The 67,491-nt window shown below is 39.7% G+C and overlaps 1 protein-coding gene across 1 annotated transcript; it reads right to left on the bottom strand.

Moving 5' to 3' along the window:
- Positions 1-9,185: 9,185 nt before the first annotated feature.
- LOC122555101 (uncharacterized) lies at positions 9,186-62,943 on the bottom strand. The gene is made up of 4 exons (XM_043700781.2): positions 62,804-62,943; positions 36,890-36,912; positions 17,443-17,468; positions 9,186-12,257 (listed from the first exon to the last, which is right to left on the bottom strand). The coding sequence occupies exons 1-4, from the start codon at positions 62,830-62,832 to the stop codon at positions 12,075-12,077; spliced, it is 261 nt and encodes an 86-aa protein (XP_043556716.1). The 5' UTR covers positions 62,833-62,943; the 3' UTR covers positions 9,186-12,074.
- Positions 62,944-67,491: the final 4,548 nt, after the last annotated feature.

Raw genomic sequence — 67,491 nt, 5'->3', positions numbered from 1 at the left:
TATGAAGGGCATGGATAGGGTAAATAGGCAAATTCTTTTCCCTGGGTTGGGGAGTCCAGAACTAGAGGGCATAGATTTAGTGTGAGAGGGGAAAGATATAAAAGAGACCTAACGGGCAACTTTTTTATGCAGAGGATGGTACGTGTATGGAATGAGATGCCAGAGGAAGTGATGGAGGCTGGTACAGTTGCAACATTTAAGAGGCATTTGGATGGGTATATGAATAGGAAGGGTTTGGAGGGATATGGGCTGGGTGCTGGCAGGTGGGACTAGATTGGGTTGGGATATCTGGTCGGCATGGACGGGTTGGACCGAAGGGTCTGTTTCCATGCTGTACATCTCCATGATTCCATGACTCTAAGTATGTTTGCTAGTTACAAGCTATAAATATTTCAGGGTTGTACTTCAGGCCCTAGTACATAGAACATAGATTAGCACAGCACAGGAACAGGTGCTTCAGCCCACCATGTCTGTGCTAACCATGATGCCCTTTCTAATTAATCCTATCTGAGCTGAAAATGTGTTGCTGGAAAAGCGCAGCAGGTCAGGCAGCATCCAGGGATCAGGAGGATCGATATTTTGGGCATAAGCCCTTCTTCAGGCTTGTGCCCGAAACGTCGATTCTCCTGTTCCCTGGATGCTGCCTGACCTGCTGCGCTTTTCCAGCAACACATTTTCAGCTCTGATCTCCAGCATCTGCAGTCCTCACTTTCTCCCTAATTAATCCCATCTGCCTGTATATTGTCTATATCCCTCTATTCTCTGCATGTTCATAAGTCTGTCTACATACCTCTTAAATATCATGGTCGCATCTGCTTCCAGCACATCCCCTGACAGCGCTTATCACCCACTGTAAAAAAAAGTCTATCCTCACTCATCTCCTTTAAACTTTTCTCCTCTCACCTTAAACCTATGGCCTTCCCAGTCTTTTATATTTCCACCCTGGGAAAAAGATTCCAACTATCCTCTCTATACATGCTTCTCATAATTTTATATACTTAGTATTTAGAAAATACAGGGACAAAATGTTGACAGGACTATTTCCTGTACCATGGGGACGCCTGAAAATCAGCCTGTCCCCCATCACAATGTGGAAGCCTGGCCCAAATGTCTATGTTAAGCAAATTCCAGAAACTATAACACAAAGTCTTGTAACCAATGCAGAAAAAGAGATACTAAGAATCCAGATTCCTGTATAAGATATCCCTTAAGGTGTCAGACTAGGTAGATAGAGTGGTCTAAGAGGCATGGGGTTTACTTGCCTTTCTTAGTCGAGGTGTAGAGTTAAAGAGCAGAGAGGTTATGCAGCAACTGCATAAAATATTAGTTAGGCCACAGCTGGACTGTTGCTTGTAATTCTGTAATCCAAATTATCAGAGGGATGTAATAGCATTGGAGAAGGTACAGAGGAGATTTACCAGGATGTTGCCTGGGCTGGTCAGTCTCAGTATAAAGAGAGATTGGACAGATTAGGGTTGTTTTCCTTAGAGCAGAGGAAGTTGAGAGGGGCCATGATTAAGATGAATAAAATTGAAGAGCATAGGTACAGCAGACAGGAAGTAACTTTTCCTCAACTGGAAAGATCAACACCAGGGGTCGTGGACTTATGGTAAAGGGCAGGAGGGTTAGAGGGGGTGTGAGGGAAAGTGTTATCACCCAAAGGGTTGTGGAAATCTGGAACTAACTGCCAGTAAGGGCTGATAGAGGCAGAAACCCTCATAACATATAAGAAGTATTGAGATGTGCTATGCAAGGCTATGGGCCAAGTGCTGGAAAATGGAAATAGATTAGTTTGGTGGTTCTTTTTGATCAGTGCAGATGTGATGGGCTCATGGGCCGTTTTCTGTGCTGTACATCTCTCTGGCACTATATGGTCTGACTTTGTTGACACACTTGGAGTGAGGAAAAACCTTTCCTGATTGATAGCTGTAATATGCTATAAGAAGCTTTCTTTTCTGTGGTCTATTTTCTCATTGGTTTAATGTTTATTTGCACATAATAAAGAGGTGACAACTCATAGCTTCTGTTTTTGATACTTTGAAAGTCTGACTGGTTGATATTTTTAGAGGGTTATAGCAACAGCAGGTTTTTTTAAAGAAAATTATAAATTGTTGTATTTATATGCAATTCCATACATATTGACGTTTTTATCGGATTCATCGGTCCTGCTGGTTGAATGGGCATGGAATAAGCTGTCATGCACAGTAGGAGTGGCCACTGGGATTGGGTGTTGACCTTCAGTCAGCACGGAGTTGGCATGAAAAAGTAGGTGCGGGGTGTTAGGAGGAAACCTAGTTGACCTACACTTTCAGTAACAACTGTATGATGTACCAGAGAGCTAAGGTGACCTTTTGAAGCAGTTTGCCTCAGCACGTAGCCATATGTGTTGATGCATCCGATCCATTTCTGTGAACAACATACCCAGTCCACACTCACTCTCTGGAATAAAATCTTTTAGAATAAAAGGCAAGTCATTTGGGACTGAGGTGAGGAAGAATTTCTTCACTCGTGGATATGAATTCTTTAGAATCAGCCAGGTGGACCTCACAGAATATGAGTTCCCTGACTGGGGCTGTTAATTGGGTCCAATCAGAGAGCTCTTGCTGACCGATATGAACAGGAGTGTCAGACATCCTGTTCTCTCTGAGACTGGTTCTGACGAAGCTGGATCAGGGTCAAGGACTCACCACCTATCAATAAGGGGTGAGTTGGTGATGGGATACTGGCCTCTGTGGAATTATTTCACCCACCACTGTCATTCCACCTTCATTCTTGATGATCGATGCCAGGTCACCAGCAAAAATAGTGGACTCCAAAACCAAGCCTCAAGACCCAGCACAGCTGAAAAGCAACCTGAAATTCCGTTCACATTCTCCCTGTTACACGCAAGTGTAGAGGCTGCACTGCACTGGGTGGGTTGCGCTTCGGCGGATCGGTGTGGACTTGTTGGGCCAAAGGGCTTGTATCCACACTGTAAGTAAGTAATCTAATCTGAGATAAACAGTGATTGAGTTAGAGCTAAGGTTAGAGGAAAAAAGGGAGGGGGTGGAGTTTTGCCAGTTGGTGGGATTATCACCCAACTTCTTCTGGGAACATTACTCTAAACTCAACCTATTCCAGGAACAATGTGTGCAGACTTTTTATTATGAAAGAAGTGTTAATGTAAGGCTGGTGCCTCTTGTGGGTAGACCTGCCTTCTGAGGATAGGGTGAGGGTTATTGTCAGGGTTGCAAATCACACAATACCAGGTTATAGTCCAATATGTCTATTTGAAATACAAGCTTTCGGAACACTGCTCCTTCATCAGGTAGCTAGTGGAGCAGGATACATAGAGACACAGAATTTATAAGTAAAAGATCAAAGTGTCAAACAACTGATGCAATGTATTAGACAAACAGTCTTAACAGCAATCGAGGTTTGTCTAATTCATCGCATCAGTTGTATGACACTTTGATCTTTTACTTATAAATTCTGTGTCCTATGTATTTTTGCCCCATTAGCTACCTGACGAAGGAGCAGTGCTCCAAAAGCTTGTACTTGCAAAAAAACCAGTTGGACTATAACGTGGTGTTGTGTGATTATTAACTTTGTACACCCCAGTCCAATACCGGCATCTCTATATCGTTATTGTCAGGGTTACAGTTGCTTTTGACCTTTTCAATCTGGAGCAGGCAACATTTGTAACATTTCCTGGTTCACTGGCCAATGCTGCAAAAGAGAAGTGAGAAATGCTGTTGATGCTAGGAGGGGGGAATCAATTTTGTACATCCTGAGCAGGGAGAAGCGGGTGAAGGATGCATTGCATGCCTTTGCCAGGACATTCACGGTGCAATAAGCCAGGTCATACAAATTCATCATTGATCTCTGTGATAATGCTGCGGCATTAAGAGGTCCTGGGTTTGTTTAGACAGAGATTGGTGCCAAGCAGTCTATGAGAAGATTTACAACTTGTGAGGCCATGGGTTTTTTTTTTCAAAAGTTGGAAGAATAGAAGCAGCCTGAGCAGGTGTGGTCAAGCTCTCCCAGACCAAGGAGTTTTAGTTAGCTTTCAGTAGAAGCTGCCAGAGATCTGAAGAAGTAGGAGCTTCCTTTCCCCATCTCTCTGGCGTTCCTTTTTCTACTGTGCACATTGCATGTGAGAAAGTCTGACTTCTGAACTTGACTTTTTGCTAAGGTGTGTGTTTATGGGATGTTATCATTTTGGAACAGTTAATTAGTAATAATTACTGTATCTATTTTCCTGTAAAGTTTTCCAATTGAATTAGGTATCCAAATTCCTGTTTCTTTCGTTGTATTTTAACAATAGTGTTTGTATAGATTGTGTTTTACCAACCAAGTAGATTGACCAGTCAAATTGTATCTGGATCACAGCATTTACCTACAAAATAAGAAAAAGTTAGAGTCTAGGCAACTTCTTAATATATTTTGATGGGGGTCTGGTCTGGTCCACAACATCACAGAACTTCATTTCAAAGGAAAAAAACACCAGCTCAGACCAATGCATGACACACCAAATATACATGAAAAGACTGAGGAGAAAAACTGATGATGTTGATGATGATGATGGTGTGGTGATGGTGAGTGGTAGCATACAATAGCACAACAACCGGTTTTTGCCCGAAACGTCGATTTCGCTGCTCGTTGGATGCTGCCTGAATTGCTGTGCTCTTCCAGCACCACTGATCCACAACAACCAAGTTGTCAACCAAGAACATCTGAGCACAGCAAATATCTCTTCAGATGGGTATTCAATCCCAACAGAAGGAGAAGATGGCAGACACCCCAATCATTTAATTGAAGCTTGGATTGTTAATCTTGTAAAATTTGCTTGTACCAGTTTGCATAAAGTTTGAATTGATAACATGTGCCTAAGTACATCCATATATATATATATATATATATATGTTTGTGAGTTTCTTTTGGAAAAGGGGAGCTGTATTATGAATATTGTTAGTATGCAGTATACATTTAAAAGACATTTTAATGCATGAGAATGTACAAGGCATGATTATTAAGTTTGCAGATGTTACTAAAATAGGTGGTATCATGGACAGTGAGTAAGGTTCTCAGAAATTACGGCAGGACCTTGGTCAGTTGGGGAAGTTGGCCAAGAAATGGCAAATGGAGTTAAATATAGGTGTGAGGTCTTGCATTTTGGAAAGTCAAATCAAGGTAGGAGTTTCATGGTGAATGGTAGGGCCTTAAGGAGTGTAATAGAATAGAGGGATCTTGGAATTTGCATGCATGGTTCTCTGAAATTGGAGTCACAGGTAGACAGGGCAGTGAAGAAGGCTTTTGGTACACTGGCCTTCATCGGTCAGGGCACTGAGTATAAAAGTTGGGAAGTTATGTTGCAGTTGTACAGGATGTTGGTGAGGCCGTATTGTGTTCAGTTTTGGTCATCTTGCTATAGGAAGCATGTTATTAAACTGGAAAGAAGGCAGAAGAAATTTACAAGGATGTTGCTAGGACTCAAGGGTCTGAGTTATAGGCAGAGGTTGAACAAGCTAGGACTTTTATCTTTAGAGCATTGGAGACTGAGGGGGGATCTTATAGAAATGTATAGGATCATGAGAGGCATGGATAGGGTGAATGCACTCAGTCTTTTTTCCAGGGTTGGGGAATAAAGGACTAGAGGGCATCCGTTTAAGGTAAGAGGGGAAAGATGAAAAAGGAACCTGAGGGGCAAATCTTTTACACAGAGGGTGATACTCATATGGAATGAGCTGCCATCAGGAGTGGTTGAAGCGGGTACATATAGTCAAAAAGTCATAGAGATGTACAGCATGGAAACAGACCCTTTGGTCCAACTCATCCATGCCGACCAGATATCCCAACCCAATCTCGGTCCTACCTGCCAGCACCCGGCCCATATCCCTCCAAACCCTTCTATTCATATACCCATCCAAATGCCTATTAAATGTTGCAATTGTACCAGCCTCCACCACTTCCTCCGGCAGCTCATTCCATACACATACCACCCTCTGTGTGAAAAAGTTGCTCCTTAGGTCTCTTTTATATCTTTCCCCTCTCACCCCAAAGGCATTTGGACAAATACATGGATAGGAAAGTTTTTGAAGGATATGGGCCAAATGCAGGGAAATGGGGTTAGCGTGGATGGACATTTTGGTCAGCATGGATCAGTTTGGGTCACAGGGCCTGTCTCCATGCTGTACGACTCTATGACATGCTCATGGTATGATCACTGTATTATGGTATGTGACCTGATTGGAATAAAGGTCTCACACTCCATCGTGATAGAGGCCACTTGAAGTGTGATATACTGATGAAAGCATGCTACTGCTTGTAACTAAATCACTTAATTTTAGGCTAGACACTGAAGTGACCATAACTAATATATATGTATATGTCAAGAACTGTAACAAACATCTTTTGAATCTTTCAGTGCTATAATACCAACACCTAGTATTTATGTTATGGAAGTTAACATAAACATTGCTGTATCAGGTACAAATACTCTTCTGGAGGCAAAGCTGACACTGTGGTGACAGATCAACCCTCAATCTTATGAAGAGCATGGTACAAAGATGATAAAAAATAATGTTTTAAATTATATATATCTACAAATTCAGAAGGCAATAGATTGGAATTTCCTCTTACATAGAATGATGCTGCACAATTAGTCGTATAGAGTGAGTTTTCCTTTTCCATTTTGTTCCCCTATCTCCTGCAACTGCAGAATCAATGCAGTGTGATAAGCATTGATGACTCTAATTTCCAGTCTAAATACTAGGTGTCCAAGCATGAGCATGGACAGTAATTATGCATAAAATATTTTAACATTGGCCTGTGCAGCAAAGCCCCAATTATGCACATTCTAGCTAAAAAATGATTAGAAACTAGAATTTAATAATCATTTTAACCATTCCCTACCCAGCACCGTTATGAGACAACCATGATGAAAAAGATTGCAGCAGCTCAACAAGACCCAACATTCTCCTGGGAAATAGTGATAAGCAATAAATAAGAACTTGTTAGCATCAGCCATGTCCTAAGAATAGGTGTATACAAAACAATTTTTAACTGTGTACCACTGACATCAAGTATTGTATTCCTATCATTCCCAACCTGAGTTAAGCTCCCACTACACATGATATGAATTACATTTGGCCAAGTGCCACACTACACAGGACATTTATTCACTTTCAGGAAAGCCTGGTAAGTATCATGTCAGCCTCACTAAACAGATCTAGCTAATGAATAGCTGCCTAGATATTAGTAATACATCCTCAAAAGCCTTCCCAGAAGCACAGCTTCTTAACAACAGCTTATCATATTGGTGCTTTTTGGGTTTTTTTTTTAGATTAGATTAGATTACAGTGTGGAAACAGGCCCTTCGGCCCAACAAGTCCACACCGACCCGCCGAAGCGAAACCCACCCATACCCCTACATTTACCCCTTACCTAACACTACAGACAATTTAGTATGGCCAATTCACCTGACCCTGCACATCTTTGGATGGTGGGAGGAAACCGGAGCACCCGGAGGAAACCCACGCAGACACGGGGAGAACGTGCAAACTCCACACAGTCTGTCGCCTGAGGCGGGAATTGAACCCAGGTCTCTGGTGCTGTGAGGCAGCAGTGCTGTGAGGCAGCAGTGCTAACCACTGTGCCACCGTGCCGCCCTTTTGTAGATAGCCTTGGTCAAAAGCACATTGTCAGGAACTACTTCTACTTGGTTGCCCCCATACCTTTAACCCACATAACCATTTAGTGTGGTTCTTAACTGGAAGAATACTCTTGATGAATTTACTCTATAATATCTACTGTTCTGATAGGTGGATAGAAATATTTGCAGTAAGAGAGGGGATAAAGACATTTTGACAGAAGTTAGTAGACTAATCCATTCCTAAGGCCCAACTCTACCTGAGATCCAGTTATTTTGATGTAAAATACATGCATATACAATTTACATAATACAACATGTCATTTCGTAAACTTTCTCTGAACAAATGGCATTTCCTGCGTCTATTTTTAAACAAGAGACATTTATCAGTAACTTAATTTTAGTTGTTTCTACCCAAGCAGAGAGATTGTTTTGGACATTTAATTACGTTGTTTGCTCAAAATCCATCTATTATATTAATCACTTTTAATTCCCATTTAGTTTCCTATTAGTCTGTTACTGCTGTGACACATTTATTCATAAGTAAATATTTCTCACATATGTAACAACTGATCATACCTATCTCTGAAGATAAGGTACAGTTTTAACTACTGTCTGCCCATTCTGTGCCTTAAAGTTGAGAATTGACAGTAGAAATTCAGAAAAGGATGGACTTTGACTGCTCATTAGACTCCCAAGGCTTGTCTAATGCAATGTTCAGCTGACTCTGTAAATAGGAGTACAACATAATAGCTTGAAACAGGAAGCTGTTTATACAAAAATCTGGGTTCTCTCTAGTTGTGGGAACAATATCATGGAGGAATTATTATGTGGAGATGCTGGTATTGGACTGGGGTGGACAAGTTGAAAAACACACAGCACCAAGTTACAGTCCAATAGGTTATAGAGTTGGGTACTGCACAGGCTCTGCCCATTTTTCTGAGATAACAGGCAGCCTAATTCAAGATTCAATAAAGGCATAGATTTTTCGAGGATCCAGGAATGCTTCTTCTGGCACATCAAAATTATTGCTGTCTGCCATTGGCTATTGGGCACTTCCAGGGCAACATTGAATTCAGTTATTACTTAATTTGGCCTCCTGGTGGGTCTCAAGTGAAGTATATAGGGAATGGAAATATTATCATAAAATCACTACAGTGTAGAAACAGGCCATTCAGCCCATACCAACCTTCTGAAGACCGTTCCACCCAGACCAACTCCGTCATTGTAACCTTGCATTTCCCATGGCTAATCCATCTGAACTGCACATCTGTAGATACTATGGGCAATTCAACATGGCCAAGCAGCCAAAGCTACACATCTTTCAATAGGAAACCAGAACACCTAGAGGAAACTTACGCAGACTCTACAGAGAACATGCAAACTCCATACAGATAGTCACCTGAGGATGGAATTGTACCTGGGTTCCTGGTGCTGTGAGGAGCAATGCTAACTAGTGAGCCACCATGCCACCCTAAAGTCGCCTGTTATTGAAAATATGAATAAATATGGAAATAGATAGTAAAACAAAACAAAGAACAAGAGATGCTGAAGATCTGAAACAAATACATTCTTGTAAGAAAGATCAATGGATGCAAAACATTAACACTGTTTTTACAGATGTTGCCAGGCCTACAGAGTTTGTCCAACAATTTCTGTTTGTGTTGTATCACCATAGATAGGTTACACCAAAATTATCCATTTGCGTAAAGATATGATTAACATGTCATTTATGTCTTAAAATGATACAAATCATTGCATTTTCAATCTTTATTTAACCACATAAAATTCAGAAAATATTTCTTCATTAAAAAATAATTTTACTAACTATTCTTAGAAACTAGAAAATCACTAGAAATTTGAATTACATTTACCATAGAGAACAGACCACATTTTAAGGAAATCTAATTTGAAAATTTCCTTCTTTAAAATGAAGAACACTTGAATTCTCATAAATCTCTAGAAGGTGAAATTTTTCTGGATAGTGGACGACAGCAAATCGTCAGTTGGTTTTTAAACCTTGCTTCAATGACTGCAATAGAAAAACAAACCACATTTCAACAGTATTCATTTTGTTCTGCTCTCCAGGGAAAATGCTACTACCATAATTTTCTTGCTAAGAATTTCATACTTGGGTAAGGATTTCTATGAACTTCAAAGGAAAACAAGAACACTTCACAAATAATCTGTTATCCCACTTAATTTAAACAAAAACAGAAAACACTGAGGAGAAAAAAGATTTCAGACTAAATTTAAACTAGTGTCTTTACATGAAATGCAGCCGGGGTTAATTACATTTGACATATTAAGCATTAAGAAGCAGATGACTAACTATATTGTATACTTGAAACAGGAATTCTATATAAAATGAATGGGTAAAAGTGAATGCATTGTCAAATCTATCACTGGATCACTTGCATATTTGAAGTCCACTGTAAAAATTAGATTTCAACATCTTAGATTCTTCCCAGTTTGTTCCAACTACTTATCAATTGGGATCAGAAAGCAGAACAGAAAACTAGCTGGCCTAGATTTTTTAGCTGTAATTATGACAGAATTTGCTGTTTTTACAGCTGTGAAACTGACAACAACTTTGGCATCTGTGCATGTGTGGTTAAATGAAATCAGAAGTTGCTGTCAGTAGTCTTTGGAAATCACTTAGTCTGATGAAAACTTTCCAAGCATCTTTTAAGATCATTGTTAAAAAACTTAAAAAGTTATGACCTGTTCATATGGGTTTTGAACAGTGAATTCCAAGCTTATTATTGCTAAAGAATTTCTCTAGCCTGAAAAACTTTGTTTTATTTGAGTGATATCAATCATGATAAAAATCCCAAAGTTTTGAATAAAAATTATTTTAAAAATCGATTATAAATCACCTTCTAGATTCTAAATAAACAAAACTGTTTATTTTGTCCTAATGATAGACTTATAAAAATAACGAATGATAATCCATGTAGATATTTCCTGGTTTGTTGTCTTTGAGAATTCTGCATTGCAAATGACTGCTTAACCTGTCTCATAACTGTGGCTGGACAGCAGAGATTCCCTTGATTTGTGCTAGCATTAAATTAATAAATCAGGACATTGTAATGAACGTTTATAACATATTATTGTTATTTTGTGAACTTGAATTTTGATGTCGAGGTGAATAGTATTTCATTTTTCAATGTTATGAAGTTCGGATGTGTTGTTTTTATGAAAGGGTCAGAAACCCAGTTTGAATACAGAGCTAAAGACAGCCTTTCCAGGAAATCAAATGATATAAACTAATGAGTGAACATACTATCTGGTGAGATAATTGCTGTTTACTGTTGACGTAAGCTGTTTTGGCCCACATTAAAAAGACAGACAGCAACAGCCAAGTTCAGAAAATAAAATTTCTATTCTACTCAAGGTGCAGATTTTAATTTTGGAAGTTTTCAAGCCATCAGAGCTGGAAAGAGGTCTTATGTTTTTGCTGCCTCAAAACAGCTAAAGTCAGAGTCCTGGCGAAGAGCTTCTGCTCGGAATGTCAATTCTCCTGCTCCTCGGATGCTGTCTGACCTGCTGTGCTTTTCTAGCACCACACTTTTTGACTCTGATCTCCAGCATTTGCAGTCCTCACTTTCTCAAAGTCAGAGTAAGGTCAAAGAATTAGCCTGTCCATGTGTCTTGGTGAGAGATTCATATTTGTTGAATGTGCAGAAAGTCACCAAAAGGAAATTCGTATTGTATTGTCAGTTCAGTCAGAAAAGTTAAAGTGGAAAGGGGAGTGATACTTCAGTGGGATTGAGTGTATATTGCCAGGAAAAGCGTGGAATCTTTCATTTTACTGATTGTGACAAGATCTTTCCAAATTTTCTTTTTATATGTGTATGTGTGGGGCTTTATCTTCCTTTTATGTAGGAAAATAATGTTCTTTTACTAAAAGTACATTGACAGTCTTATGTGAATATGTTCATTGACTAACCACACAGTAAACAAATTGCAAAATTAAAGCTTAAGATCTACTGAGCCTAGTTTCACTCTGGTATCTGACTTCTGCAATATTAGTGAGATCATAATAACATGGAAATTGTGTGTACACAGATTGCTATATGTTTGTGGGCACCTCTCCTCAAGGCCTATGGTGCTTCACCACTGAGCCCAAGAATCTCATTTACTGAATTAAATGATGTCTGGTTGTCAACACAAATGAGAAACAAAGAGGATGCAGGAGAAAGTGGTGCATTACTCCCATCCTGAAAAACAGCCATAACAGTCCAAATCAACAAAGAAAACACCAGAATAATTCTCAATTTAAATCTTCATCTCTGAAGGCAATAAATCAATGAAACAATTCCTAGTCTGAGTGGTAAAGTCACGAAACAGTATTTGTTGTTTTCATAATCACCAGCAAAGCTGAGCAGTCTGCACCATCAGATAATAAGCTGTGATGATATGGAACTGCCCCTCTGTCCCATTAATTGGGTATCACTTCCTCATATTCTTGAGTATCTTGTTCGGATATGGTGGTGTCTTGCTTGCAATTATAGTTGATCACTGCATATTCACAAGTGTTGTCATCCCTTAGATTCACTTCATTTGAAATATGTTGTGTTGGGTTGTTGTGTTCTACTGTAACATACAAGATTTCTTCATTTTTCTGAAATAGGGAATAAACAAGGATGAATAATGCATGCAATACACAATTGCATGAAAGCTAATATTAATACAATGGATAAAAGAACATTTGAGATCAGAGCACGAGAAGACCATATGGCGGTAGAATCTACTCTGCTATTCAGTATGATTATGGCTGATTTTTTACTTCAACTTACTTATCTGCCCGCCCCCCCATTTCCCTCAGTTTCCAGAAAGACAAAAATCTGTCTGGTGATAGAAAATATCCATACTTTCTATGATAGGGAATTTAAATGATTTATTACCCTATATGAATGAAGACATTTCTTCTCAACACAGTCTTGGATGAATGAACACCAAGTCCCGAGACTTTGTTCCATATTTTAGTTTCCCAATCTACAGGAAACAACATCTCACTGTCTGACCTGTTTAGCCCCTTCAAAACCTTATATTTTTCAATGATATAACTTACAATTCCTCTGAATTGCAGACAGTATTTGCCTAATTCAGTCAACCTCTCATCACATTGCTATGATATTAGTCTAGACCATTATATTTTTAAAAGAAATTTGAAATTCCAGTTACTTTCTCAAAGAATGAATCCACACAATATCTTTTACTATACAAGCATCATGACTACATAGCAGGCATATCTTCAAAGAAGATAAGAATTTCTATCAGCTCCCTTTTAGTTTGATTTAAAAGGAATCAGTAGCAATGTCATGTTTCAAACAAACTAAATGTTAGTGTACTATTCAACAATTACTAGAAGTTAAGTAAGTAAAAAGTGATTTTGTTATTAGCAAAGTACAGATAGTGATTTAAAGTAAGGATAATGATAGAAACAAGATCAGTCTCTACAGTCATTGCAAGCCTGGCTTGTTTAGCATTCCATTTCTGTTATGAAGAGTTCAAAACTTGATGTCAGACTCAGCCGCTCCAACGGCTTCTGGAGTTAAACAGTTGGATGTTGCTCCCACAGGCAGACTGTGCAGAACTGGTCCAAGAACTGAGTGAAGGTAACTTTGTTTCACTTTTACAGCACTACAGGCTGTGGCTTTTCATGGCCCCTTTCAGTTCAGTGGTCCTGGAGGCCCCCCTGTTCAGAAGCTGGTACGCTTTCAAGACGTCTCTATCATGGTATAAAGATGATTCTCCTGAAAATAACTGTTTCCAGCTAGCTTTAATCACAATCTAACAACATTGCTGAAACACCAGCCCAGCCTTCCCCGTCTCCTGTTCAACACTACAGAAGTTTTCTTTCTCAATGTCCAATGAACTGAACTGGAGGCTTTGAATTACTCAATGGCCTTTTGTGATTGTCTCTTAAAATAACACAATCTGATCAAAGCAAATTAGTGCGGATGCTTTGACAAAGGGTCAGTTAGACTCGAAAAGTCAGCTCTTTTCTCTCCTTACAGATACTGCCAGACTTGCTGAGATCTTCCAGCATTTTCTCTTTTTTTGGGAACACAATCTGATCATCTGTTTTGATTACAACCTGTACTCTAAACTATAAGAACAAAACAGATTTTGTTTTACTCAAAAGCCCCGCGGATTCAACAACTCCCACCCACTATCCCCCCACACCTAATACCTTTCCCCATCACCCTCAGCTCTCACATGTCTTTGACCCGCTACCCTGTGCTCCCCTTCCTGATCCCCACCCTACCTCCACTCCGATAGGTCTGGAGTCTCAGAACATTCACCAAGACAGGATCACTATGAAAAATCATTTAGGCACAAACATTCATCACCCTTTCCATAACACATTGACAGACAGTGCCACCTTTTCCATACTATTGAGTATTGGCCTGCCCCCAGTGGCATAGTCTGGCTCCTCTGATATCATGACATCTATGAAATTAACAACATATTGATATTACTTCACTCTGAACAAGAGGTTTATGTGAGGCTGAATGGAAAGATTACCAAATGAAAATGCTTTATTAAAGTTGTTATGATTTACTAATTTCTGAGTTAAATATGACTTGGAGGTGCCGGTGTTGGACTGGGGTGGACAAACTTAAACATCCCACAACACCTGGTTATAGTCCAACAGGTTTATATAGAAGCACTCGCATTTGGAACACCTCTCCTTCATCAGGTGGTTGGAACATAGAATATCAAGCATTACATCACAGAACAGGCCCTTTAGCCCTCGATTTTGCACCAACCTGTGGAACCAATCTGAAGCCCAAATAACCTACACTATTCCATTCTCATCCATATGTCTATCCAATGATGATTTAAATGCTCTTAAAATTGGCAAGTCTATGACTGTTGCAAGCAGTGCATTCCACGCCCCTACTATACTCTGAGTAAAGAAACTGCCACTGACATCTGACCTATATCTACCACTCCTCAATTTAAAGCTATGTCCCCACGTGCATTCCTGTTTCTCCTTCCAAAGTGAATCACCTTACACGTTTCCCAATTAAACTCCATTTGCCATCTCTTAGCCCAGCTCTGAAGCTTATCTATGTCCTTCTGTAACCTACAACATTCTTCATCACTATCTACAACTCTACCGACCTTACTGTCATCTGCAAATTTACTAACCCATCCTTTATTCTCTCATCCAGGTGATTTAGATAAATGACAAACAACAGTGGACCCAAAACAGATCCTTGCAGTACCCCACTAGTAACTGAACTCCAGGATGAAAATTTCCCATCAACCACTACTCTCTGCCTTCTTTCAGCTAGCCAATTTCTGATCCAAACCGCTAAATCACCCTCAGTCTGTATTTTGTGTAGTAGCCTACCATGGGGAATCCTATCAAACGCCTTACTGAAATCCATATACACCACATCAACTGCTTTACCCTCATCCACCTGTTTCATCACCTTCTCAAAGAACTGGTTGTGGAAAATAAGATTATGGTCACAGAATTTATAGCCAAAGGAGTCCAGTGTCATGGAGATATGATACATTAAACAAATTTAGATGAAATCTTTCATAATTTAGAATGGGATATGCTGATTTCTGTTCTTTGACATATAAATCACAGAACTTCTTTTAAATTACATTCTCAAGATAAGGTAAAAAAAGTCACACAATACCAGGTTATAGTCCAACAGGTTTATTTGGAAGCACTAGCTTTCAGAGTGCTGCTCCTTCATCAGGTAGTTGATGAAGGAGCAGCACTCTGAAAGCTAGTTCTTCCAAATAAAGCTGTTGAACTATAACCTGGTATTGTGTGACTTTTTTTAACTTTGTACACCCCAGTCCAACACCAGCACCTCCAAATCATTCACAAGATAGCTCAGCTTTTCTAACTATAGGTATGAAGTCTGTCTGCGATCCAATGTTGAGTCAGACTGACAAGCCTTCTACATGGTTTTACAGAGTTTTACATGGATTCATGCAGTCTTTGAGCAAAATAAAATGTAATTCTGCAAAAACAAATTTACCCCATAAATTTATATGAGCGTGTGTAGGAGGGGCAGAGTGAGTGTGCATGTGAGTGCATGTGATAGAGTGTGTGTCAGCTTGGTTAAGTGTGTGTGTGAGTGTGATCGGGTATGTGTCTGTGAGAGCGTGCATGTGTGGAGGGTGCATGTGTGTGCATATGTGAGAGAGCTTTTGTATGAGGGAGAGTCTCCGTGGGTGAGCAGAAGCTGATTGCAAAGTTCAGTACCCATGGGATGACCTCAACCGGGATCTTAGGTTCATGTCACACTACAGGTGACCCCACTGCACGACACACACACACACACACACGTGCACACACACATGCACGCACACACGTGCACACACACACACACACACACACACATGCACACACACATACACACACGCACACACACACTCCTACATACTCATGCATCCACACGGACCCTCTCTCATACACAAGCACTCTGTCATATGGACACACATACACACTCCGCACTCACACCCACACATGCACCTTCTCACAGACACATACCCCATCACACTCACACACACACACTTAACCAAGCTTACATATACACATATACACACACACACACACTCTATCACATGCACTCACACACTCATCTGTATACTAGCTCTGCCACTCCAAAACTGCATGAATCTATGTAAAACTCTATAAAACTATACAGGGGCCTTGTCAGTATGATATAGCATTGGGACACAGACAGACTTCACACCTATTGTTAGAAAAGCTGAGCTATCTTGAGAGTGTGATTTAAAAGAAGTTCTCGGATTTACATATCAAAGAACAGAAACCAGCATATCCCATTCCAAAAGATGAAAGATTTCATCGAAAGTTGTTTATTGTGTCACATCTCCATGACACTGGATTCCTTTGGCTATAAATTCTGTGATCAAGATCAGATTCTGCACAACCACCTGATGAAGGAGCAACCCGCTGAAAGGTAGTGCTTCCAAATAAACCTGTTGGACTATAACTTTGTGTTGTGTGATTTTTAACTAAGTTCAACATGCAGCATTGAATAATTTATGAAAAAGCACAAATGCACAAGGGAGCAGGATACAACGTTAAATAACATATTATGAACATCACCAACAATGAAAATAAAAGATAAATAAAAATGAAATGATTCTCCTCTCACCTAACAGATTTACTGATGAAAATATTCCTGAAGACGATTTTGGAGGAATATTTTGATCTTGCTTTTTTTCACGTTGATATTTGTATTTACATCTTTAATTCTAAATATTGGTTTTGTACTCATTTCCCCCTTCATTGATTCAGTTAAATAGCCACTGTCTTCACATAAAAACACTTAACAAAATGTAAAGCAAAATACTGTAGGTACTGCAAACCTGAAGTCACAATGAAAGACATTGGAAACGCTCTGGCCGATCAGGCAGCATCTATAAAAAGATGAAGGAAGTCCCATTCACAATATTTGGCCAGGACACCTTTATACCTTTCCAGATGCTGTCTGACCTGCTACATTTTCCAGTATTTCTTGGGTGAATTTGGAAAAAATTATATTCATTATGGAAGGATTTTTATCACAATTGATCCACATTTAAGGAATGCAACGATATGTTCTGATGGAGTCTGCTTTGTTGAACTGTATATTCACCAACAAGTTAAAGGGTTCATCCAGGAATTTCACAAAGACATTGATACTTTAATTCCAGAGATTGCATAAAGGAAGAAAGAGCAAAAGAATTACATATTGTCAATTTCATTTGATTAAAGCTTTTGATGTATGATAAGGTACACAAAATATATGGATACTTACTTTTGATTCAGTTTCCTGCCGTTCATCTAGAATTGAAAATGTATTGTCTGAGATCATAAAATTTCAGTCTTTTACATTAAAAATGACACAAAAATACTATATTGACTAAATCAAAATCAGGGTGATAAAACATAAAGCCAATGTAAGGAAGTCACAATATTCTATTTCACAACTTCGATTTAAGTGAAATATTTATAAACAGAAGAAATGTGCCATGTTACACTGAATTCATTTTTAAAAACATTTAACAGATTATGTTGAGACATTAGCATCAAATTCAAGACAGCAGGTGTGGTATTGCATAGCTGTGATTTTTGAGCACAAGGGTCACATTCACAACCTGCTTGAACTGTTAGGATCAAAATGAATATCTGGAGATCTTAGAATACCCACGTTGCTCTCTGCTAATCATTGGTTGCAGCCCCTGAGCTCATTGGGGGAAATTGGGAACTCTGTCAGCAAACCATGTAGTCTCAACAACCTGCTTTTCTTAGACAGGAGTCCCTCTTAAACAGTAATTGCATTTAACAATATTGTAGGTATTTAAATGATACTAAACTGACTAAAAGAAATTGTAAAAGTGCAGGATTGACATAACTTGCCTGAATTTAAATACTGACCAAATCCTACACTATATGCTTTACAAAGGCTAATGACATGTACAAAGTAAAACAAAGCATACTAAAAGTTGTTTTTCTACAGGAAACATAGGTTTGTGAGGCAAGTCACACTTTCAAACTGTTGAATGCTTAGTCAGAGGCCAAAAGTTGGAAAAGTGGAGCTAAACACATATGATAACCACACTAACAAAGCTGTGTTAACCTCAATGAAACTTCATATTCAAAAATGTGCTAAGAAATAAAATGGATGCAAAGAACCTGGAGATACAAGCCTATTTAAAAGCATTGAACAACACAATGGGAAGGAAAAAGAAGGATCACTCAACAAACTCAAATTACATGCATGAAGCTTATTTGAAAGTTGCAAGGAACTGACACAATCTGGCATTGATTGGTGATGTCAGAGATATATTTTGGAAACACAAAGTATCTCAGCCACTTGTGTTTTTCTCTGTTTCTAATATTAGCTAAAATGGTTTTATTAATCCATTGGTAAGCAAAAGTCTTCACAAAGTCAGTGATTTCAGGGATTCTGACTGCTTAAATATCTTGGTGCTCCCACAATGTGCGACGAGGAAAAGAGTAACATTATACAATGTAAAGCTAGGCTGTATGGGATAGTTTTAATTTGGATTTGTCTGGATAGTCCTGTTGATGGAATATCGATGATAAAGATTGTAGTAAAGAAAAATTCAGTACTGCAACTGAACAACTTCATCAGCTGTAAATTACAATCTATTGATAACTTTATAGGAAAATGATGACAATGCCTCCTGGATGGAAAGTCAGGACAATCATCCTTCTGCTTATTATAGAATACAGACCTGATTTTACATGCAGTCAGCTGTCCTGTCTCTGTAAGGTTCGAGATCCCAGCCCCAAGAAGTGATTAGAGGAGGGGAAACTATGATTCACCTTGGTAGACCTCTTGGTATTCAGTCAAAAGGCCCCTCATCATGCTGAATCTGCAAGGAGGCCGCAAAATACCCCGAGTGGTCTCCTCATGTAGTAAATAAAGTGCTCTCCTGCTCTGACTTGGCCATTTAAAGCACTCATTTCCACTAAAGGCAGTGGAACCAACAACCACCTTTCCCACCACTTGTAAAATTCACGGGAGGTCAGCAAGGTAATGGACCTGCCCATACCCAATTTCTCACCACTACCTCACCTCCCACTTCTTTGGGTCTCATACATTCCCTGCTCATGTTCTAAGTGATCAAAATTCAACTTGGGATATTTTGACATGGAATTAATTGTTGCAGCCTTTACAATAGATTTGAACTTAACAGCGTAAGTAATAGGGCAGATGTTCGCCACGGCCTCGGAATAGTGCCCTGCCATTCAAAGAATCACGGCTGCTCTGCCCAAGCCCTCAACCTCTCTTTTGTGTCAGCTCCTCAGAGCCTTCAACTCTGATATTTCAAAATGTATCTACTTTCTCTGTAAATATTCAGTGATCTAGCCTCTACAACTCAAGACTTCCAGTCAGTCACTACAATTTGGGAGAAAAAATATCCTTCACATTTTGGTTTTTAAATGATGTCTCCTTCATCTGGAACTGTATCTCCCAGTTCGAGATTCCCCAACAATAAGGGGGAAACATGGTTTCAACATTAACCCTGTCAAGTCTTCTCAAAATGTGACATGTTTCAACAAGATAAACCCTCATTCTTCTAATCTCAAATAAATAAAAGCTAAAAAATATTTGACTGCTCTTGGTAAGTCAATCACACCAGCCCAGGAATCAGCCAAGTGAATCTCTTTGAAATGCCTTCCATGTTATTGAATACTTTCTAAATACAGGAACCAAAACTATGGATAGTAGAAACAAGACTTCATTATTTTTTATATTATTAATAAAGGCCAAAATTTTATTTACCTTCTGAATTACTTGCTGCACCTGCATGTTATTTCATGCATAAGATTACTTCGTTGCCTCCGCACTGCACCTTTTGGGATTATCTTTCCATTTTAAAAAATAATCTGCCATTTGATTTGTCCTGTCAAAGTGCACTGAAAGCTCACAATTTCCAAAAGTAAACCCCATTTACCAAGATTTTGGCCATTCATTGAATCTATCTATAACCCCTTGCTGATACCTAATGTCCTGATGACAAATTGCCCTTGTGACAATGCTGTGGCTTTAAGATGTGTATTTTGTCCTAGTCTCTTTCAAGAGAGAGATTGAACGGGAGGTAAAGAGCAGTCTGTGGTAACTAAAAGAGATTTTTTTTAAAGTTGGAATAGAAGCAGCCTAGATGGGTGTGGCCAGCTCTCAGAGACCAGGACTTCTAGTTTTTCTTAGCTTTTAGATTCAGCAGAAGCTGATGGAGCTTTGCAGAAGTAGCTACTTTCCCCCTCCCTTGGTTACAGCCAGAAGCTGGGATTTCTCTTCCTACTGCATTTATTGCATGTGAGAACTAAGTTTATCTTTTTGCCAAGAGGTGTGTTCATAGGATACTACTAGATTGGAACAGCTAATTAGTAATAGGTACTGTATCTATTATTCTGTTACGTTTTCCAAAAGAGTTTTTTTTTGTATGTTAACTAAAATGTTTCAATAAATCGTGCTTCGCTTAATGTCGAGTAGTTTGACCAATTGAATTGCATCTGGAACACGGCATGTTATATTGATAATTAAAATAAGAAAACAATAGGGTCTCGGCTTATCTTTTCGTATTCTTAAAATATTTTGAGGGGGTCTGGTCTGGTCCATAACACCCTCCCATCTATTTTTATTTTGTCAGCAAATTTGGATACATTGCACTCTGTGCCCTTTTCCATACATCAGTCATTAATATAGATAGTAAGTAACTGGGGGCCTAAGACTAGTCCTTGTGGCACTCCACTAGTTAAATCTCTCCAACCTGAAAAAGACTCATCAATCCAGACTCTCTGTCTTTTGAGTGATGTCAAATCCTCAAACTATGTGAATACATTACCCCCAATACAGTGAGCTCCTGTTTTGAGCTAAACATTCTATGTGGCACCATATCAAATATCTTCTGGAACACCTACTTTAGCTACACTCTTTCATTTTACATACCTGTAGTATTTCTTGCTGTTTGTTTTTACATTTTGTGCCAATTTACTTTCACAATGGATGAAAGTATACGTAATATTGAGAAAGTCGGGAAGGTTGCAGAAGGACTTGGAAGTCTAGGAGAGCGGGCAAAGAAATGGCAGATAGAATATAATGTGAGAAAGTGTGAGGTTATGCACTTTGATCAGAAGAATAGAGTTGTAGACCACTTTCTAAACAGGAATCTCTTTGGAAATCTGAAGTACAAAGGGACTTGGAATCCTAGTTCAGGATTCTCTCAAAGTTAACATAAAAGTTCAGTTGGCAGTTAGGAAGGCAAATGTAAGGTGAATATTCGTTTCAAAAGGACTAGAATACAACAGCAAAAATGTACTGCTGAGGCTGTATAAGGTCATATGAGGCCAAATGAGGTCATACCACAATTGGAATATTGTGAGCAGATTTGGGCTTCATAACTAAGAAAGGATGTGCCGGGGTTGGAGGGAGTTTAAAAGAGGTTCATGACAATCATCCCAGGAATGAAGGGCTTGCCTATATGAGGAGCAGTTGAGCACTCTGGGTCTGTACTCATTGGAATTTAGGAGGATGGTGTGGGCCTTACAGAATACTGAGAGACCTGGATAGAGTGGATGTAGTGAAGATGTTTCCAGAGTAGGAGAGACTAGGTCATGAAGGCTTCAGAGTAAAGGGACAAAGAGATAGGGACATTTGTTCAGTCAGAGGAAGGACAATCTGTGGAACCCATTGCCATAGAGGGTTGTGGGAGCCAAGTCATTGAGTGTATTTAAGAGAGAAGTAGATAGGTTCTTGAATAGTAAGGGAATTCATGATACCAGGGAGAATGGGGTTAGGAAATGTATCAGTCATGATCAAATAGCACGGCAGATCTAATGGGCCAAATGGCCTAATTCTGCTCCTTTTTCGTCTGGCCTCATGGTCTTCATGGTTTCTCCCTACTCTTTACTCATTTGCTGCTGGTTCTTCAAAATGTCCCAATCCTCTGGCCTGCCACTAAGTTTTCTCTGTAATTGTCCTTATTTCAGTTGAGCTCACTGGCTTAAGACCTGAATTGCTCTCCCTCAAACTGAATTTGAAACTCTACCATGTTGTGACTGCTAACCACTAGAGGGTCCTTAATTACTAGATTTCACATTAATCTTACTTTACAACAATTACAAGGCCTGAGAACAGGCAATTTTAGATCTGGTAATGTCATTTTTTTAAGAAGAAATAACTGAGAAATCTGTCTACCATTTTACCCTTGTGTACCTCCTTTGTCCAGTCAATATGCAGATTAAAATCATCCATGACAACTATCATGCCCTTCTTATATGCCCCTGCTTTCTCTCATGTTACACTTTGTCCTACAGGGAGGCAACACTTCAGGGGCCATATAAATAACTCCCACCCATGATTCCTTTCCCTTGCCATTCCTTCTTTCTCCCAAACTGATTGCACGTCCTGGTGTATTGCATCTACATTGCCATGCTCCATCACCACAAATCTACCCCATCTCCTTTTCCTTTTTAATTCTTTTTCAGAACTTTGAATACGCTTGAAATATTATGTTCCCAGTCTTGCAACCACAACTCCGTAATAAGTCATATTCTACTGTTTCTGTTTCAGCTGTCACTCATCTATCTTGTTACAAATACCATTTTCATTAAGATAATGAGCCTTCTCTTTGACTGCTTAACATTATTACTTCCTGTGTTTCTAACTTCTGCTGCATTCATTTGCATATGATTTCTGTCCCCTCCTGTTACACTTTGTTATTGTTCATCCCTTCACTACTCTTCATCTCTGCACTCTCATTTCTTATTGATTTTGTAAACTTCCATTCAATTGAACTCTCCCCTTTAGTAATTAAGTCAAAGCCTTATTAACAACCCTAGATATATAACTTCCCATGATAAGGCTCCTAACATGATTCAAATGAAGCCCATCTCAATGAAATAGTTTCCTCTTTCCCCAGTGCTGGTACCAGTGCCACATGAATCACAATGGCTCAGTGGTTAGCACTGCAGTCTCACAGCACCAGGAACCCGGGTTTAATTCCAGTCTCTGTGGAATTTGTACATTCTTCCTGTGTCTGTGTGGATTTCCCCTTGGTGCTCTAGTTTCATCCAAAGGTGTGCAGGTTAGGTGAATTGGCCATGCTAAATTGCCCATAGTGTCCAGGGATGTGAGGGTTAGGTGCATTAGTTAAGGGAATGGGTTTGGGTGGATTACTCTTGGAAGGGTTGGTGTGGACTTGTTGTGCCAATTGGACTGTTTCCACACAATAGGGATTCTATGAAACCCTTCTCCTTCACCAATCTTTGATCTACATATTTAACTCTCCAGTGTTATTTACCCTATTGTAATTTTCATTTGTTTCAGCATGTAATTCTGAAACTATTAACTTCGAGGTTCTGCTTTTTAATTTAGCCCTAAACTAATCCTTCATCAGAACCTCTGTCCAAGTCCTACCCATAATATTTCTAAGTATGTGGACTATGACAACTTGATATTGCCTCTCTAACTTCATGTTCCTTCCAGCCCAGAAGAGATTCCCTATACCTCAACACCAGGTACGCAATATGGTCTTCCAGACTCTCTGTCTTTGTTACAGAGAACAGGATCTATCCCTCTAACTATGCAATTCCCTAATAGTTCTATGTTTCAGTTATTTCCCTCCACTGAATGACACTATACCACGGTGCTGTGGTCAATTTGATCATCCACCCTGCAGTCTGTGCCCATATCCACAATGGGAATAAAAGCACCTACTGGACAAGGGCATTGGCTGTGGCTGCTCTAAAGCTAAATCCCGAAGCTCATTATCTGCCTTAATTGCAGTCATACTTTATTAGCCCTGATCATGGATCAAATTTGATGTAATAAATCTAAGATATGTGATTGCCTCCTGAAACACAGTGTCAAACTAACTCTCCTGTTCCCTAATGTGTTACAGTGTCTGCATCGTGGATTCCAGCTTATCAACTCTGACCCAAGGCTCTTCAAGCAGTCAAAACATCCAACAGTTCCCACATACTATTGCTGCAACACATCACTTGACTAGCCATTTCGATTAAATTAACAACTTCAGGTGTTAAATATTTGAAAATTTAATTTCTTAGCTGTAATCTTCAGTTACAACAATAGATCTTGCATTAAACCAGTTGGCTAATCAAAAAAGAGCATAAGATCATAACATAAAGGAGCAAAATTAGGCCATTCAGCCCATTAATCATGGCTGACATGTTTCTCAACCCCATTCTTATGCCTTCTCCATGTAACCTTTGATCCCTTTATATTTAACAACCTATCTACCTCTGTCTTAAATACACTCAATGACATGGATCCATAGCGTTCTGTGGCAATGAGTTCTATAGTTCTAAAGCACAGAAGAAATACTATCAATCACGTATTTTTCTGAGAAGTTACACTTCAACTGGAGTATGTCGTGCAGATACAGTTTGCAAGTACAATCACTGCTGAGCTCCTTACCAGGTTCCATTCATTCCCAGAATCGTCAGTTTCTATAAATCTGATGTTTCAAAGCCAACCCAATATTAAGTCAACCTCAACTTGTTGACAGGCAAGGGATTATTTACTTAGATTCTTAGTCCAGCACTCTTGTGTAAAATAGGAGCTATAGATATTAAAATAAAGAGCTCTGATCTTTGCAGACAGGGTGGTAAGGACAAACCAGGGAACTATAGACCGGTGAGCCTGATCTCGGTGGTGGGCAAGTTGTTGGAGAGAATCCTGAGGGACAGGATGTACATGTATTTGGAAAGGTAAGGACTGATTAGTGATAGTCAACATGGCTTTGTGTGTGGGAAATCATGTCTCACAAATTTGATTGAGTTTTTTGAAGAAGTAACAAAGAAGATTGATGAGTGCAGAGCGGTAGATGTGATCTATATGGACTTCAGTAAGGCATTCAACAATGTTCCCCATGTGAGACTGATTAGCAAGGTTAGATCTCATGGACTACAGGGAGAATTAGGCATTTGGATACAGAACTGGCTCAAAGGTTGAAGACAGAGGGTGGTGGTGGAGGGTTGTTTTTTAGACTGGAGGCCTGTGACCAATGAAAGCCACAAAGATCGTTGCTGGGTGCTCTACTTTTTGTCATTTACATAAATGATTTGGATGCAAGCATAAGAGGTTTGGTTAGTAAGTTTGCAGATGACACCAAAATTGGAGGTGTAGTGGACAGCGAAGACGGTTAACTCAGATTACAACAAGATCTTGACCAGATGGGCCAATGGGCTGAGGAGTGGCAGATGGAGTTTAATTCAGATAAATGTGAGGTGCTGCATTTTGGGAAAGCAAATCTTAGCAGGACTTATACACTTAATGGTAAGGGCCTAGGGAGTGTTACTGAATAGAGAGACCTTGGAGTGCAGGTTCATAACTCCTTGAAAGTGGAGTCACAGGTAGATAGAATAGTGAAGAAGGCTTTGGTATGCTTTCCTTTATTGGTCAGAATATTGAGTACAGGAGTTGGGAGGTCATGTTGCGGCTGTACAGGACATTGGTTAGGCCACTGTTGGAATATTGCGTGTAATTCTGGTCTCCTTCCTATCAGAAAGATTAGATTAGATTAGATTACAGTGTGGAAACAGGCCCTTCGGCCCAACTAGTCCACACCGACTCGCCGAAGCGCAACCCACGCATACCCCTACATTTACCCCTTACCTAACACTACGGGCAATTTAGCATGGCCAATTCACCTGACCTACATATCTTTGGACTGTGGGAGGAAACCGGAGCACCCGGAGGAAACCCACGCAGACACGGGGAGAACGTGCAAACTCCACACAGTCAGTCGCCTGAGGCGGGAATTGAACCCGGGTCTCCGGCGCTGTGAGGCAGCAGTGCTAACCACTGTGCCACCATGCCGCCCACAGATGTTGTGAAACCTGAAAAGGTCCAGAGAAGATTTACAAGGACGTTGCCAGGGTTGGAGGATTTGAGCTATGGAGAGGCTGAACAGGCTGGGGCTGTTTTCTCTGGAGCGTCGGAGGCTAAGGGGTTACCTTATAGAGGTTTACAAAATTATGAGGGGCATGGATAAGGTAAATAGGCAAATTCTTTTCCCTGGGGTCGGGGAGTCCAGAACTAGAGGCATAGGTTTAGGGTAAGAGGGGAAAGATATAAAAGAGACTTATGGGGGAACATTTTCACGCAGAGGGTGCTATGTGTATGGAATGTGCTGCCAAAGGAAATGGTGGAGGTTGCTACAATTGTAACATTAAAGAGGCATTTGGATGTGTATATGAATAGGAAGGATTTGGAGGGATATGGGCCAGGTGCTGGCAGGTGGGACTAGATTGGGTTGGGATATCTGGTCGGCATGGACGGATTGGACCGAAGGGTCTGTTCCCATGCTGTACATCTCTATGACTCTATGACTTGTACACATATGTTTTTCATGGATATTTAGAAATAGCTATATCTAATTTTAAAAAAGGTACTGCTTTTGAATTTCCAAAATATTGACCAGAAAATTACACATAGTTTGTTTTGCAGATGAGTGTGCTAAACTATGATACACCCTGGTTCTTTCACACCTTTGAACAGTCTCTGCTTCCTTTGGTGAAATTATGCTGATACACTACAACATCCCCCCTACCTTCCCCCATCCCACCCCAACAATAGTAGAGGTGTTAGTGGTTTAGTGCAACAAAAGAGTTGATGAGCCAATCTGAAACATTAGTAACCAGTTGTGGAATAGACGGGAAGTAGAGTTGGTGGGAGGGAAGATTACAGTACACAGGTATGATTTATTTTGTGTGTGCTTAAGTGAGGTTACTTTAGTGGGTTTTAGAACATTACTTTTAAATTTTCATGGTTTTGCCAGATATCTGCACCACTTGTTTTGTTTAGTCTGCAATCACTATGTTTTGTCGAATGTTATTCATAATCTAGGTTTGCTACATAGCTGTTTTTGACACTTTGCTATCTAAGGTCTAATAGTTACGTTGTAAAATGTTGGCAGGTTACGTGAATTCGTCATAAATGCACCTTGATGTAGCTATAGTGTCTTTAAGGTAGTATAATGTTGCAAGACATTACATTAACACTATCAAATAAACTTGATACAAAGCCATTTATGTAGCTATTAGGAGAAGATTCAATAGCTCAGGGAAAGACATGGTTTTTAAGGTGAAACAGAAAGAACAGAAAGAGTGGTAAATTGCTAGCTAATGCATTATTTACAGTCTTATTAAACACAAGAGCGTAAGTAATATGACTAGGAATAGGCCATTCAGCCCCTCAAAACTGCTCCAAAATCATGGCTTTAGCTCCTCTTTTGTGTCAACTTGTTTTAGCTCTCAACTCCTTGATATTTCAGAAAACTCCTCTTTAAGGCGTTTAGTGATCTAGCCATGACTTTCTGTGTGAGAGAAATCCACACATTCACAGCCCTCTGAGAGAAAAAAATTCTTTGCATCTCAGTTTAAATTAGTGTACCCATATTCTGTAACTATGGCCCCGAGTTTGAGATTCCCAACTCATGGAACAATTTTCTCAACAACTGTCCTGTGAAATCTCCTCAGAATCTTGTATGTTTCAATAAGGTCACTTCCCATTAATCTAAATTACAATAAATAAAGGCATAATCTGTTCAGCGATTCATAGGAAGTCAACCAATTCAACCCAGGAATCAACCTATGAATCTCTTCAGTCTTCAATGCCACTACTCCAGGTGTGACCTCACCAACACCCCGTAAACTTGAAACAAGATTTTTCCTATTTTTAAACTCCAAACCTGGGCAGTGAAGGCCAATGTTTAATTTGCCTTAATTACTCATTGAACTGACAGCTAACAGTTTGTGTTTCATGATACATATCCGTCTGCGCTGCACTTTTTGATTCTTCCTAACAAGGTCCACGACTTCACAATTTCTGACAATAAACTTAATCTGCCAACTTCCTGCCCACTTACTCAACCACTTTATATCCCCTTTGCCAATTCCTAGTATCTGCGTCACAACATGCCCTCTCGCCTAATTTTGTTTTGTCAGTAAATTTGAATGCATTTGACTTTGTCCCCTCCTCCAAGTCTTTTATATACATACTAAATACCCGAGGCCTTATGACTGACCCTTGTGGCACTCCACTGCTTACATCTGTCAAACCTGAAAAAGACCCATTAATTCAGATTATCTGGCTTTTGTGTATTAACTGATCCTCAAACCATGCTAACACATGACCCCCAAGACTGTGAGCTCAAATTGTTTGCAAAGACATTTTGTGTGACAATTTATCTAATTCATTCCAGAAATCTAAAACACAACATCTACCCTCCTTATCAACTTTGTTATTTCCTCAAAGTATTCTCGCAAATTTGTAACAGTAGATTTCCCTTTCACAAAACCATGCTGACTTTGTTTGACTGTGTTTAAATTTTCTAAATCTTTTGCTATTTCTTCCTTAATAACAGACTTTAGCATTTTCCCAATAACTGATGTTAGGCTAACTGCCTGTCATTTCCTGCTTTCTGTCTCTATCCTTCTTCAACAGAGTCCTGACTTTAGTCTCTTGCCAATCCACTGGATCTCTCCCAAAATCCAGTGAGTTGTGGAATATTTTGAACAATGCCTCTACTATATCTATAGCCACTTTCTTTAAAACTCTTGGTACTGTTAATGTGTCGGCTTTCAGTCCCACTAGTTTGTCAAATATTGTTGTCCCTCATTATAGAGACTGCTAAAAGACCTTTTTTTCCTCGATTAGCACATTGTTTATCCACTATCCTTTGAATATCATCATATCCTCCACCATGAAGAAATATGTAAAATATGGGTTTGATCTATCAGCAATTTACCTGTTACCTACTTTTAAATCAACATTACATCTGCCAAGGGCGCCACTACTCATTTTAGTTGCTCTCTTTTTTCATTTATAATTTAAAAGTTCTCACCATTTGTTTTTATATTTCTTGACAATTTACTTTCATAAGCAATTTCCTTCCATTTATTTAGCTTTCTAGTCATCTGCTGCTGGATCCAAAAAATTGCCAACCCTCTGGCATACTACTAAATTTGCCAGCTGAAAATGTGTTGCTGGAAAAGCGCAGCAGGTCAGGCAGCATCCAGGGAACAGGAGAATCGATGTTTCTGGCATAAGCCCTTCCTACTAAATTTGCCATACTGTATACCATAGTTTCTGACTGGAAATATCATTTGATCGCTTTACTAACCACGGGAGCTTCGTCCTTCCCATTGTACCCTTCTATTTGATTGTAATACATTTTTGCTGAGCGGTATGAATTAGTAGTCACTGCCACTAACCTGGTTCAGCCCATTTTAGGCAATCTTTCTTCAAACCTCTCTAATTGGCCTTCTTTAAGTTGTGGAAACTGGTTTGAGATCTAAGTTACTCTCCCTCAAAGTGAATTCGAAATTCTACCTTGCTGTTACTTAAAGGATCCTTAACTATCAGATTTCTTATTAGTCACACCTCATTACATACTGCTACATCTAAAATAGTCTGTTCCAGGGTAGGTTTTGCAACACATTGCTTTGAGAAATAAACAAACGATCTCTGATACACTCTATAGTTTTTCTGACATGTCACTCTTTCCCCATTTGGCTTGTTTCTTTTTTTGTTTTTTTTTATATATGTATCCAGTAGTGCTCTTACTCAGAACTGTATGTTTTTTCTCCCCATCATCAAATCACCCATGGTATTCTTCATCTCTTAGCCACCAGCAGTAAATTGCCTGGGTTTTCCAATTCATTAATTTACTGTAAAGCCCATTAAGGACAAAGCAGACCATCAAAGGTGTGGAGGAGATAGGGACGCAGGGAGTGGACCCTTCTGATTTGTTCAGTTAATATGCTGATCAGTGGAAAAAGTCTGGTGTTCTTCTTACATGCCTCAATATCGCCTGAGTTGTGCCTTATTCTACAATGGGGCAACTCTTCAGGGCCTATGGATGACTCCATCCTTGACTCTTTCCATTCCTTATTTCCACCCAAACTGATGCCACATCATGATCTTTCTGACTCCTCACCATAGAGTCATAGAATCACACAGCACAGAAACAGATCCTTTGATCCAACCAGTCCATGCCAATATAAACTCAAACTAAACCAGTCCCACCTACCTGCTCCTGACGTATATAACTCCAAACCTTTCCTATTTATGTACCTATCCAAAAGACTTTTAAACTTTGTAACTGTACCCACATCCACACTTCCTCGAACTTCATTCCACATGTGAATTACCCTCTGTGTAAAAAAAATTACCTCTCATGTCTTTTTTAAATCTCTCTCCTCTCACCTTAAAATCGTGACCCCTAGTCTTTGGAAAAAGTCGCAGCCTATCTAGCTTTTCTTTATAATACAAATATAACATACCCAACAACATCCTGGTCAATCTCTTCTGAACCCCTTCCAGCTTAATAACATCCTCCCTATAATTGGGCAACCAGAACTGGACACAGTATTCCCGAAGAGGCCTCACCAAGGTTTTATATAATCCCTTCCTTCATTAATAAATCTACCCCACTTGTAATCATCACTGATCATGCAACTGCTCTTGTCTTTCCTTAAGATTACAGAATGTAACCTTGTAATGGAAGAATCCTGTGTGCTCAGTTTCTGTGTATCTCTTGGTCGTGGAATTGAACATCAAAGCAGCAATGGTGCCCTGACTGAATCACTGCAATGTGGGTGTAAGGACAGCAGTGCAACAATGAGACCTAGATTTGCACATACCAGCAGGCATCTTCAAACTGAATTTGAATTATAATGGAGCTGTGAGTGAAAAGGGACCTCTTTGTGAAAAATTTCTTTCACTCCATCAGTGGAGACTGATTCTGTGTGTTAAGGATAAGAATGCAGGCATACACCTGTGTGTTTTCAAGCCTAGGCTTGTAATAAGAAAGCGTATATCTAACAATAGCTTCAAACTGAACAGTGATATAATTTAAAAAAAAACAACTAATTTAGCAAAAAAACAGGCATTTCCTTACATGGCTTATATTTATAGCAAAAAGAGGCAGAAAGGAGGATTTCAAAAACATTTGTTCCTGCATAAGTAGAGTGATTTGATTAGCCATTTTACTTGAAGGTGTGTCAATGGATCAACCGCGTGAGACTGAACCTAGCTTGTCAACATTATACACCAGGTACATTGACGACACTTCCTTCCTCTGGACCCATGGCGAGGAGTCACTGATAAAACTACACAGTGACATCAACAAGTTTCATCCCACCATCAAACTCACATGGACTACTCTCAACTACCTGTCTCGTTCTTGGACACATGCGTCTCCATCAAGGATGCACACCTCAGCACCACACCCTACCGCAGGCCCACAGACAACCTCACAATGCTACGCTTCTCCAGCTTCCACCCAAAACATATTAAAACAGCTGTCCCCTATGGACAAGCCCTACACATACACCGTATCTGTTCAGATGAGGAGGAACGTGACGGACAGAAGTATTCAGGGATGCCCTCACAAGAACGGGGTACAATGCCCAACTCATCAACCACCAGTTCCGACGTGCCACAGCAAGAAACTGTAATGACCTCCTCAGGAGACAGAAACGTGCTGCAACCGACAGGGTACCCTTCATTGTTCAGTATTTCCCAAGAACTGAATAATTACGCCATGTTCTTCGTGACCTGCAACACATTATCAATGAGGATGAGCACCTCATCAAGACCTTCCCCACACCTCCACTACTTGCCTTTAAACAACCGCCAAACCTCAAACAGATCATTGTTTGTAGCAAGCTGTCTGGCCCTCAGGACAACACCATACAACCCTGTCATGGTGGGCGCTGCAAGACGTGTCAGAGTGTGGACATAGATACCACCATTACGTGTGGGGACAGCCCCCACCTTGTACATGGCAGGTACTCATGTGACTCAGCCAACGCTGTCTACCTTATACGTTGGGGAACACTTCAGTGGTCCAGGACATTCAGCCTCAGACCTCGGGTGACCATCCTCCAAGGCGGACTTCGGGACAGGCAGCAGCGAAAAGTGGCCGAGCAGAGGCTGATAGCTAAGTTCGGTACCCATAGGGAGAGGCTCAACCAGGACCTTGGGTTCATATCACATTACAGGTGACCACCATTGCACTACACACACACAGATACTCCTACACACACTCTCTCACACACACACACTCCTATACACACATACACACGGACACACATATACATAGACACCCACACACACTCTTACAGATACACACATTCCCACACTCACACATGCACCGCCTCACAGACTTAAGACACTCTGCACTCACTACACACACACACTTTCTCACACTCACAACCCCCACCCCAGACAGACACACACACACAGACAGACAAAGACCCACATGCACACATATATTTTGTGGGGTGAATTTGTACTTTCAGGGTTACATTGCACTTTGCTCAAAAACTGCATGCATTCATGCAAAACTCCGTTATCTCACTTTTTAGATTAGAATCAATCTAAACATCATGGCATAGACAGACAACACAGGGGGCCAACACCTTCAACATATTGTCTAGCTATCATCATTGTTAACAGCTAACCCGAGAATGCAACTTTTTAAAATAAAGGTTTTGTGATTTACAAATGAAAGAAATGAAACTATCACGGTATTCTAACAGATGAAAGGCTTATCAGACAATCAATTTTTCAATGTATAATTTCAGTTACATCACACTGTAAATTTTTGCTATAAATTCTGTGTTAGGATTGAGCCATCCACTATCACCTGATGAAGGAGCAACGCTCCGAAAGCTAGTGCTTCCAATTAAACCTGTTGGACTATAACCTGGTGTTGTGTGATTTTTAACTTTATACACCCCAGTCCAACACCGGCATCGCCAAATCATAACTTGTGAGACATCCAAGCCAGGAAGGGAGGTGAAATAGTGACTGAGGAATGGAGTTTGTGGCAGACAATGCCTGACATTTTATCAGTCCTGATATCGGGACCAAAAGTGGGTCCCCAATACATATGAGTGAACAATAGGACTAAGGCAGCAAATTGACCTTTGAAGGTCAACTCTGAAGCCCCTTTGGAGCTGTCTCATTGAAACTGATGAACTCTTCATAAAGTGGAAGGTCATGCTAATGTCAGTAGAATTGTAACAACATCATAAAATGGTCACTGTCATTGCAGCATTTGACCAATAACCCTGGTAACAGAAACCCAGCAGATCTCCCTCCACTGCATTTAGCTGCCATGTTACAAACCATTTCAGTCTGGCCTGGTAAAATTCCAGTTGATGTCTTTTGTCTTCTCATTTAGAATTATAGAGTCATACAATGTGGAAACAGACCTGTCGGTCTAACAAGTCCACACCAATCATAATCCCAAACTAAACTAGTCCCACCTGCTTGCATTCAACCCAGATCCCTCCAAACCTTTCCTATTCCTCAAATTATCCAAATGTTTCTTAAATGTTCCAACTGTACCCGCATCCACCACTTTCTCTGGCAGTTCACACACAAACAACTTTCTGTGTAAAAACGTTACACCTCACATCATTTTAACTCTTTCTTCTTTCACTTTAAAAAATGCCCCCTAGTTTTTTAACTCCTCCACCCAAGGGAAAAAGACCATGGTCATTCACCTTATGATTTTCCTCATGATTTTATAAACCTCAATAGGGTCACCTTTAACTTTCTACACTCCCAGTCTTTCTAGTCTATTTTTGTACTTCAAATCTTCCATTCCCAGCCACATCCTGGTAAATCTTTTCTGAACCTTCTCCAGTTTAATAATATCCTTTCTATAACAGGCGATCAGAATTGAACACAGTACTACAGAAGAGGCCACACCAACATCCTGTATAACACCAACATGACATTCCAACTCCGATGCTCAAATTGAGTAATGAAAGCAAGCGTGCTAAACACCCTCTTAATGACCCTGCTGACCAGTGATGCAAATTTTTTTTAAAAATGTACCTGAACCCCTAGGCCTCTATCTTTTACAACACTATCCAGGGCCCCAGCATTAATTGTATAAGTTCTGTCCTTGTTTGTATTACCAAAATGTAATTCCTCACATTTATCTAAATTAAACTCCATCTGCCACTCCTCAGCCCCTTGACCCAAATAATCAAGATTTCTTTGTAATCTTATATAACTTTCTTCATTGTCCATTATAGCACCAATGTTAGTGTCATCTGCATATTTACTAACCATAGCTCCTATATTCTCATCCAAATCATTTATATAAATGACAAACAAAAATGGATCCAGTACCAATCCCTGTGGAACATCACTGGTGACAGACCTCCAATTTGAAAAACAACCCTTTACCACCATCCTCTGTGTCCTGCTGTAAAGCCAATTTTGTATCCAATAGGCATGCACATCCTAAATCCCATGTGCTGTAATGTTACTAATTAGTCTATCACGCGGAGCTTTGTCAAAGGTTTTCCTAAAGTCCAAGTAATCAATGTCTACTGCTCTGTGCAGTATTTTTGGTTACTTTATTAAAAAAACTCAATCAAGTTGTGAAACATGATTTTCCTTCCAAAAAACCATGCTGACTATCCATAATCAATCCTTGCCTCTTATTATGAAGGTGTAGGTATGTGTACTGTACCTTTAAGAGCAAGAGGAAGCTGGCAAGGACTGACAGAGTGTGCTGAACAATTTAAAAATGTAACATTTGCTTGAAACAAATAGCTGGAGTTGCATTGTCAAGGAACAAAAACAAATTCAAATTTGGCCAATCAGTTTAAATTATGCCCCAGATACGAAAATCCAATCGAATTTGAATTTTACCATTGGGATGACATCAAACCAGTGAAAGATCTGATGTTTTGGGCTATAAAACCAGACATTTTGAACAGTTAGGGAGAGAACTGCCAACAACAGCCAAGCAAGCACCAAGACTGCCAGCAGAATAGGTCTCTGAAAGGTACCTGTCCATAAGAGATTTGTACAGAATACTGAAGCCGACTTGGAGAAATCTACAGGAAAATTTCGAAATCCAACGATGATAACTGGTTTCGAAATGAAATTGTCATAAATTTAAGAGGGAATTTATCAGACCAGTATTGTAGAGAGGGAGGTAAAAGATAGGTTTAACAGAAAGGAGTTATAAATAGTTGTTGTTTTAATGTTCTCTGTTGGACTTAAAGAACAATATTGTTAATTTTTAGTTCAAACAGTGACATCTGGGATAGTTCTTTGCCTCTTAAAATTTAACAGATTTCGGTGTGAAGTGAGCTTCTCTGTGGGTCGGGTTTAAACTAGCAGAGGGGTTTACCTCGTGTCGTAACACTCTCCAAAGCATGTAAATCCTATTTTTCAAAATCACCTCCAACAATTTAACCACCACCTATGTCAGACTCACAGGTCAATAGTTTCCAGACATCTCCTTACAGCTTTTCTTAAACAATGTAAATAGAGCAGATGTCTGCTGATCCAGAAGTGTATGTTAGAGAAACTGCGTGACACATCAGAGATAGTGGAGGGCTCAGAAGTGCTGGTGTTGATGTGGAGCTGGGTGCATATGTTAAACCCGATATTCTGTCTAATGAAGAAATGTTGAAAAAGTTGAGTTTATACTCATTGGAGTGTAGAGGAATGAGAGATGATCTTACTGAACCTTTAGGGTTCTGCCTGGGTAGATACTAAGAGGATATTTCCCCTTGTAGAAACTAGGACTGCTTTCAGAATACGGTTTCCCTTATATAAAAGAGAGGAATCCCTTCCATGAATCATTAATTTTTACAATTCTTTACCCAGGGAACAGAGGAGGCTGGATCATTTAATACATTCAAGGTCAAGTTAGACATGTTTTTGATCTATAAGACAGCCAGATTATCAGGACAAACAAGAAAGTGGAGTTGATACCAAAGATTATATTTGGCAAGACCTTACATAATTGTGGAGCAGCATTAAGAGGCCAAATGTCCTACTCCAGCTCCTATTCCTTACATTCTCACATGTTTTTGCCAAGGGCAGCATTTAGATGAGAAATAGATTTGTGCCAAGGATAGATCCTTTTGGGGAGCACCACAATTATTGGTATGAGACTACAGATCATTCTCTGGCTAAAACTGAATATATAAAAAGAATGAAACCAACCGTGGGCAGTCGAGCTTGACAGATGATGAAGGAGAGGCATAAAAGGAAGAGAATGTGGCCAAAAATGTCAGAGGCTGTAGATGCAATAAAAAAAATGACCACAGACAAAGCCAACTAGAATGTCATTTGTGATTTTGGTATGGTCGATCTGTGTTGTGGCAGGGATAGAAAAATGATAGGAATTTTCAATGTATATTGAAATGGAACATTGCAATCCACTACCAATTAAAATATATATAGATTTTGTCACTAAAGCCCTGATAGCAATTGTGAATCATTACTCCAAGTAAAGCAGAGTCAGCATGAGTTATTATGGAGAAATTTCTGTTTCATTGTAAATGCAATATTAAGAATAGTATTTCTGAGGAAGTTTTAATTCCTGAATTCACTTCTCACAAACTAATTTTACTGATTCTTCTTTAAAATGTCACATGTCCCAACAACTACATGCATTTTTAGGCCATTTTTACCACCAAACACCACCTATTTTGAAATCAATAAAATTAGCATATACCAAACCTGCAACTTGCCCAGGCTGTATAGATTAGTATCACATCTTTTGGATTTATCCACTGAGCTACAAGGAAAGTCACTTATGATTTAACATGACAATGTCTTATTTTTCTTTAATATGAATCTACTTTAATTGGAAAACCATGGCACTGTATTCTTATACTGTAACTCAATTGCCAAATGAAATGAAACTCACCCAATTCATGGTCATATTCCTTTCTGAAAAAAAAAGGTAAAAAACAAAATTAATATACTCTTGGTTTCAAAATATTACCTTTCATCTCAATCTTCTTATTCAAGGCATCACCTAAACCTCAAGCAACATGTACTGCAGTTGTAAGACTGATAAAGAAACAAAATGGTTCACTATACAGTTTCAGACCAAATAACATATATCAATGTCAATAACTATTTTCAATTGCAAACATTTTAACAAATATAAAATGAACCAATGTACCCTCTGGAAGGGTATCAGATCTAAAGAAGTACTAATGTTGGAGGGGCATGCTCATGAGCATAATTGAAGAGATTATTTTAAAGGTGGGAAATGGTGCGGAAAAATAGAACAAAATGGAGAACGCGGCAAAATGTAGAAGTTTCTCAGCTGAAAGCGTTGCCACTGAGGGTGAATTGGTGACAAGGGTAATGCAGTATGAGCAGAGTGGGAAGTGAACTGATATGAACAAAAAAGTAGGAGGAGATTGTAAAGGCCAGATTGAGCAAAACAGTGGAAGCACTTGAAGCCTAAATGTGAGACTTGAAATTGATGCGCTGATATTCAGGGATCCCATGGGGATCTACAAAGACTGGAGGGATAAATGTGTGGAATTTTATACAAGATAGAACTCAGGTAGCAGAATTTTGATTAAGTTAGAATTTATATCCAGTCTGAAGGATGTTAAAAAGGTGATAGATGCATGAATTTCAATGAGTGCAGAGATGAGCTAGGAGCATGGGCGTTTATCTTGATAATGGAAGTAGGTAAATGATATTCTGCATGTTAGGATAAGCATTGAGCAGGTAAGGGCGGTCCTTATATGTCAAACAAACTGAGCTGTATTAGGCATCATGGAGAAGAATTTCATCAGCTGTTAGCATCCATACTTCCTGGTAGGTAAACAGATTAGATTTAATTTTGCAAATATTAAATTACAATGAATTCTGGCTTATCTGCAGCTTAATTTTGAGCAAGCTCAGGTGGCACAGTGGCTCACTGGTTAGCACAACTATCTCACAGACCCAGGTTCAACTCTAGCCTCGAGCAACTGTCTGAGTAGAGTTTGCACATTCTTCCCATTACCCATGCCCACCCCCCCAACCCAACTTTTGCGTGTGTTTCCTCTCGGTGCTCCGGTTTCCTTCCACAGTTCAAACACATGCAGGTTAGGTTGATTGTTCAGGGATGAGCAGGCTGGGTGGAATAGCCATGGGAAATGTAGGAATAGGATAGGGTTGGGATGCTCTTCGGACAGGCGGTGTGGACTCAATGCGAAAGCAGCATTCCACATGAGACACTTCAGCACAGAGCTGGTAAGAGGAACAGGAAGAACTCGTGAGGTGCTTTGGTAGTATCCCTACCTCTGAGCCAGAAAACCTAGGCTTAAGTCAACTCAGCAGGTCAGACAATAGAGAAATCCACAGTTAATGTCTCAGTTGGATGACACCTGATCAGAAACCAAACAGAAATTACTGGCTAACCTCAGCAGGTTAGTCAGCACATGTCGAGAGAAAGGTAGTTAACATTTCAGTTTCAGTGACCCTTTTTTTTTAGATTAGATTAGATTACTTACAGTGTGGAAACAGGCCCTTCGGCCCAACAAGTCCACACCGCCCCGCCGAAGCGCAACCCACCCATACCCCTACCCCTACATGTACTCCTTACCTAACACTATGGGCAATTTTAGCATTGCCAATTCACCTGACCTGCACATCTTTGGACTGTGGGAGGAAACCGGAGCACCCGGAGGAAACCCACGCAGACACGGGGAGAACGTGCAAACTCCACACAGTCAGTCGCCTGAGGCGGGAATTGAACCCGGGTCTCTGGCGCTGTGAGGCAGCAGTGCTAACCACTGTGCCACCGTGCAGACCCTTCTTCAGAACTGATAGAAAAGGTTGGTACGTATGTTACAGGAGGGGTGGGAGATGGAGTGAACAATAGGTAGAAATGGAGAGAGAACAACAAAGGACTGGATAAAGGTCCTTCTGGGAGAATGAGTTTATCAGTTTTGATGAAATGCCAACATGGGCCTGAAATGTTGACTCTGATTCTCTCAATATAGACACTGTCTGATCACTGTCAGTAATTCCAGCATTTTGTGGGTTTTTTACAGATCTCCAGCATGACTGGGATTTTGCTTTTGTATCTCAATCATGTTTTGCTTCAGTATTTTCTGTCATGTTTTCTTCTTGACAAGCTTTCCCTCTGGAATCCTTTCTATTGCACCCAAGGTGGATACTCCAAAACCTTTGTTTTTCCTGAAAGCTGGACATCCTTGAAGGGCTGGATGGATGGATCTTGGTTACTGAAATAATAAGTGGAGTATAACATCTCCTCCAGGTCAGTGGAGGAAGGATATAGGTCTTTGATTGTTTTTGCCTCAATAAAGCATCTAATTGAGGAGTAGGTTTGGTGATTATTTCTAGACTTAAGGTAACATCAAGATTTTCACTGTGTGTTCAGGTCTGTGATCTTTTGTTTCATGATTCCTTACAAATTGCTTTTTATATAAAAGAGTGATGAGTCCCAGGTTCGATTCCAGCCTCTGGTAACTGTCTGTGTGGAGTTTGCACATTCTCCCCTTGTCTGCATGGGTTTCCTCCGGGTGCTCTGGTTTCCTCCCACAGTCCAAATATGTGCCGGTCAGGTGAATTGGCCATGCTAAATTGCCCATAGTGTTAGGTGCATTAGTCAGAGGGAAATGGGTCTGGGTGGGTCACTCTTTGGAGGATTGGTTGGGCCGAAGGGCCTTTTTCCATTCTGTAAGAAATCTAATCTAATCTTAATACTAGGTGGTATAACCAGTTGGCAGCTTTCTAAATAATTGCATAAATACTTATAAACATTGCTCAATGCCAGTCCTAATTTAATATTCTTCATTAGTGAAAGTCAAGTTCACAAAATGAAGCTGTTTATGGCAGGACCTCCATGAAATTTCCCCATTTCTCAACAATAATTATGAGCTTTGTGAAGTAGGCTTTTATGTAAGACACTGCAATAATTTTCACTGGTTTGATTATAGTTTTCATAGAAATTTGCTACTAAGGATCGCAGAAGCTCTTCAATCTCAGTGTGTAGCATTAACAGATGAACAGAATCACTGTTAAAAAACTTTCAGATACATTTCGCAAAACTGGCAAACATCATAAATTTGAATTGTAATCAATAAATATTTTGTTAGAGCAATACCTCATTTTAATGCCAAGCTCGAACTTACAGAAAAGTTTTATGGACACAAAAATCTACAGCCAAATTATCCAAGAAAAGGTAATGGATCGATATTGCTCATTGCTTTGGTATCAAGTGTTTTGTAAGTTATGGGAGAGAAAAACACAAACTGACATCTGACAACATCAGAGTTTTTGAAACAGAGAGAAACTAGGAGACAGGTTTCCTTTTATGTTCTTGATGAAATTGCATCTGTCTTTAAATTCCAGAGCAGTGGGTTTGTTCAAAATCAGTGACATCAAAAATGTAAATACTTGCATTTGTCCAATGGTCATAAAGTGCCAGAAAAGCTCAGTATCTGGAGAGGGAAGCAGAACTGATTTTTCAACTCAAATATGATTCCTTAAGGATGTTAGTGTTTAATTTGAGTTTTGAGAGTTGCATCATTATTTCTGGTCATTCTCATTACTGAATGCTAGATATGCTTTTCTCAACTTTAAATGACGCACCTCTGGAGCTGGTGGGACATGACCGCTGTGTCACAGACCCCTACCCTGAATAGTAGAGTAGCCGGTTAGAGATAGTTTTACCCTTAATGTATATCCCAATGTTGAATGAAAGTAAGTGAGACACTTTTAATAGTCACAGAAGAAACACTTTATATCCCCTTGTAACACTCTGTTGTACCCGGGGAAAAAGTTTCTGACTGTCGACTCTATCTATTCCTCTGATCATCTTATAAACCTCTATCAAGTCACCCCTCATCCTTCGCCGTTCCAATGAGAAAAGGCCTAGCACTCTCAACCTATCCTCGTACGACCTATTCTCCATTCCAGGCAACATCCTGGTAAATCTTCTCTGCACCCTCTCCAAAGCTTCCACATCTTTCCTAAAGTGAGGCGACCAGAACTGCACACAGTACTCCAAATGTGGCCTAACCAAAGTCCTGTACAGTTGCAACATCACTTCACGACTCTTGAATTCAATCCCTCTGCTAATGAACGCTAATACACCATAGGCCTTCTTACAAGCTCTAACCACCTGAGTGGCAACTTTCAAAGACCTATGAACATAGACCCCAAGATCTCTCTGTTCCTCCACCTCACTAAGAACCCTACCGTTAACCCTGTATTCCGCAATCTTATTTGTCTTTCCAAAATGGACAACCTCACACTTGGCAGGGTTGAACTCCATCTGCCACTCCTCAGCCCAGCTCTGCAGCATATCCAAGTCCCTTTGCAGCCGACGAGAGCCCTCCTCACTATCCAGAACTCCATCAATCTTCGTATCATCTGCAAATTTACTGACCCACCCTTCGACTCCCTCATCCAAGTCATTAATAAAAATTACGAACAGCAGAGGACCCAGAACTGATCCCTGCGGAACTCCACTTGTAACTGGGCTCCAGGCTGAATATTTACCATCTACCACCACTCTCTGACTTCGACCGGTTAGCCAGTTTTCTATCCAATTGGCCAAATTTCCCTCTATCCCATGCCTCCTGACTTTCCGCATAAGCCTACCATGGGGAACCTTATCAAATGCCTTACTAAAATCCATGTATACTACATCCACTGCTCTACCCACATCCACATGCTTGGTCACCTCCTCAAAGAATTCAATCAGACTTGTAAGGCAAGACCTACCCTTCACAAATCCGTGCTGGCTGTCCCTAATCAAGCAGTGCCTTTCCAGATACTCATAAATCCTATCCCTCAGTACCCTTTCCATTACTTTACCTACCACCGAAGTAAGACTAACTGGCCTGTAATTCCCGGGGTTATCCCTATTCCCTTTTTTGAACAGGGGCACAACATTCGCCACTCTCCAGTCCCCTGGTACCACCCCCGTTGACAGTGAAGATGAAAAGATCATTGCCAACGGTACTGCAATTTCCTCTCTTGCTTCCCACATAATCCTAGGGTATATCCCATCAGGCCCGGGGGACTTGTCTATCCTCAAGTTGTTCAAAATGTCCAACACATCTTCCTTCCTAACATGTATCTCCTCTAGCTTACCAGTCCGTTTCACACTCTTCTCTTCAACAATACGGTTCCTCTTGTACCCTCAGGGGTGGGTTCTTTACCCAGAGAGTGGTGGGGGCATGGAATGCGCTGCCTGTGGGAGTGGTAGAGTCAGAATCTTTGGTGACCTTTAAGCAGCAATTGGATAGGTACATGGATGGGTGCTTAAGCTAGGACAAATGTTCGGCACAACATCGTGGGCCGAAGGGCCTGTTCTGTGCTGTATTGTTCTATGTTCTATGTTCTATGTTCAAGATATAGGTGACTGAGTGGGTGTCAACATCAGATCAGGCAGACAGGGTCTGATTTCGTTTCCCCCATTGAATTTGATTCAGGAAGTGGACATGCTGTCAAAACACCCCTTGACCCCACCTTCCACATCTACCCATCACCAGAAATCTCAGGCCTCTGTCTGAAAGGAGATGAAGGCAGCAATTTTCCCTTCCCTGCAAAGGTCTGGGGCAAATATCACTATCCATGTCACTATCCATGCAGTGTGGTTCTGCATTGTCAGCTGCCTTTTAAAGTCCAAGTGATGGTGGTCTATTCAGGAATATGCAAGAAGTGTTGAGATCTTCTGGCTACAGCGAGTGGTAGAATCAGACAAGAGGGATGCTATTGGGGCACGGTAGTTCATTAATGAGGCGACTTTGACATGAGAGCACAAGAAAACCCACTAGCTATCAAGGACAGGAATCCTCCAAGAAGTTCAATGGAAGTGAGACAGCCAAGACTTAGTCCAGTGTCTCCTGAATAAAAGTGGAAAGTTGAGGCAACCATACAGGCTGCCTGGTCTTGTCAGGTGATTATATCTGTCAGTTTAAGGCAGTAACATTGTTTTTAAAACCACTTTTAACCCATGGAAGTCTCATCTATTAAAATCAGATAAAAGCTGAATATTGAGAAACCATTTTCATGATAATTTTAACAATATAAAAGAAACAACTCCAATTTCAACTTTACTGTACTTTAACCTTATCGAGGTTTTTAAAATTATTTTATGGGATGTGGATATTGCTGGCAAGGCCAGTTTTTTTTTGCATATTTATTTTAACTATTGTGTCTGAGTGCCCATGTATATATTCTTTCTACTTTTTTTGTCATTTTTTACACTTTACAATTGATTGTGTTCTGCCTTTTGAAGTTTTAAGATAGATCAGTCACAATCTGTTACCAAATATTCAGAAAAACAATACTCCAATTTCTGGACAGGTGTAATCCAATGAAGTGCAAATTACCATACTATTAGAAATTATAAGTATTGGAACTCTCATCATCAGACCTGGGGAACGTCACTAGAGTTTCCTGAGGGGGTGGGTCAGTGCAAATTTGATTAGCACCTGAAAACCAACACAGCGAACATGAATCACACAGTCTACCATAATTGCTCCTTCCAAATCAGACAAAATTATAGAATGCAGCCAGCACTTAACAGGCTACGAAAGAGGTGAAGTCCTCAGCTACTACAAGTGAATGTGAAGCTAGTGTACCTAAAAGCAGCCTACAGTACCTAAAGCCAGGCAAGAAAACAGGTAGGTGTATTCTGGTTGCAACAGGTTCTGTAGGTGGTTGGAGAAGAGTGTGTTCTGAGCAGAAAGAGTACTGAAGAACGATGCAACAAAACAAGGCTCTTGCTCAGTGGTAAAACATTACTGCGTGCCTTGATGCTGGAGGTTCACAGCAAGGAAGGTCATGAAGGGCTTCCAGGCAAACACTGAAGAAGCAGTGGCAGTCAATAATAAGATCAATGATATCCCATGAGAGATGAGGGTCAGGGTTTGCTTCTTTAAATGGCATATCCTTACAAATGAACATCGAGTCTCATGGACTGTTCCCGTCACCACCTTGCCTTCATTCAGATGACACTAAGCTCTACTGGCCACATTTCATACCTCATATTCAGAGCTTCAGCTCCTCCTCTCACACAGCACTGCTGCAAGCATCGTGCCCCCATTTCTCAGTTTCCACACGCAACCAGCTATGCTAGCCACATCAGTCAAGCGCATTGCACCACATTCTCATTTCCCTCTCCGTTATTAGACAAGTCAACCCACAAGCATGAGCAGCAGGTGTAAACCAGCAGGGCCAGGCACAGCTGTCTGCCCTTATGTGACGGCAGAGACAATACTCACCATTATCACAGCAGCCATGGCTAAAGCTGGGACCAGCTGTAGGACTAAAGCCAGGATGACAGTATACTAATTAGAATCATAGAATGCCTATTGTGCAGATGGAGGCCATAAAGTCCTCTGAGTCTGCACCAACCCTCTGAAGAACATCCCACTTCGACTCAGCACTCCTTATTGCCATATTGTCACTGTGCACCCCTTGGCACATGGGAAAATTTAGTGTGGCCAATCCAACTAACCTATACACCTTTGGACTGTGGGAAGAAATGGGAACACCCAGAGGCAGCCCACACAGATCCACGGGGAAAATGTGCCATTGTACACAGACAGTCGTCCAAGGCTGGAATCGAATCCAGGTCCCTGGCACTGTGAGGCAGCAGTGCTAACCACTGAGCCACCATGATGCCCATTGTCATCTTTCTCACAACCCGCTCCCCCCTCATCCCACAATATCATTTCATTTAGAAGATGCAGATGGTCTATTCATGCACCACTTGCTTTCCTGCCCCTCTCCTCAATGCAACTCTATCATTAAAACTTTCTCTTTTCGCGAACTGTAACTTGCCTAGCCAGTAATGCAGTACATTGAAAAAGGTGGAGAAGTGGATAAGGAACAAGTACTGTTCTGACACTTTTAATCACCAGCTCAACAGTACATGTATTTAGAGGGTACCAATGTGGCAGGATCTGTACATGATGAGCCAGTGGGCATGATTGGCCTGCAGCTAGCACAGAGAGAAAGGATGGCACTGGTGTCAACTTCCTGAAGAGCAATTTACATATGAGTTCTGATTCAGAAGAACAATTTACTTATGAGCTGTAATTCAGAAGACCTAAATGAGAACTTAGATGCATTGTCTACAGAAAAGGACAGATGAATATGAACACAGAAATGCTTGCTGCATCTGAAGGCCGACTGGAAAGCTTGTAATTGATGCCCAGGAACATGGAGATGCTCAGCACAACACTTACCTTTGAGCAGAGTTTGGAGCTAATTTTTTCCAGCATGAAAATATTAGACAATTCCAATTCTGCTTTTGAGGACCCAGCTATGACACAGTGTTTGATGCCAACGTTTCAGTAATTATCTAAGTACAAGCAGAAAACATTAGAGGTTTGCAGTGGAAACCCAAACTGAAGTCATGAATGGTCAGCTTGTTGCTACACAAGTTCAGACTGCAACTATTCCAGCGATGAATGCGAGTGTACTCAGGGATTTGCAGGGTGTCACTGCAGTCCAGCAATCCTTTGTTCACCACAATGCAGGAATTGCTGAGAATTTACCCCAGGGAATTTGGAATTGTTCCTTGGAGTATGATTCAATTGTCCTCTTTGAGGGTGTCAGCTTTGTTCTGCTTCTGCTGGGACACTGCGACATTCTTGCTGTTGCCTTTCATGGAGTCCGTCCAGACCACTGTTGCCCAAGCCAGTAAGGTGTAGTCTGAGACTGAGCCTCTTAGGTACAGAGCTGCTTGAGGTTAGACTGCAAGACTCCCACGCAATGCCAATAGCCTTTCATCAGCCAAAACGCACAAAAACAGGCAGAAGAACATAGAATATCACAGCACAGTACGGACACTTTGGCCCTCAATGTTGCGCCAACCTGTGGAACCAATCTGAAGCCCATCTAACCTACACTATTCTATTCTTGTCCATATGCCTATCCAATGACCATTTAAATGCCCTTAAAGTTGGAGAATCTACTACTGTGCCCAGCAATGCGTTTCACGCCCCTACTACTCTGAGTAAAGAAACTAACTCAGACATCAGACCTTTATCTATTACCCCTACATTTAAAGCTATGTCTCCTTGTACTAGACATCACCATCCAAGGAAAAAGGCTCTCCCTGTCCACCCTATCTAACCCTCTGACTATCTTATATGTCTCAATTATGTCACCTCTCAACCTTCTTCTCTCGAATGAAAACAGCCTCAAGTCCCTCAGTCATTCCTCATAAGACCTTCACTCCATAGCAGGCATCATTCTAGTAAATCTCCCCTGAACTCTTTCCAAAGCTTTCACATCTTTCCTATAATAGTGACCAGAACTGTATGTAATACTCCAAGTGTGGCCGCACCAGAGTTTTGTACAGCTGCAGCATGCCCTTCTGCCTCCAAAACTCAATCCCTCTACCAATAACAGCTAACACACCATATGTGTTCTTAACAACTCTATCAACCTGGGTGGCAACTTTCAAAGGATCTATGTACCTGGACACCGAGATCTCTCTGTTCATCTACACTACCAAGAATCTTACCATTAGCCCAGTACTCTGCATTCCTGTTACTCCTTCCAAAGTGAATCACCTCACATTTTTCTACATTAAACTCCATTTGCCACCTCTCAGTCCAGCTCTGCAGCTTATCTATGTCTCTCTGTAATCTAAAACATCCTTCATCACTATTCACAACTCTACAGACCTTAGTGTCATCCACAAATTTACTAAACCATCCTTCTATGCCCTCAACCAGGTCATTTAAAAATGACAGAAAACAGTGGACCCAAAACAGATCCTTGCATCACCCCACGAGTAAGTGAACTCCAGGATGAATATTTCCCATCAACTGCCATCCTCTGTCTTCTTTCAGCTAGCCAATTTCAGATCCAAAATGCTAAATCACCCTCAATCCCATGCCTCCGATTTTTGTGCAATAGCCTACCATGGGGAATCTTATCAAATGCCTTACTGAAATCTATATACCCCACATCAACTATTTTACCCTCATCTACCTGTTTAGCCACCTTCTCAAAGAACTCAATAAGGTTTGTGAGGCACGACCTACCCTTCACAAAACCGTGTTGACTACTCCTAATCAACTTATTCCTTTCTAGACGATTATAAATCCTATCTCTTATAACCTTTTCCAACCCTTTACTCACAACCAAAGTAAGGCTCACAAGTCTATAATTTCAAGGGTTGTCTCTACTCCCCTTCTTGAACAAGGGAACAACATTTGCTATCCTCCAATCTTCTGGCACTATTCCTGTGGACAATGATGACATAAAGATCAAAGCCAAAGGCATGGCACTCTCCTCCCTGGCTTCTCGAGAATCCTAGGATTAATCCCATCTGCCCCATGGGACTTATCTATTTTTACACTTTCCAGAATTGCTAACACCTCTTCCTTATGCACCTCAATCTCACCTTGTCTAGTAGCCTGTATCTCAGTATTCTCCTCGACCACATTGTCTTTTTCTAGTATGAATACTGACAAAAAGTATTCATTTAGCACTTCCCCTAGCTCCTCTGACTCCATGCACAACTTCCCACTACAAGGCTTGACTGGCCCTAATCTTACTCTAGTCATTCTTTTATTCCTAACATAGCCAGATCTTTCCTGGCTAACTTGTAATTCTCAAGCGCCCTAACTGAGCCATCACATCTCATCCTTCCATAAGCCGCCTTCTTCCTCTTGACAAGAGATTCAACTTCCTCAGTAAACCATGGCTCCTGCGGTCAACAACTTGGTCCCTGCCTGACCGGTACATAATTATCAAGGACTCGCAGTAGCTGGTCCTTGAATAAGCTTCACATTTCAACTGTGCCCATCCCTGCAGTTTCCTTCCCCATCCTATGCATCCTAAAAGAACAACTAGTAAAGAAAGACTAAGTAAATGTATACAAAGAGAATTTGATGATTTTTGACTGGTTTGATTTAAAATAATGCTTTAAAATGTCTATTTTGTGTTGGCTTTTCTTTTTGCCCTGTGACCAAGGAGATTGTGCAATAGCTTGTAACTGAGACCAGATAAGCTGTTGGCCAATGTGAAAAGGGAAGTGCAGTCATAGTAACGGGTCTATCCATCAGATTAGCAGATTACTAATAGGAGATATTGTGCTTTATTTTCGTTTTCCCCTCCTCATGTTCCTTTTCCTCAACTGTTTCCCATAAACCTGGTGGCAAAGGTATTATCCTCATGGTGGTGCAAATATTTAAAATACAGTGTACCATGAAATCATGTCACACAGTCTGTTAAGTATTGTGATAAAGTCAGTGTAACTTTCAGAGACATGCTCATGGTAACAGCATTACAACGTAGTATGTGATCTGAGGGGATCACCTGAACCATGTTACTCTACTAGAGGTTGTTCCTCTGTTGTAAACTCATAGAGTGATATTAGCCAAAACATTTATGTGCCTGTGATTGTAATTTTTATATGTAAGGTAATTGTAAAAGTGTTACTTTCTTCAATACCATGATATCTATGCTCAGTTTGTTATGTTATGAGGAATAACATAAGTAGATTTAGATTACATTACATTACAGTGTGGAAACAGGCCCTTCAGCCCAACAAGTCCACACCGACCTGCCAAAGCGCAACCCGCCCATACCCCTATCCCTGCATTTACATTTACCCCTTACCTAACACTACAGGCAACTTAGTATAGCCAATTCACCTAACCTGCACATCTTTGGACTGTGGGAGGAAACCGGAGCACCCGGAGGAAACGCACGCAGACACGGGGAGAACGTGCAAACTTCACACAGTCAGTCATCTGAGGTGGGAATTGAACCCGGGTCTCTGGCGCTGTGAGGCAGCAGTGCAAACCACTGTGCCACCGTGCTGCCCACATACAGTATTTCCAGATCTGCTGCATTAATCTGTTGGAGGCAAAGTCACAACAGTAAGTGGTACAGGGTTCTTCAAGACAATTAGGAATTCAATGTTCTACTCAATGTCATTTTGCCTGACAGCATGGTTTCTGTTTTACGTGTGTTTTCCATGTGTGCATAGATAGCCCTCATCACTCAACAGCCACCCTTTGGTTTCTTTCAGTCACTGAAATGTTGATGGGACAATGTCCTAATAGGACTGTATCATAATGGAACAGACAGTGCAAAAAAACATAGATGGTTAACAATCAAAATTTGTGGTCCCAATTTTCTTCCTGAGTCATATGTTGTGTTCTTTCATTTCCTTTTCAGTCCAAGTTCATCCTGAACCCCTGAAGTAGACTACAGCCATAATCCAGATTCTGTACAACACTCAGCCATTCCAGACTCAAGACACAGCTTCACCTTTTACATCTCCATCTATAACAGCTGTCCCCACATTAGCCTCAAGCCTTAAACCAGTCTCCTATAAACTTCAAATATAGACCGTGCCCAGTCACATTCACATCTGCTTTTCCTCAATCCCAACTGGATCTATAGTCCAGCCTCAGTCCATCCCTCTAAATAACGGCAGAGCAGACACACAAGCAATTTAGCTGTGGCTTTAAACACTTTAGGTTTTTAGACCTGTTAGTGTTTTAAATGGTATTGCAAATTATCCAAAAGAAAAAGATTACATTAGTATAATAAAGATTGAGAATATGGTCATAAATCAAAATTACAGATAAATATGTAAGTCTATTAAGAATTGAAATAAATCTATTGGTGTTCAGAAAAATACTTGTTCCTAAGCAGATTGTCAGGAAATAATATCCTGCCTCATTTGTCGCTTTCAATAAACTAACGTAACATAGTTTTGCAAAATTCAGATGTGTAACAGACTGCAACATTAAACTAGTGTTAGATGTGACAAAACATGCAATTCACATTCTTAAGGATATACTCTTCCAACATTAGATCCAAAGCAGATTGCTAGTGCTCAAAGGGTAGGGGTTTGAAAAGGAAAATACTTCTTTTTTTAGTACTTTCACGATCATCAAACACATCAAAAGTATTTTACAGCCAATGAAACCCATTTCTGAAGAGTATTCACTATTGTAGTGTATGAAATTGAGTAGCTAACTTGTGTTCTGTAAACTCCCACCAATAGTCTCCTAATGACTAGATATTTTATTTGTTGTGATGTTGATTGAGGGGTCAATATCAGTAAGGAGAGCGGGAAAACTCCCCTGGCATTCTTCGAAGCAGTACCAGGGGATCTTTGGCTTTTACCTCAGCAGGCAAATGGAACGTCCGTTAGATATCTCGTCCATTTAACAGTCTAGTGGTCCCTCAGTACTATTTGCAATATGGCGCTCAGTCCCTGGAGTGGGACTGAAACAAGACAGCTTACAATTCAGAGATGAGTGAACTGCCAACAGAACCATGGCTAACATGCATCTTTGCATCTGTGCTATGCAAAATGGACTGATATTGAAACTCTTTAGAGTACATCAGAAAATGTGTAATCACAAGACAACTGACTAAAATTAGCTGTTGAAATAATATTTACAACATTTATGTGAAGCCTACAATTACTTTGTTCCCTTAATCCTATCAAATTGGAAAGCACATATTCAATATAAATCATCTTGGAAATGCACCAAAATTAATGAGGAAAAGTAACCTGATTAACCTGAGAAAACTCTTCTAAAGACATGTTTGTTCTTCCTGCAATGTACAATTCAGGCTGACAAATGATGGTCTGAAATGATGTATTCTGATGGTGAATATATAAGAATGATCATGAAATGTGACATCTGATAACATCAGCTGCACATAAATTGCAAGCATTTTGTTGGTGCAGAACCCCCTCTGAGTACATTACACTGAACAATCTGCAAGAAAACTAAAACCACAACCCTTCACAGGTGATCCAGTGTTAACACTTTGCAATTTTTTGCACCAGCAGCATCTTGGACCACATTTTCTTTCTTTTGTTTAAAAATAATTTGAGGTGATTTCCCTTTTTTTTGCTCTTTCCCCTTACTCGAATTCTTCTTGATTTCCTATCATGGTGAGATAATTGGACTAATTTTGTATTCAATATAATCTTCACATTAAGAACCTTCAGAATAGTCAATTAAATGTTGAAAATACAATCAAATATTGCAATAAAAAGAACTTTGCTATATGTAACCTTAATTCCCTCTGTGTCCACTTACTACAAAGGGGTTCCCAATTTACAAAACTCCAACTTGTGAACACTTACAAATGCAATCCCAGACAGAAGTACAATTTGAAAGATTCAACATACAAACATTTCCTGTACTCATAAACAGCTGCTTTATATTGTCCTACATTGTACTCCAACTTAAGTACAAATTGACTCACAAAAAGACTCAGCAATGGAACATGTTCACAATCCAGGGACTGGTTTGCTCTGGCTGCTTCCATGCACCTGCGCCTACCACATCTCAACTATTTTACAATCTTGTCAACCATCTCTCTAGTCATCTCCTTCACAAATTCAGATCTGAAAACTTCCACTAATTTTGCTTCATTTTCATCCTTGACACCTCCCTATTCTGCTGCCTTCTTACTCGTCTTTCACTAACTCTTCTAAGTTGAACAGATCTGCAGTCTGTACTTTGCATATGTCTCAGCATTCTCCAGGTAGACCTTAAAATCATCCATCACTGAATCCTCACAAGCATCAGCCACAATTGCCTTATCCTTAAACTGCCCTTCCCCCACAGCTCATTAAACTTCTTTCATCCTGCATATCTTGATCTCATCTACCATTGCCCCCTTAGATTCTGTCAATGATCTTTGTACTTGACTGCATTTTCTCCTAGAATGTCCACTCACTTAAAACAGGTTTTCCTCACATCTCCACTCTATTAATGTACATTCCCCAGTTAGCATAAAACGCTTTACTGAAATAAGTTAGTCGTTTTTCCTTATGTATTCATGGGATGTGGGTATGACTGGTGCTTCTTGTTAATCCTTAGTAGCCCTGGAGACAGTAGTAGCAAGCTTCCTTCTGGAATGACGGCAGTCCTTGGAGTGCAGGTACTCCCACAGTGCTATCAAACAGAATGATCCAGGATTCCATCCCAGCCACAACGAAGGAAAAGGGACACACTTCCAATGCAGGATGACACATGGCTTCATTGGGAACTTGCAAGGAAGTGGCCGTGCTTCCATGCACCTGCTGTCCATATCTTTCTAGGCAGTGGAAGTTGCAGACTTGGAACTGTCAAAAGACCATTGTTGAGTTACTACAATGCATCTTGTAGATGGTACACATTGCTGCCATTGTGCGTCAGTGGTGAAAGGAGAAAAAGTTGAAAGTGGTGAGTAGAGTGAAGATCAAGTGTCTTGGATGGTGTCAAGTTTACTGAGTATTGATAAGACACCACTTCTCCATCTAGGAAAGTGGAGATATTCCATCACACTCCTGATTTGTGTCTTGTACATGGTGGACAGGCATTGGGGAGATAGGAGGTGAGTTACCCACCACAGAATTCCTAGTTTCTGACCAGTCCTTGTAGCCACAGTATTTATATGACTGGTTCAATTCAGTTTCTAGACAATGGCAATTGTTGATGTTGATAATGAGGTATTCAGTAATGATAATGCCATTGAAGGTCAAGAGACAACTGTTAGATTCTCTCTTGTGATGGTCATTTTCTGGCAGTTGTGTTACTTACCACTTATCAGACTAAAGTTGGATGTTGCTCAAGTCTTGCTGCAGATGGACATGGGCTGCTTCAGTGTCTGAGGCGTTATGAATGGCACTGAAAATTGCACAATCATCATCCAATTCTGACCTTTTGATGGAGGGAAGATCATATGAAATAGCTGAAGATAATTGGACTAAGAAAACCAACTTGAGGAACTCCTACAGGATAAGGGGGAGCAGAATAAAACAGATGGGGAGAAATTACATCGTTCAAAGGTTCTTGAATCTATAGAATTCACTATTCCCACAGTGCGATGGATGTTGAGACATGGAGTAAATTTAAGGAAGAGATAGATAGATTTTGATAATTTGTTGAAAGGTTATGGAGAGCTAGCAGAAAAGTGGAGTTCAGGCCAAGATGAAATCAACGTTTATTGTATTGAATGGTGGAGCAAGCTTAAGGGGCTGAATTGCTTACTCCAGCTCCTAGTTCTTATGCTATATCGTGCAGCTGGAATTGTTGACTTCCAACAATCATAACCATCATCCTTTATGCTAGGTATGATTTCAATGAGTAGAGAGTTTTCTCTGATTCCCAATTACTCCAATTTTGTTTGGGCCTTTTTATACTATTCACAGCCTAAATGTCATGACCAGTCACTCTCACCTCATCTTTGGAATTCAGCTATTTTATCTATGTTTGGAAGAAGTTTGCAGTGAGATTAGATACTGAGTGGCCTTGGGAGAATCTAACCTGAGAGTCAGTGAGCGTTTGCAAAATACGTTTGCATGCACAGCTTGATAGCATGTCAACAATCCCTTCCATCTTTTTGCTGATGATCGAGAATACACAAAGGTGGTAATTAGCTTTTTTTGGGCATAACACAAATCAGCAATTTTTCACATTCTACATGACAATACTGAAGCCCTACTGGGACAGCTTGGCTAGTGCATGGCTAGTACTGGAACTCCAACATGTTGTCAGGACCCATACTCATTAGAGTAGCCATTCAGCAATTTCTTGCGATCATGTGGAGTTGAACAAATTGGCTGAAGATTTGCATCTGATTGGCTAGGGATCTCAGAAAGAGGGCAAGATGGATCATCGACTTGTCAGTTCCAGATGAAGGTACATGTAAATTTTCTTGGGAAGGTCAAGTGAAAACAATTGCTATAATTTCAGTTCTGTTTGCCACATGGACTAGAAATTTGTACATTTCAAGTGCAGTCACAAACTGGGCGAGTAGTGGTTACTGTCTCAGCCTAAACCACAATGCTGCCTGCATTTGCACAGTATTCTGCAGGTTCCTTCAATCTTGTCAACACATTTCAGTTTGAAATAATTATCTTAGGGTAACTCAAAGCACATAATGCCTCAGTAGACAAAACAGTAGATGGACTACAGCCTAGAAAATATTGACAGTTACTGTACATATGTGTTCTGAACATACTTGACGACACAGGCTCTCAGTGAGTCGATGTCTCTGTATCCCAATTACACAGTTACTGAAATGCCAGAATTGTTTTCACAATTGAGTTATACTATCTATTTGCAATATTTGAATACTGCTGCAAATACAGACACTTGATTTTTGCTTGGGCCAACAGTAACATCATATAGGACACTGGCCTGCTATGTTCAATGCACTAGAAACTGAAATTCTCTTTAGATCACATTAACTTATTTATTTTTTAGTTAATGAGCAGGGCAAAACCATAACCTTCAGGAAGACATTTTTGCACACCAGTGAATAGAACAACATAGACCACTACCAAACATGCAGCACAAGCCTAAACAACTTGACATGGACCAGATGTAAATGATTCCCTGACTATACAGTCCTTTACATTGTGCAGTTTTTTTTAAAATTGAAGATAACTTCAACACAATTAAAGTATGACATTCGTACTAGCCTTGGTGTATCTTAGTCTCAATAATTGACTAATTGCTTGAAACATGATAATAATAAGCTGGCAATTTGGATGTATTTACATACAAAAACAAAATACAGTGATATAATAGATAATAGTGTTGTTGATGATTTATAGTGATTTTCAGTTACTTCTGGCAGAGTACAATTCCAGTGATTACTATGTAAAATAAATCAGAATTTTTAGGAATAAAACAGCAGTTCCATCACACCAGTAGTGAATGATTGATGATTCGATTTGAAGCCTCAAGATCACATTAATTGCGGGATATTAAAGAACGTTAGGAACAGGAAATTTGAAGCAAGCAGGCCACTGAGAAAGTGAATGAGAAAGTAAAGGACATGGTGTTATTTTCAATTAGTTGTTACATTTTGATTTGAGACCAAGGAATAATAATAATCGTTCTTTTGATTTTATGAATGGTAGCAGTCATGATTTGGAGATGCCGGTGTTGGACTGGGGTGTACAAAGTTAAAAATCACACAACACCAGGTTATAGTCCAACAGGTTTAATTGGAAGCACACTAGCTTTCGGAGCATTGCTCCTTCATTAGGTGAAGGAGCGACGCTCCGAAAGCTACTGTGCTTCCAATTAAACCTGTTGGACTATAACCTGGTGTTGTGTGATTTTAAACAATGATAGCATTAGCAACAATTTAAAAGTAGCTCATTCATATCTGAAATGCTTTGAGACATCCTGAGGGCATGAAGGATGTTCTATAAGTGCGATATCTTTCTTTTCTTCCATCTGGAGCTCCTTACATATTTGTCTGTTTGTTTGGCATTACTGTATTGCTTTGTAAATTTTGCTGACAGTGCAAGAGCAGAATATTGTTTCTGTCACATATTTGTCATCTGGGACTCAATACATTTCCACCATGATTGTATATTTAATGCATCCAACTGTCGCATATACAATAATTCCATCTCAGACCTGCACTTTCCTGTGATACTGCTGCCTCCCTGAAAATCTTTGACTTGCATGTTTCCATTTGGGAAAGGGTGGCAAGGAAACAAAATATTTTCAACACTGGAATGAAACATGATGTTGTGCTTGATTTCAAATGTGAACAAATCAATTCATGAACAGAACTGTACCTTATCTCTGTATGTAAATAAATCCAAATTGCCTGATATATATTTCCATATTGAAAAGTTCATGTTCATGTTACTAGAAGTGGTTCATCCTGATGCAATGCCACACGTTGGTGTGGTGAAGAATGAAGCAGATTGAAAGAGTTCTCATGTCTACCATTTTAATGGAAAATCCTCTGCTAAAACTAGATATGTGAATTTTAAATCGAATTACTCTTTCCCAATTTATAAATGGAAACAGTTTTCTATGAAACGGACATTACGTGGATTTTTATTAAGATTCTGGATTCTGGAATCTTAAAAAAAAAGCAATGACAACTGCAAGTATCTGTGGACAATGTATAGGTAGCTTTTAAATGAAGTGTGAGTACATGTTATACCTGCTGACTGTTATTTAGTTTTATAATATAGTCTAGAACCTGGATTCAACATTTACGGAACTTCCCTTTTCGTGGTACACATGCAGAGAATGGCAGGACAGGCTCAAAGGACTGAAGGCCCTATTCCTGCTCATATTTCTAATGTTTATACATTTTCAGAAGGGCAATATCTGTAGATAAAACTTGCAAGATTTGCAAGAATTGTAGTTTGAGGAAGGATCAATAAAGACGACTGATTTATTACTAATTTTAAAAAACTGTAATTTCTTGGTTCCAACTGTGGCATCAGAAACAGAGAAAGATTGAGGCAGGTAGAAACTAAACCCAAAAATCTAGGTATATCTGAAGACATCAACATGCCAATGTGTCTGGAACATTTCTAAAACACAAGAAAAATTAAAGAAAAAGATTTTAAATGTTAAATTGTGATAATACAAATAATATTATTCTACATCTTAGATTGTTAACCTCAAATGTTTCATTATGTCCAACTCTAACATAATGTTGCTGCTGAAAGAAAATGCGGCTTATGATTATGCAGAAGCTGTCTTCTGTCCTGTAACTTGATTCATAATTGCCCAGTTCACCCACAAAGCTGGCATTTCCTGCCAATAACTAATTATGTTTGGAGATGCAGATGTTTAACATGTACCTACAACCTTTTGTGCAGATCTTGAAGCTGACAAATAGGAACAGGAGTTAGCTATTCAGCCCTTTGAACCCACTCAGCCAACTATTGTGATCATGTCTAACCTTTTATTTGAATGTTCTTCAACATCACTGCTCCTTTAACAGAATCTTCTAAACCTGCAGTGTCTACCACCTAGAAGGACAAGGGCAATAGAGTCATGGAAAAGGCATCAGCTGCAAGTTCTTCTCTAAATCACAGACCACCCTGATTTGATATTATGTTGCCATTCCTTCATTGCCTCTGGGTCAAAATCATGGTACATTCTTCTTAACAGGATTGTGGGTGTCTCTACACCTCAAGGATTGCAATGGTACAAGAAGGTAACAATTTCTCCAAGGATAGACAATAAATTCTGGCGTTATCAGCGATGTGTGCACACTGTGCATTAATGTTTTTCAGAATCCTGCATTAACCCTATATCCTTTGATGTTTTCAATTTGTAGAAATCTATCAATCTTGATCTTGAACATACTCAATGAGTCTCAATAGTCTTCTGAGGTTAAAAAATTCCAAAGATTCACCACCTCTGTGTGAAGAAATTCCACATTTACACAGTCCTAAATAGCTTGCCACCTTATTCTGGGACTGCAACCCCGGATTCTCAACAACCCCAGTCCAGGAAACAACTTTACTGCATGTACCTTATAGATACCTATGACAAATTTTGAAAGTTTGATTAAGATTATCTCACATTTTTCAAAACTCAAATTAATATAGGGCCAGTCTAGTTAATCTTTCCACACAGGATAATCTCTCCAACCCAGGAGTTGGGTTAGTGTACCTTCTTTGTACTCCCCCCTATGGAAAACATATCTTTCCTTCAGTAAGGAGACTATATAATTGCAGCACTTTGCAGAACTGATTCTGGTAGAACCTTATTGAAAGTCTTCCGAAAATCAAAGGCATCATAGAGTGGCAGGGCAGGCTCAGAATTGTTTACTCCTGCTCCTTTTTCTCACATTCTTTTGTTTTTGAAGGCCTATATATGTTGGTATCAACCAATACAAATTTGTAGGATGGTGCAGGTTGCGTAAGAATCAATAAGGTCAGTATTCATTGCTAACTTCCAAAAACTACAATTTTCCAGATCTGTTTGTAGCATTTGTACCAGGAAACCGGGAGGCAGGCAGAAACTGAGCCCTGTATTACTGTCCTTTTTGTAATACTATGTAATTGCTTTACTCATTTATTCAAATCCTCTTGTAATAAATGGCAGCATATTATTTGCCTTCTTAGTTGCTTGCTGTATCTGCACATTTATTTTCAGTGACTCATGAAGAAGGACACTCATGTCTCTTGGTAAGTCAACACTTTCCAGTCTCTCACAATTTAAGAAATACTCTGAAGCTCTGTTTTTCCTAACAAAGTGGATGACCTCACATTTCAACATATTGGATTCCTTTTGCCAAATTTTTTGCCCACTTAATTACCCTCTCCAAATCCCATTGAAGTGTCCTTGGATTCTCCTTATAACTCAAGTTCTCAACTAGTTTTGTATCATCTAAAATGTTTGAAATATTACATTTAATACTCATATCCATATCGCTGATATAGATTGTGGATAGCTTGGGGCCCTTATAATTGTGGTACCTCACTAATCACATCATACCAATTTGTTAATGATCATTTATTCCTACTTTCTGTTTTCTATCCATTAAATCATTCTCATTCTATTCCATATATTCCCCAAATCCTTTATGCTATAAATTTATTTACTTATCTGGGAACTCACCGAAAACCTTTGAAAAAATATAAACACACCACACACACTGCTTCTCTCTTACATATTCTGTTGTTTAAACCATCAAAGAACAACAACATGTTCGTCAAACATGATTTCCCTTTTATAAATCCATGTTGACTCTGACCAATCCGTCCATTATTTTCAAAGTGTCAAGTTATCACATCACCCATTATAAATTCTGGCATTTTCCCTATGACTGATTTTAGGCTAAGAGGTCTGTAGCTCCTCATTTTGTCTCTCCCTCCTTTCTTAAATTATACTTGCCACTTCCCAATCTGCAGGGACCATTCCAGAACCTGTAACAATTTGAAAAATGACCACCATACATTCATAATCACTTGAAATTCTCCATTGATTCTCCATTTTCTATTTGGAAGGCTTTTCTTTTGAGGACAGACTCAAAGTAATCATCTTTTTTCTCAGTGGACACACATTTGTTTTTGCAAATCTTTTCTTTTATGCATACCTATAAGAACTTTTACAGTCTGTTTTCATTATTCTCACTCATTTACTTTCAATTGTATTTTCTCTTTCTTAAATATTTTACTTGGTTCTCTGTTCCAGAAATTAATACCTTAAATGTCCCTTAAAAATATACCACATTTCCAGATCTGAGGCCATGCTTTCATCTAATGGAAATTCTATCATCAAGTACAAACATTTGCACTAAAACTATGAACATTGAGAGTCTATAGAAATTTAAGCACAAATATTATCAACTGATTTATAAGTAGCTACTCAAGCCTTCCGACTGTGTCACAATTGATGCTGGCCCAACGTTTCAGTGACCTACCAAATTATTTCCTTTGTTGATTCAGTGTCTAATTTTGCCTCGTTGCATTTCAATGAAGTTCATCTGGATTCTTTCCAATATTAAAAATCCTATAGAAATGCAATTTGTTACTATACTATGTAAATATATTTAAAAGATTCTCAGAAACTATTTTAAAAGTTAACACGTGTAGATCTGATTAGCAAGATCAGAACAATGGACAGTGAGATCAGGATCTGATTAGGTTGTAATCCAAGCAAAAGAATTTGTTTGTGGAGTTAGTTTTGTTTAGAACCATCCATAGCACATCACTACTGAGATGTTATTCTCTTGTGTTTCATTTTTTCCTAATTTCTGACAGCACAATATACACCATAATTGAAGGAGCTGGCATATTGAAGAGGAATGCAATCAAAATGCCTCCATGCAAAATTCAGTTGCATTGTACTGTGGTGTAATTTTTACCTAATCTAATGTTCAGTCTGTCACAGCACACCAATATATTAAATATAATTAGGTTAGCCTGAGGGAGCAAGGCAGAGAAGCATACTAGATATATAAACTTAATAAGAAAAATACAGGCCTTTTAAAAACAAGGCAGAATAAGAGAAATCAAAAAGGATAAAATAGAAGTTAAAGTTCTACATTTTAACTTTGGATTGCATTGACTGACCAGTTTTACTGTTTCTACACGTGTTTCCTGATATGGTACTCTCCATTTGGGTACACAGGCAAAAGTATCAAGAAAATATAGAGGAAGTATGACATTGCCTTTGGGTCACTGCATCCACCTGCTTCATTTGGTTACAAGTATGTGTTGACTACTCATTGCTGTGAACATCTTAAGTACCAAAGAATTTCCTTCAGCCTTCAATACATACAATTCAATTTTATCTGATGGCAAACAAATATTTTCTTTTGTGATTTTGTAGTCATTGCATTCATGAAATCAGTTTCAAGAAGATAAGGTGTTGTATTACTTTTGGAGCTCAGCAAAATTAATGCTCGAAAATAATGTTAAACGTAGGGAACTTATGCATCAGTTTCACCCAGAGTTAATGTTACATTTTTAAAGTCACACAAGATATGAGTCTATGATTCATTATCTTATTGCCATGTCCCAAGACATAAGATGTTGCTTGATAATCAAGCTAATTTTAATGTTATTAACTCATTTAAAATAAGATATGCAGACTGGAGAATACACAGTGCTTGCCACATAATGGCTTGGGACTAAAGGAATTGATGTAATTTCACAAGACAATCACTTCACTGACCTGAAGTGTTCATATTTACTCACTAACTAAAATAAATGTTTGTTTCCTTGCTATTACAGCCATGCAAAGAACTGAAGGTTAAACAAATGAAGCGGCCTTCTGGAAATTGTTCCGTGATTGTTCCTAAGTTTTGTATTGTCTAAGCCTAACAAACTGCTAAGACTTGACAGATATATGCATTATCCCAGATGTTGCTCAATGGTTTTGCCAATAAGGATAGCAAAACTCTGGAAAAAGCAAGGAACCAGAGTGCCAAGTTCTCATTGATTGGGGTTTGCTTTTGGCATGAAAAGTCCAGAAATCTAAACATTATGAAAGAATGACAGGCCAAGAACTGAATGTAGAGTTATAGAGTCATAGAGATGTACAGCACGGAAACAGACCCTTCAGTCCAACCCGTCCATGCCGACCAGATATCCCAACCCAATTTAGTCCCACCCTCCAGCAGCTGGCCCATATCCTTCCAAACCCTTCCTATTCATATACCCATCCAAATGCCTTTTAAATGTTGTAATTGTACCAGCCTCCACCACCTCTTCTGGTAGCCCATTCCACACATGCACTGTGCTCTGCATGAAAAAGTTACCCTTAGATCTCTTTTATGTCTTTCCCCTTTCACCCTAAACCTATGTCCTCTAGTTCTGGACTTCCCCCACCCCAGGGAAAATACTTTGTCTATTTATCCTATCCATGCCCGTCATGATTTTATAAACCTCTATAAGGTCACCCTTCAGCCTCTGATGCTCCAGGGAAAACAATCTTTCCCTATAATTCAAATCCTCCAACCCTGGCAACATCCTTGTAAATCTTTTCTGAACCCTTTCAAGTTTCACAACATCTTTCCGATAGGAAGGAGACCAGAACTGCATGCAATATTCCAACAGTGGCCTAGCCAATGTCCTGTACAGCCGCAACATGACCTCCCAACTCCTGTACTCAATACTCTGGCCAATAAAGGAAAGCATACCAAATGCCTTCTTCACTATCCCATCTACCTCTGACTCCACTTTCAAGGAGCTATGAACCTGTACTCCAAGGTCTCTTTGTTCAGGAACACTCTCTAGGGCCTTACCATTAAGTATATACGTCCTGCTCAGGTTTGCTTTCCCAAAATGCAGCACCTCACATTTATCTAAATTAAACTCCATCTGCCACTCCTGAGCCCATTGGCCCATCTGGTCAAAGATCCCATTTAAATCCAATGTAACCTTCATAACTGTCCACCACACCTCCAATTTTGGTGTTGTCTGCAAACTTGCTAACTATACCTCTTATGCTCACATCCAAATCATTTATAGAAATGATGAAAAGCAGTGGACCCAGCACCGATCCTTGTGGCACTCCACTGGTCACAGGCCTCCAGTCTGAAATACAACCCTCCACCACCACCCTCTACCTGTGAGCCAATTCTGTATCCAAATGGCAGTCAGAATAAGGTCAGCCCGGAAAGATCACATCAACCTGCTTCCACAGGAGTCAAGCTGGTAAGTAACCTGGAATCCATAAGAACCCTTGGTGCTCAGTGGGCCAATTGTACCTGCACCACAAGAGAGGTATCTTAGCAGCTTTGTTACCAATGGCCAGCAGTAAACAGTTACAAAAGATATGTCTAAAGTGCTGCCAGCAATCATCTGCCCCTTCAAATGGGGTGTCCACTTGCTGACTACACAAGTTTGGGTTTGTGCCTGGCATAACCATCAATGTAGCATTCCAAAGAAGCTTTGAACACCTACTAAATTCCTTTTCCAGGGTTTTTTTTTCTCTGATTTATAATTAGAAGATGATTAATACAAATTATGAAGTTGTGCTAACTAATCTCTCTGTATAAAAAGATAAAATCATTTGACACCAAATTTAAGATACTCTTGACAATGACAGTTCAAGGAATCTGACCTGACGCCCAATGGTAGTAAGATTCACACTCATGTTACTGGCAACGCCGGTTTTCATTTATAATGTAACACAGTATCCCCAGTCATAGGTTTCGAAACACAGGTTTCGGGCCTCCAACAGCATTTGGATGGAGTGACACCAGGAAACATGACAATTAGGGAGTACTGCTGGCAGGTTGCTAGAATAATCAAGCTGGATCCTTATTTCTATTCCTTTGTCAAAAAAGACCCCGCCTTTTTAAAGCTGCCCTAACTTTCCAACATATTCCTTTTGCTCATGCTTTAAGAGTTAGTCATCTCCCGTTCAAAGAGACATTTCTCTTTCCAAAAACGAGTGAATTGTCTGGTACCAATTATAGGAACAGAACTATCCGCTTACGACATCAAAATGAATGTCTCGACAAAAATATCATTTTCAACATATAAAAAAAAAACTGAACACAATACATTGAGTTGTGGGTCTTTACACGTTGGTGCTAATGTTGCATTGCTTGTACTCACTTCTGTGTTTTCTTGCAACAGTTCCCCATGTCACTTGTCAGACAGGTCTGCGGAATATCAAAGACTGCAGCTGTACACTGACCCTCACAAACTCATCCAGCAGCTGGAAACATAGCACTAACATTTGTTAGACGGAAGTCTTCGACGTATCCGGAGGGGAAAAAGATGCGTTATACATTTAAACAAAGATAAGAGCGTCATTTCCTCTCATCTGTCAGTTTGATGTCTGTTCCTCGGTGCACACAGAAAGCACTGTGAAAAACCTTTTTAAGAGAGACCGTGTTGAAGAACGATCAGCAAGCAGTGAGAATAGGAACGTACATGTAGAATGGTGATGTTATGGTTCGGAAAGTAATCCTCAGGACTTTTAAGTTCTCTTTTCTCCTTACATGTACCGGGTCAACTAATGTGAGGTACTTGTATCACGAAAGTGCACAAACTAGAAAGAATAAATAATTTACCATCGAATGAAGTGTTTTTTTTAACCAATTCTGCTTTATTTAAATCTAACGAACTTAAACATCTTCGCTGATTTAAGGGATATTGCCAACACCACCCAACACTTCAAAATAATTATTGAGCAAAATGACCTCCTCATTCCTACACCACACAGTAAGAGTCTAACTTAATTCCTCAAATTTCTATTTATAATTTATTTCGGATTTCCTGCGTGAGTTTGCTGGATTTAATAACGCTTTTTAAAGGGAAAATAGATTAACATTTAGTCGTGAGCCATTGACTTGAAGTACCCATATTAGTCAAAAACATAAGCACAACATTTGGTTGTTAATTTACACTGCTTACAGGAGACTGCCCACATGTACCAGAGATTTTTCACCTCAAATGTGTAGTACAGAAACAAGCCATTCAGCCAAGCTGATCCGTGCTTTATATCCGTATATTGCACAAGGCTTCCTCCCCCCCCCCCCCCCAACACCATCATTCCTACATCGACCTCTATCATTTCTCCGTCAAGCTTCTTCTTAAATTTATCAATAGAATCAGCTTTAACCAATCTATTACTACACAACACTGTCTGGGGGAAGAAAATCCTTCTGACTTATGTCTATTCTGTTAGTGATTATCTTATATTTATGTCCTGGGCTCACCCAAAAGTGGATTTTCTTTTTCACATCCACTCTATAATGTTGCACAATTTCAAAGACCTAACCAAGTAATCTCCTCAACTTCTCTACCATAGAGATCAGCCTACTCAATCTTTACTGATAGTTGTGACCTTCAGATTCTGGTGACATCCCTGTAAATACTTTCTGCATCTTCTCTGGTACTTTAAAGTCCTGTGGGGGTGAGAACCATGCAGCCAAGTGCGTTATCTATGAATTTAACATTTACTTCCATGTTTTTGGACTGTTGTCAAGGCCCTTGTGGAAATCTATGCATACCACACCCATTGTATTGCCGCCTGCTGACTCTGTTCTCTTCACAAAATTCAGTAAGGTTGCTTAAACAAGAACATCCCTTTTAAAATCCAAGCTGACTTTTTATTTTGTTCTCTGTCAAATTATCTTTGCTCTCTAACTTCCTTTTACTTTATTTTTTGATGGTCTTTACATGTCACCTGTCTGTGGCACTTGGGTTTTACTTTCTTTATAGTCTAAAATAAGAAGCTGCTATTGTGAGGTTCCCTTCTTGAGGTTCTTGATGCAACTGCAATACGCCAACTTCTGTCAACAGCCGCAATTTATTTCAGCAAGTACAAGCTTTTGGAGGATCATTTCACACTCTTCGCAATGCTTGGCGAGCATCTCAAGCAAGGCTCCCAGAACAAGGGAACCATCCTCCCTTTATACAGGGTTTTACATCACAGTCAGGAATGCACAAAAGACACAACCTTCTACCACTCCCCTATAGTCATGTGCCACCCAAAACAATGTAAAAGGATTAGACTATTTCTCAAAAAAATGTATGATTAGGTTATTCTTTAAAACAGTATGATTAGATTGTCACATCCTGCCTGAAAGACAGAAAAACACAGCCCCCGGGACATCCAATTTCTTACCTGTCAACAGGAAAAATGAACCCTTTAACATCTCACGATTTCTACATGAGGAACATGTCGACTGCTTTTCATCATTTCTTTAAGTGATTTGGATGTGAATATTAGGGGTTTGCAGATGACACCAAAAATGGATGTGTTGTGTACAGTGAAGAAAGTTACCTTAGAGTACAGTGGGTTCTTGATCAGATGGATCAATGGGCTGAGGAGAGGCAGATGCACTTTAATTTGGATAAAAGCCAGAAAACCAACTTTGAGTAAGTGTTATTATATGATTTATTACCTGGAGCTGATTGTCTTCCAAGCCACAAGAATCAAAATCAGTTTGTCAGTAGCTGCAGTGACAACGATAATAATTTCTCGAAGGCTGAGTTGTCTGAATGGATAATTGAGGTAATGAAAACATAAATACCTTTTCCAAAAGTCTCTCTTGCAGAAAAATAAATGCCATGATATTGCAACAGCACTTTAAGATGACAGAAACTATGAATACATTGTAGCTGGACAAAACTTATAAGGGACCAGTTACAAGTATTGGTGCAGTATCCAGTACACAATTTGTATGAGAAGTGCAGTCTATTTCAACTCTGTTAAGCTGTTCTGCACTCCTGGAGCTTTGCATGTCATGCACTTCAAAGGTACATGGGATATGTCTATGCAAGAAATCTGGTTCCAGAGATACAAGCAGATGCTGCAATAGGATGTAATCAAACAAGAAGCACAAGCAGAATGCTTACAACACAGCAGTGAGTATGCCAGAGACCTGCATAAATACAAGAACATAATTGAGGTTATCAGTAAGACTGACCAGGGTGAAGGTTAGGAGTGAAATAAACTTGAACTTGAAGCTGAATACGCCTTTTGCACTGTGGGTGAATTCAAACAACTAAATAGTTTTGCCAATATTAATATTATATGCTTAAAGACAATTAATAAACACAATAAACATTCAAGACCAAAGTAACATGGAACTAATGCAATTATCATCCCTGTCAGAATCCTGAAAGCTATGTACCCGGATCATTGGAAGTCAGTGATACGACCTGCAACAGCATAATTAACTGCATTTAATGAGACTTCTATCCCTTGCGTTGTTACATTGACAATGAAATACAGCTATGACCATTCTACATTGAAACAACATGAGCCTGAGTAGACCAGCATTATTGCTGTTTTTATATCTCAATGTTGTAACCATTCACAAGATCACCAATATCCTCGTTTCAGTAAAAGAGACCAAGAATACTCACTCAGTGCGGGAGCTAAAACCATTGTACCCAGACAGATTTTATATCAGAGAAAGTGTCAAAAGTGAAGTTCTGTTGCAACTCAGAGAAGATTCAATTCCATCAAATTAGTCTCCCAGAAAGTCTAGTGTTCACACATAAGATAAGCTTAAGAATCAGTTAGACGGTGTGAAATGTGCTGGCATTATTTATCATGTGCATCAGCATACAGACTGGCGCAGTTCCATTTGTGCCATATGCATGGCAAGAGGAACATCAACATATGTTTGAATCACTCAAACAAGCGCTGCGAGCAGACCAGTTGCATTTAGATCAAAAAGTCTATTACAAACATAATCCAATTATATCAACATAGAACATGAGGCACTTGCTCTGGTATATAACATCACAAGATGAACCTGTTTGGTAAGAGGTTCAGTGTGGAAACTGATTACAAACCAACTGAAATTATTTTGCACAAAAAAAACTGATAAGGGCATTACTTAAACAATAATTACTTCTTGTAAAAGTAGAGGGATATGACTGTGACACTTGCTACAAACCTGGTACCAAAGTGGCTACACCTGTGGACATTGGTTTACCATACTATCAGAGGTCGTATCTGGAAGGCAAAGTTATATATGTCTGTGTGTATAATTTCACTCTTAGTGTATGCAATTTTATCTTGGAACCAATTCATTTCTGCTTTAAGAGCTGGATTGTGGGTTAATGGGCCAAGGATAAGGATGAAAACATATACAATGGGATGGAATATGTTAAGAATTGTGAAACTCCAATGGTTGGACAAGTGCATTTACATTATTTGACTATTAATAACTGGAAGCTGAATTCTTCATTCTATTTTTGCATTATCTTATTTCTAATTCTTTCAAAATTCTGAACTTCACATTGGAATGTTTTAATGACAAAAGTATCAGAAGGTGAAATTTAAGTGATGCAGAGCCAACATTCAGGAGTATATCTCTGTCCTGTGACAATATGAACAGTGCCATCTTTTTCTAGTGGTATGCCATTGCAACACAGTACTTGTGCAGAGGTGGAGTCATTGTAACGCGTGACAGTGGCATTGACAAGAGACACAATCTTTTTGTTAAACATCCCAGAATACCAACAGTTTTTTCCAAATCATTTGATTATCCCAACTTCTGGCTTTTGCCTTACACGAATCATGTCGTACGCATTCATCAGATTTGCTTAGAATCCCTACAGTGTGGAAACAGGCACTTTGGCCCAACAAGTCCACACCGACCCTCCGAAGAGTAACCCACTCAAACCCTTTCCCCATTATTCTAATATAGACTTATTATTCTACATTTTCTCCTGACTAATGTACCTAATCTACACATCCTTGACAACACATTATCTGCACATCTTTGCACTGTGGGAAGAAAGCCGGAGCACCTGGAGGAAACCCATGTAGCCAC

The sequence above is a fragment of the Chiloscyllium plagiosum genome, unplaced genomic scaffold (assembly GCF_037043375.1).
Source record: "Chiloscyllium plagiosum isolate Xiang-an unplaced genomic scaffold, Cpla_swu_hap1 HiC_scaffold_12, whole genome shotgun sequence".
NCBI lineage: Eukaryota > Metazoa > Chordata > Chondrichthyes > Orectolobiformes > Hemiscylliidae > Chiloscyllium > Chiloscyllium plagiosum.
This window is presented reverse-complemented; position numbering and strand designations above follow the sequence as displayed.

What these genes read in the sequence shown, in the direction of transcription:
- LOC122555101 (XM_043700781.2), bottom strand. Translation starts at nt 62,832, where the DNA reads ATGGGGAACTGTTGCAAGAAAACACAGAA. An exon ending in TGTTGCAAGAAAACACAGAA is followed by an intron (nt 36,913 to 62,803) that starts GTGAGTACAAGC and finishes TTTTTTTTTCAG; the next exon opens with AAAGGAATATGACCATGAAT. An exon ending in GGCAGGAAACTGAATCAAAA is followed by an intron (nt 12,258 to 17,442) that starts GTAAGTATCCAT and finishes TCCCTATTTCAG; the next exon opens with AAAAATGAAGAAATCTTGTA.